Below are 71,278 nucleotides of genomic sequence, written 5' to 3'. Positions count from 1 at the left end.
CCAACACAAGTCTGTTTCAGCTCACATATGGTCATTTTTGTATCAATGTTTCCTACATAATGAGAGGACAGAAAGTCACCAGCGCTTTGCGGTGACCTAAATAGGAAGGAAATCCTAAAGGGGGGGATATATGTATGCATATAACTGATTCACTTGACTACAGTAGAAACTCACATAACATTGTGAAGCAACGGTGCTCCAAAAACAATTTACTTTAAAAAAAAAAAAGTGTTTTCCCAAGTATAATTTGTCTATTGATGAAAAGGCCCCAAGAAGACAACAGTGCAAAACCTAACCTCTTCCCCTGATGTCTGGCCCAACATAACAGCAATTCTCCCATCCTCATCTCAACGGAGGCATTAGCACCAAACATCCTGAGTTGCAGTCTAGGGAAAGAGGATGGAGGCAGAAAACTGCCTAAATCAGTGCTGCTCACTGTGGCTGAAGACCAGTGCTGGTCTGCCGGCAGCAACCAGACTCTGGCAAGGGACAAGGAACAAAGAGTAAGTGCTTAAAAAACTGCATAGCAACTTGACAGGGTATTTTGTTTGTTTGGAGGAGGCATGGCAACCCACTCCAGTATTCTTGCCTGGAGAATCCCATGGACAGAGGAGCTTGAGGGGCTACAGTCCATGGGTCGCAAAGAGTCAGACACGACTGAGTGACTTCACTTTCACTTTGTTTATTAGATTGAATCACTGGAATGGGGTTTGCATTTTATATACCTTTATCATTTCTATTTCATTTTCCTAGTAATTTTTGTTATTGTGTTTATTAAAATATTGATCCATAATGGATTGGAATTTTTTCTTCAGTCTGGCTCTTAGCCAAAAAGTGTGTTAGTGGCTCAATTATGTCTGACTCTTCACGGTGAGCTACGTGGACTGTAGCTCACCAGGCTCCTCCATCCATGGAATTCTCCAGGCAAGAGTACTGGAGTGGGTAGCCATTCCCTTCTTCAGGGGCCCTTCCTGACCCAGGGGTAGAACCAGGGGCTCCTGCCTTACAGGCAGATTCTTTGCCATCTGAGCCACCAGGGAAGCTCCTCTTAGTCAAAGCAAGGTTCGAAATCACACACCAAAGCTTATTCCCAGACCCATGCAAAGCCTAAATTAGAAGAAAGAGACAGTGAGATATAAATGGTAGAAATACAAGATACATGCAGTCCAGCGTTAACAGCTGCATTGTTTACAATTGCCAAAGCATGGAAACAACCTAGATGTCCATCAGCAGATGAGTGAATAAAGAAGATGCTATGTATATATAAACATAAGTAAAATACTACTTAATCATGAAAAAGAATGAAATAATGCCACTTACAGCAACGTGGATGGACATAAAGATTAGCACACCAAGCGAAGTCAGATAAAGACAAATGTCACATGATCTCACCTCTATGTGGAATCTAAAATATAAACACAAAGAGTTTATTTACAAAACAGAAACAGACTCACAAACATAGAAAATACACTTAGGATTGAAAGGGGAGGGAGAGGGCTAAATTAGGAATTTGGGGTTAACAGATACATACTATACACAAAACAGATAATTAACAAAGGCTTACTGGGAATTCCCTGGTGGCTCAGTGGTGAGCACTTCGAGCTTTCACTGCTGGGGGCCAATCCAATCCCTGGTCAGAGAACAAAGACCCCGCAAGACACATGGCACAGCCAAAAATAACAAAATTTTATTTATATATATGTATTTTGGGGGGGCTCCAAAATCATTGCAGATGGTGATTGCAGCCATGAAATTAAAAGATGCTGGCTCCTTGGAAGAAAAGTTATGACCAACCTAGACAGCATATTAAGAAGCAGAGACATTACTGCTGCTGCTGCTGCTGCTGCTACTGCTAAGTCGCTTCAGTCGTGTCCGACTCTGTGGACCCCATAGACAGCAGCCCATGAGGCTCCCCTGTCCCTGGAATTCTCCAGGCAAGAACACTGGAGTGGGTTGCCATTTCCTTCTCCAATGCATGAAAGTGAAAAGTGAAAGTGAAGTCGCTCATTCGTGTCCGACTGTTCTCGACCCCATGGACTGAGGCCCACCAGGCTCCTCCGTTCATGGAGTTTTCCCGGCAAGAGTGCTGGAGTGGGGTGCCATTGCCTTCTCCAAGCAGAGACATTGCTTTGCCAAAAGAGGTCCATCTAGGCAAAGCTATGGTTTTTCCAGTAGTCGTGAGAGTTGGACTGTGAAGAAAGCTGAGTGCCGAAGAATTGATGCTTTTGAACTGTGGTGTTGGAGAAGACTCTTGAGAGTCCCTTGGACTGCAAAGAGATCCAACCAGTCCATTCTAACAGAGATCAGTCCTGGGTGTTCATTGGAAGGACTGATGCTGAAGCTGAAAGTCCAATACTTTGGCCACCTGATTCGAAGAACTGACTCATTGGAAAAGACCCTGATGCTGGGAAAGACTGAAGACGGGAGGAGAAGGGGCTGACAGAGGATGAGATGGTTGGATGGCATCACAGATTCTGTGGACTTGAGTAAACTCCGGGAGTTGGTGATGGACAGAGTGGCCTGGCATGCTGCATGGGGCCATGGGGTCACAGAATCGGACACGACTGAGCAACTGAATTGCTCAGTATATATATATAATTGAATCTCTTTGCTGCACACATGGAAATAACACAAAACTGTAAACCAACTACACTTCACTTAAAAAAAAAGAAATACATATATTAGATTTCAAATCCCTACTCTGTACCTACTGTTGACTTGTATAAATTGGCTAATCTCAATTCCTTATCTGAAAGTAGAGGAAATAGCCCCTTTTTTGGATATTGACGTATGCACTCCATGAAATACGGTGCTACTGGCCTAGCACAATACCAGGCCCACAGTAAGGACTGTGAGTTGCCTTAAAAACCATGGGGGTTGAACCCACAACTCATTGCTCCAGTGAGAATCACAGGACCACAGCAATATGTCAACCACAGGTCCTGACAAGGACCGCAGCTCAGGCAAGCCAGGTCATCTCTCCACTAAACCTAAAGAACTCAGCATCGTAACTAGAAAGAAAATGTGGCAGCTGCCGGTGGCTGCCATTTTCCTCGTCTCCCATGAGAAACAAGCCTGATTTTGCTCCGCGCTGTCAGGCATCCCTGTAATTCAGGGGAGCTGGGCCACTCCCATCGTAATTTTATTCCCCCTGTCCAATGACTGATTTAGACAAAGGTTTGTGATAGAACCACGTCAAAGAAGTATAATGAGAGGTTGGCTGAAGGACTACTGAATAATGAGTTTCTTACTCTCCAGAGCAAAACAACTAGGCCTTTTTATCCCTCTGGTTGTTGTCCGCATTTCTAAGCCTTTCCTGAGACCAAGAGGGAACTCAGCCTGAGAAGATAAATCAAAAAGCAGAAAATCGCACACAGAATAATGGAAAGAATTAGGACCTTGGTGACTTTGTAAAACCGATGGATTAACCAATCAATCAATTAACCAATCAAATTCTGACAACCACTTGAGAATTTTCAATCTGTGAGATAACAATTTTCCTTTTGACTAAGTCACTATTATTTGAGTTTGCGGTTACAGCCAAAATCTGCATGAAAAATATGCGTGACCTCTCGGGCTATAAGCAGTCCAGCCTCCTCCATCTCGAGGCTCCCCGTATCCCTTCCTCTTTCTGAGCGGCTGAGTCACCTCTGACTCATCCACTGAACCCCCATCATTTGAGGGAGTTCAGGACAGGGAAGGAGCTCATTCCCTTTCACCGCAAGACAGGAATCCTCACTTTCAGTCAAGTCTCAGGCCAGCCCACGTCCCACTTTCTGATCACCTCCATCTAAAGAAACCAGAGCTCTGCAGAGCCAAGTCCACACCCTGGTGCCAGCAATGAAGCGTGTGAGGAGCCCCAGCTGCACAATCTTGCCCGCATCTGCACGATCTTGCCCGCATCTGCACGATCTTGCCCGCATCTGCATTTCTCACAGAGCTCTACCATCTCACCCCATTTCTTCTGAGGTGGAACCGCTTTACAGCTCTTTCCCTTCTTCTCAGGGCCTTTTCAGATGATTCTTCTTTTCCCACAATGGAAGACAGTATTCTTATCTCCTCTAATTGACCATACGTCTGTGTCACACGTTTAGATAATCGATGATAATCTGAAAGGCTTTGTCTTCTAATTATTTCCTACGCTTGACATTGTTTCTCAAACCTGACTGTGAAACTGTCTCAATGGGTTTTTTCAGTTTTTTAATTTAAGCATAACTTCTTTACAATGATGTGTCAGTTTCTGCTGTACAACAACACGAATCAGCTCTGTGCATACGTATATTCCCTCCCCCCTGAGCCTCCCTCCCGAGCACCCCCACCCACCCTTCCAGGTCATCACAGAACAATGAGCTGAGCACCAGCTTCATAGCACCTCCCCACCAGCTATCTTCCCACAGTAACGTGTTTATGTCAAGGCTGCTCTCAGCTCATCCCGCCCTCTCCTTCCCCACTGTGCCCAACGGTGAGCCTTTGAGTGCAGGATTTTGGCAGTCCTATATCCCCAACAGTGTCAAGCTCGGAGAAAGCATTAAATAAATGCTTGATTGAGCTTAATGAAAAAGAAAGCTTTCTCTATAGTCATTAAATCAAGAACATTTTGAGTTCAAATCCCTTCTCTGCACCTACTGTTGACTTGTATAAATTGCCTAATCTCAATTCCTTTTCCGAAGGTAGAGGAAATAGCCCCTGATTTGCATATTGACGTATGCACTCCACCTTCAGAGGCTCTCTTGTTCAGCTGCCCAGCTGCCAGCCACAATGATCCTAGCAGACGGACCTCAGGCTCACACGGCAATGTTTGCGATAAGGCAGAGCTTAAGACTCAGTGTGCCACTTGTCCCGTTTCCGAAGAGCCTTCGGTTTTGGAAAGCTATTTGAATTTATTATCAGGACCAAATTTGCTTCCCTGTAACTTGCCTTCAATTGTTTCATTTATATTTTCTGGGATAAAATAGAATAAACGTATTTCATCTCCACATGGATTAGCCCTTCAAATATGGAAGGCAGCTGTTCTATCTATTCTAATCAACCTGTTCAGGCTAACTACCCGTAGGTTCTTAAAATTTTCTGTAAAAGGTATGGTTTCCAGGATCTTTTCCAATCCCACACTTTTTTTATTTTTCTTGTATGCACTCATAAAGAGTCATTCCTCTCACGCCTCATTTACTCATTTCACAAGTGTTGACTGAGCTCCTCCCATGTGCCAGGACTACAGCAGAGGATCGGAGGTGGGAGGAACCACGTCTGCGCGCCTGGTCACTGCATTGCACAATGTCCGGGCAGCATTCACACACAACACAACACACATTTCACCCTTGGGAGTTGTGCAATGCGGTAGACCAGTCATTGATGGGCCCAAGCCGTGGCTCAGGAAAGGCCTCCGTACAAGAAGGACATTTAAACTGAGACCTGAAATGTGAGTATCAGTTAATTAGGCAAAGAGAGGAAGAGCATGCGATGCTCATGGAAAGCAGGTACAAAGATGTGGAGGGTGAGGCAAAGGAGGGGGAGAGAGAGGCGGCGACAGAGAAGAGAGTCTGGAGACGCAAGCAGCGATCAGGCCGCGCTGCTTCCATGAGACCATGTTAGGGAGGTTGACTCATATTCTAAAGAAGTTGGGAATCTATTGAAGGGTTTTAAGCAGGGAAATAACATGATTGTGTTTGCATTCTGGCTGCTGTGTGGAAAGCAAATTAGCTGAGAATAAGATCAGAGTCTGGGAGACCAATTCAAAACCTGTTACAGTTACCGAAGACAAAAAAAAAAAAAAAAAAATCAGTGACTTGAACCAAGGTAATAGCAGTGAAATAAAAAGGAAATTACAGAGACATACTCGCACAATAGTTCAGATGCAGCATCAATTAGACTTGATGTCTGGCTGGATGTGGGCAAAGAAGAACCGGGGGAGATCAAGGGTCTCACTGGAGACCAATGGCGATGCCACAGACTGAGACTGGAAACCCCGGAGGAGGCCCAGGTTTTGAAAAAGAAGAAGCTGCAAAGCCCAGGTTAGGATATATTCAGTTGAGGTACTTTACAATGTCTAATCTGATTTCAGGAGACACTGGCACAGATTTTGGAGTCACTGGGATATCAACACGGAAGCTGCGGGAGGTCGGCTCACTCATAAAAAGTACATAGCATGAGAATCTAAGATTCGTTTAATGGGTGGGCTGAGGAAGAAGCATCAGAAGTGGAGACCAAGGAGGAACAGAAGCATGCACATTACCACACGTAAAATTATTAGACAGCCAGTGGGAATTTGCCGTGTGACCCAGGGAGCTCAAGGCCCATGCTCTGCGACAACCTAGAGGGGTGGGATGGGGTGGGAGGCGGGAAGGAGGCTCAGGAGGGAGGGAACATACGTGTCCCCATGGCTGATTCACACTGATACGTGGTAGAAACCAACACAGTCAGTTCAGTTCAGTTCAGTCGCTCAGTGTGTCCGACTGCGACCCCATGAACCGCAGCACGCCAGGCCTCCCCATCCATCACCAACTCCCGGAGTCCACCCAAACCCATGTCCATCAAGTCGGTGATGCCATTCAGCCATCTCATCCTCTGTCATCCCCTTCTCCTCTGCCCTCAATCTTTCCCAGCATCAGGGTCTTTTCAAATGAGTCTGTTCTTCGAATCAGGTGGCCAAAGTATTGGAGTTTCAGCATCAACATCAGTCCTTCCAATGAACACCCAGGACTGACCTCCTTTAAGACGGACTGGTTGGATCTCCTTGCAGTCCAAGGGACTCTCAAAAGTCTTCTCCAACACCACAGTTCAAAAGCATCAATTCTTTGGCACTCAGCTTTCTTTATAATCCAGCTCTCACATCCATACATGACTACTGGAAAAACTATAGCCTTGACTGGACAGACCTTTGTTGGCAAAGTAATGTCTCTTTTTTTTTAATATGCTGCCTAGGTTGGTTATAACTTTCCTTCCAAGGAGTAAGCGTCTTTTAATTTCATGGCTGCAGTCACCATCTGCAGTGATTTTGGAGCTCCCCAAAATTAAAGTCAGCCACTGTTTCCACTGTTTCCCCATCTATTTCCCATGAAGTGATGGGACAGGATGCCATGATCTTAGTTTTCTGAATGTTGAGCTTTAAGCCAGCTTTTTCCACTCTCCTCTTTCACTTTCATCAAGAGGCTCTTTAGTTCCTCTTCACGTTCTGCCGTAGGGTGGTGTCATCTGCATATCTGAGGTTATTGATATTTCTCCTGGCAATCTTGATTCCAGCTTGTGCTTCCTCCAGCCCAGCATTTCTCATGATGTACTCTGCATAGAAGTTAAATAAGCAGGGTGACAATATACAGCCTTGATGTACTCCTTTCCTGATTTGGAACCAGTCTTTTGTTCCGTGTCCAGCTCTAACTGTTGCTTCCTGACCTGCATACGGGTTTCTTAAGAGGCAGGTCAGGTGGTCTGGGATTCCCAGCTCTTTCAGAATTTCCCACACAACACGATACAGTAAAGCAATTATCCTCCAATTAAAAATAAACAGTTGAGAGAGAGAGAGAGATGGAGAGTGCGGCATGGAAGTCAAGGGGATCAGAAGGAGCCAAATCCCGCCAAGGAGCCTCAGGATGCACCCGCCAGCAGGTTAGGAGCACCACCCTCCTTCCCCAGGATCATCTGTCACGATGTGGCCTCATCACCATCGTGGGATCGTTCAGTGGCAGCTGCACCACACTGTTGGCTGTACGAGGTGTTATGGGTTGAACAGTGTCTCCCCTCAGACTGTGTTCAAGTTATTTCCATTTTAAAAAGAGAGATCTGCTCAAGTCCTAAACTCCCAGGACCTGGATTGTGATCTTGTTTGAAAATAGGGTCTTCGTAGATGTCATTAAGATGAAGTTATACGGGAGCTGTGCCGGCCCTAATCCAGTGACTGGTCCTTACAACAAAAGGGAAATAATCGGGATCCAGAGACATAAAAACAGGAGAGAGGGTCCTGTGAAGACAGAGGCAGAGTTGGAGATATGTTGCCACAAACCAACGAACACTAGGATTGCTGGCGATCACCAGGAGCCAGATGAGGCAAGGAAGAGTCTTTCCTGGAGCCTTCGCAATGAGTATAGTCCTGATGACTCCTTAATTTTGGACTTCTAGGCCCAGAATTGTGAGAGGATACATTTCCGTTGTTTTAAGACACCCAGATTGTGGCCACTTTTTACAGAAGCCCTAGGAATTAATACCCTAGAGTCAGTTAAAAGCCCATCTTTTAAATTTGAACTATGACCAAGTCACTTCAACTTCATTCTGTGCTGTCCACAGAAGATTTTTACATTAAATCCGTGGTATGTGCTCATCCGTGTCTCCTTAACTCTTAAATATTTGGGACAATTGACCTAGCTTTTGATAAATGTGGCTGCTCTATCTTTGCCCAAAAGTAGGCATGGCGTATCAAGGCCACAGCATGTCAGATGCCAGTCAAGGTCCTTCTGCCAGCTAGAAATAAGAGAAAGCTAGAGCTCATCCAGAAACTGTTCATGTCAGACTTTCTCAGAGGCCTTGATGAAATCCACGAGGTCGAGCCTACACCCTGGAAGTCCACATCGACTGGTCCAGTGGGCATGTGAAACAAGCAGCTTGTTTAGAGCAGAGAGACCTCGGATCTGCCCTGTCCACACTAGACGGCCGCCGTGCAAAAGCGTCTGCTCGTTTTGGTGAGTGAGCCTGAATTTCTCTGACCCACAGGCTTGCCCCAGCCTGCATGTCGGAGATACTTTGTCTCCCAGGCATGGCTTTTTGGCACCTCTGAAATCTGACTCTGCACTCACATCTGCAGACTCTTCTGCAACTGAGACTCTTCCGGTCTCAGTTGTCTCCCAGAGCCCCATCAGGACACAAAGCCATCACAACCTTTCAGGTGAAACTTCGGTGAAATTGACTGAACCCCAGTGACGGCTGCTTTCTCCTCTGCTTGCTTGCACACCACTGTTTCATAATCCGGGGCTCCTCTCCCCTCTGAGGGTGGAGGCAGGCAGTGGGAACAGTGCTTCCACATAGAAACTGGGTGTGGGAGACAGAGAGGAAAGAGAAACACAGGCCAAGAGAAACACACGTCACGGGAGCTGAAATGTGTCCAGGAAGAGAGGGGACGAACATAAGTCCATCTTTTCTTCGAGAAATCATCCTTTTGGGTGAAATCTTGAGTTGGAGGAGGGAGGGGAAGGAAGTTCCTGACCTGCAGCTTTCTTGGGCTGTGGAGACTGCCTGAGAGGACTGCTTATTAGATGGCTGATTTTGCTGCTCTGGGTTTGTTCTTTCCTTCCCTTCTCCTATTGCTTTATCACACATGATAACCTTCTCCCTCCCCTCTTACTTCCATGGGAAAATACTATGAATGAGTGCTGCTGGTATTTTCCAGGCAAGAGTACTGGAGTGGGGTGCCATTGCCTTCTCCATGAATGAGTCAAGTCATATTAATATGAGTAAATGATTCATTCCCAAATCACAGCATCTTTATTCCTACGTCGTGCATCAAATGGCTTTACTATCCACAGCCTCTTTGCTAGATAAGGAGTCAGCACCTTCTCTCAAGCCAGAAAGGGAGACATCCAGTGATTCCCCACCCCTCACCCCCCCCGCCCCCGCCAGCTTCCAAGAAGCTTCTTACGATGTGAGGATTAATTGGACAGACGTGACTAGAACTAGAGTCTCCTTTGTCATTGCCTATGGTAGTTACGGTAATACTAGCTTGCTGTGACAGGTAAACCCTGCAATCTCAGTAACCTAACGCGATAGAAATGTATTTGTCACTCCCGGAAAGGATGTGTGTGGAGGGGTCAGAGCAAGAGATACAGACAAGAATCCTGTTCCACACGTCATCCGTGGTGATGGAGGTTCTGTGTCAGAGTCACCCCACAGAGACGGGGTGGACCCCAAATACTCTCAAATGTGGTTCACACTGATAATCACACACACACACACAGCTCAAGAGGATATGGAAGGTTTATTGCTCACATAACGAGGCTCTCTGTGGAGAATAGGGCAGCTTCTCAGACTTCTTCATTCCTGGGGAACAGGTCCAGGAGTGGTTTGGGAGAGAGCAGGGAGCTGGGGCCTCATGATATTTAGGCGAGGGGACTTGCTAACGGCTCTGAGGCTCGGGCTGACCCGCATGGTTTGCCCCTCCCACTAGTGCCAAAGACCAGGGCAAGTTTCCTGGAGATGGAAGAGGCGAGGGGAGGGGTAGGCTCAAAGGACGTCCCAATCAAACATCAGAAATGAAGTCAGACTCTTCATTCACTTTGCTTCAGCAACACACAGCTTTCACTGTTGCTTTGAGTGTCGACACAGAGGCCAGAAGCGAAGGTAGAAAGGGAAATGGAAGACCGATGGGAGGTTTTCACAGGGAAAGCAGGGAATTCGGGCATTTCCTTTCCGCCCCCATTGCACCGATTAGAACTCAGTCGCTGAGGAAAACGCAGTCGCGAGCTGGGCAGCTGTGGAAGGGGTAGGAACCCATGGCTCGGGGCCAGCCTTCCCTGCCACGGTGGATTGCAAGCAGCAAGCAATCTAGGCTTTGTAGGGCCCAAAGCCTGAGTAATGTAGAGGCGGTCTTTAAGAAAAAATAAAGGCAACAGGCCCCAAACTAGAAAAGGGCCTGTGCACGTCAGGGCTCTGAACTGAAGCTCCATTAGCTTCACTGTAAAGGTCTCACAGGACAATTGTAAATCAGCCAGCTCTTGCCCCTTTTCAGGGTCACCGGGGACGAACCAAGAGGAAGGGGGCATGGGTTCTGACACGGCTACAGAAACTCCTTTCTGGGCTCTGGGGGTAAACTGGCATGCTGGTGACCAGCTATAGAGTTCACGGAACTCCAGCCCAGATCCTATGAAAACAAAGGCAGATGTGTTATAAGAACTGGCAGAAATATTGCTACTGGTTGGTGAAACAGATAAAATGTTACCTCTTTGAGACCATATCCCTAAAGGAACGGCTTCCCTTTGCTTTGGCTCTGTGTGTAGCTATTCAGTGACTTAGGGCAGGGACACTTTTTAAGTAACAGGTTTATAACGTGAAGTGTGAACAATATTATTTGATGTTACATGATTTTAGAAAGGTTGCGAAGCAGCAATATCCCTCCGCAGGCCTCCAGCCCTGAGATTCTCTGATTTGAGGACATTCTTTTATTCTTTTTTTTTTTATTTTATTTTTTTTTATTTTTTATTTTTTTTGAGGACATTCTTAATGTCCATCACCCAACCTGGTCTCTGATGTACCAGAGAGGGAAGCAGCTGGCTTTTTTTTTTTTTGCTTTTGCTTTCCAGGTTAAAGAAGTGAGTTCGATCCCTGGATGTGGATGAGTCCCTGGAGAAGGAAATGGCAACCCGCTCCAGTATTCTTGCCTGGAGAATCCATGGGCCCATGGACAGAGGAGCCTGGCAGGCTACAGTCCATGGGGTCGCAAAAAGTCAGACACAACTGAGCCCTAACCTAGGAGAAAAAGGATGTACTCAATTCTTTTCCTTTTAATTCACAAAATAAACTTCAAGTCTTCCATGTGTGGACACTGAGCTGGATGACCCATGAATACCAGTAGGAACAGGCTTAATCTCTCGGGACCTCTCCCAGAAGGAGAATGGGAAAAAGCCGCATCTCATCTTTATACTAACCTCTAGTCAAAATGTAACCTCTTGTTTTTATTAAGAGGATAGGAAACAAATACAGACCACAGTAGCATTAACAGTGCCTATGACCTTGTTGCTGATAGAAATCACAGATATTCTGTATCCCATTATGGCTGTTTTAGATATCTCAACACTCATCACTACTTAGAAATGTCAACAATTTGTTGGCCCACCACTAGATCTTGTTAATTAATGCATTCGTAAAGAAGCACATTTATTATGTAACACCATTGTCATTTTCCCATTTTGATAGCTGTATATTAATAAAATTGGGCTTCCCAGGTGGCACTAGTGGTAAGAACCTGCCTGCCAATGCAGGAGATGTAAGAGACTCAGGTTTGATCCCCGGGTTGGGAAAATCCCTTGGGGGAAGGCATGGCAACCCACTCTAGTATTCTTGCGTGGAGAATCCCAGGGACAGAGGGGCCTGGCGGGTTACAGTCCACGGGGTCGCAGAAGAGTCAGACACAACTCAGTGACTAAACAAGAACAACGGGATCCCATAAGAATCGCGCCGCTCCACCCTCTTATAGACAATAGCAAGGCTTTAAATGTCTGGGCTTCAGCGTGAGCCAGTCCTGCTGCGGCCCAGAGCTTCTGGGGATGTACTTTTCTTTTTTCCTTGATTTTTATTTATTTTTATTCAGCTCTATTATACCATAGTGAACCTTCTATTTGGAAAAAAGTGACACAGAAATAGAATACTAAGTTGTTGTTGTTCAGCTGCTCAGTCGTGTCTGACTATTTGTGACCCCATGGACTGCAGCACGCCAGGCCTCCCTGTCCATCACCAGCTCCCAGAGTTTACTCAAACTCATGCCCATTGAGTCGGTGATGCCATCCAACCATCTCATCCTTCGTTGTCCCCTTCTCCTGCCTTCAATCTTTCCCAGCATCAGGGTTTTTTCCAATGAGTCAGCTCTTCGCATCAGGTGGCCAAAGTAATGGAGCTTCAGCTTCAACATCAGTCCTTCCAATGGACACTCAGGACTGATCTCCTTTAGGATGGACTGGTTGGATCTCCTTGCCGTCCAAGGGACTCTCAAGAGTTTTCTCCAACAACTCAGTTCAAAAGCATCAATTTTTCAGTGTTCAGCCTTTGTTATGGTCCGACTCTCAATCCATACATAACTACTGAGAAAACCATAGCTTTGGCTATACAGATCTTTATTGGCAAAGTAATGTCTTTGCTTTTTAATATGCTGTCAAGGTTGGTCATAGGAAAAGGCGATGGCACCCCACTCCAGCACTCTTGCCTGGAAAATCCCATGGATGGAGGAGCCTGGTAGGCTGCAGTCCATGGGGTTGCAAAGAGTGGGACACGACTGAGCGACTTCACTTTCCCTTTTCACTTTCATGCATTGGAGAAGGAAATGGCAACCCACTCCAGTGTTCTTGCCTGGAGAATCCCAGGGACGGGGAGCCTGGTGGGCTGCCGTCTCTGGGGTCACACAGAGTCGGACACGACTGAAGCGACTCAGCAGCAGCATGTTGATCATGGGTTTTCTTCCAAGGAACAACTGTCTTTTAGCTTCATGGCTGCAGTCACCATCTGCAGTGATTCTGGAGCCCAAGAAAATAGAGTCTGTCACTATTTCCATTGTTTCCCCATCTATTTGCCATGAAGTGATGGGACCGGATGCCATGATCTTAGTTTTCTGAATGTTGAGTTTCAAGCCAGCTTTTTCACTCTCCTCTTTCACTTTCATCAAGAGGCTCTTTAGTTCCTCTTCACTTTCTGCCATAAGGGTGGTGTCATCTGCTTATCTGAGGTTGTTGATATTTCTCCCAGCAATCTTGATTTCAGTTTCTGCTTCATCCAGCCTGACATTTCACATGATGTACTCTGCACAGAAGTTCAATAAGCAGGGTGACAATATACAGCCTTGATGTACTCCTTTCCCAACTTGAAACCAGTCTGTTGTTCCATGTCCAGTTCTAACTATTGCTTCTTGACCTGCATACAGATTTCTCAAAAGGCAGGTAAGGTGGTCTGGTACTCCCATCTCTTGAAGAATTTTCCACAGTTTGTTGTGATCCACACAGTCAAAGGCTTTACTGTAGTCAATAAAGCAGAAGTAGATGTTTTTCTGGAACTCTCTGCTTGTTCTATGATCCAATGGATGTTGGCAATTTGATCTCTGATTCAACATACTAAATACAAATAAATAATAGAATGAAATGACCAAAAACTTGTCTAAATAATGTAGCTGCTGAAATCTAGACAGATGCTAGGTTATTAAAAAGAATTTTCAGGGCTCCCCTGGTGGTTCAGATGGTAAAGAATCTGCCTGCAATTCAGGAGACCCGGGTTCAATCCCTGGGTCAGGAGGAGCCCTTGGAGAAGGGAATGACAACCCACTCCAGTGTTCTTGCCTGGAGAATCCCATAGACAGAAGGGCCTGGCAGGCTACAGTCCATGGGGTCTCAAAGAGTCAGATGCAATGAGTGACTAACACTTTCACTTCCAAAAACGGGCAATTCCAAGACATAGATCAAGTATTAAAAGAGAGCCTTAAAAAAAAATGGAATTCTCAGGACATCTTTTAAGCCTCAGCAGCATCCATCGGCTCACCCAGTATTTACATCAGCTTCCTGACAGGAACCAGGGACGGTGTCTCCAGGACTTCACTCCACTCCAGGGGCATATTTTTTCCACGTGCCCCTCGTAGGCTGCACAGGTTTGTGGCTGCTTTGTGGCAGCCCCTGGTAGGCCTGCGGGGAGGTCAGGCTGAGGAGTGTGCTTGGGGGGCATGGTTAGTGCGGTTGCTGCCGCAGGACCCACTGAGGGCAAAACAGGAGGAAACAGGTGAAGTGTCAGCGTTGGGGACGGGGGTCTGGCGGGGAGTAGGCTGCCCTCCAGGGGCCGGAGGCGCTGGCTCGGCCGACAGGAGGGTGGGCAGGGTCAGGTGCCCACCGCCCCCTCCGCTGGGAGGCCTGCTCCCCGGCCCCTGGGGACCGCTCCCACTGCCGCACGTGCCGCAGTCTCTGCCACACCCTTTGGCACTGAGTCATACGCCGCCTCCTCGAAACTGTCAGGGAGGCAGGGCCTCTCCGCCTTGTGCTCGATACTAGGACTTCCCAGGTTCCCGCCAACAATCACTGAACAGGGCCAGGAGTGGGGGAGTGAATAAAGCCGACCCAAACGCCTGCCCTCTAGGAGCTCACGTCCCAGTCATTATAAATAAGTGATGCAGCTTGTAAGAAGGTGATCAGATCTACGGGGAAGGGGGGTGTCTAAGAAGGGTGATTGTTTTGCGTGGACATCATACTTCAATAATAACGATTTTTAAAAATCAAGTCACGGAAAGGAACCTAGCGCCCAGAGAGGGGGTGGGGGACGGGGAGGAAGCGGCAGTTTGAAGAAGAGCGATCAGGGTAGACGTCATTGAAAAAACGACACAGGACCAGAACGTAAGGGAAACGCTCGGCAGACATCTGAAGGAGGAGCGTTCCACCCTGGGGGCCCGTAGGAGGAGGGGGAGCCTGGGGGCGTGCAGGGAGAGGAGGTGCGGCACCTTCCAGTCCTCGGGTCCATGAGAGCTGCGGCTTGTCCAGGATGAGCAACATGAGCCTCTCTGAGCCTCAGCTGATGTCACTGCCTGCTCTTGGCCTTTCAGAGACATTCCAAGAAAGCAGTAACCCCTGCCGATCACGTCAGGGTCCTGAACAACTAAGCATTGTTTTCTAGGTACTCAATCAAGTTGAGCCTCCACTTACAAATCCATGAAATGGGGATGATAATACCACTATCTCACAGGGCTGCTGGAGGTCAACATCTACGTGAGCAGAGACAAATCACAAAGGGGGATGGGATCTCTGAGCCGGGCTGGGTGTGTTCTTTCATTCACAGTGTGCCAGGAACTGGGCCAAGCGTTTACAGCAGTGAGCTATTTAATTCTCACAAAACAGCATGACAAAGATGCCTTTTCCATCACTGTTTCACTGATGGGAAAGGGAGGCTCTCACAGAGGTTGAAAGCTTTGAGCTGGTAAGCGGGAGAGCCGGAACGTGACCCGGGGCTGTGGGAGTCCCGGTTGTGGTCCACACCACACCACAACCCCTCTGCTGCTCAATCCCTCAAGCCACACTGTATTTGCTGGTGTGAGCACAAAGAACCAGGTTCTGAAACCCAACCTAGACTCGGCTTCTCTCACATTTCCTTTCCATCAGCCCCAGTCTCGGTGGCCTCCTCTGCTGGGATATAACCCAGGGGTTCTCACCCCCAAAGTCAGGGGCCTGATTAATTTTGTCAGCTGTGGGAGGGGAGGGAAGGAGACGCGTTCTTAGAACTGGGGCTGAGGCTGGGGCTGGCGGGCTCCACTTTCAGCTCATGCTAGATACCACGGGCATGGGGTTTTGAGAGAAACCTCATGACTCACCCTCACCTCTCGTGGGCCCCGTTTCACTCAAAGGTACACCATCTTCCCATCAGTCTCCCTTGGCCCCCAGCTCTGTCTGGCTGCCAACACCCTCCCCCCGAAACCCCCCGCCCAGCCAGCTACTCAGGCTGCCCCCCTGCAAGTCACATCCCCGTGTGGGCAGGGGTCCTCTCTGCCGGGCTGGAGAGTCGCAGAGTCTGTGGGTCTGAACATCCCCGCTGCAGACCCTGTAGCAGCCTTGCTCAACCAAAGCCACACAGCGTTCATCATCTTTTCCCAGGCAGAGGGCAACAGGGGCCAGCCCAGGACACCTCAGAGACAGCTGCCACCACTATGAAAGGGCGGGGGTCAGCAGGGAGAGAAAGCGGGAGGAAACAGAGCAGGGAAGGGGAGGGAAGGCACGTTTCCAGATCCCTAACCCCAAACTCTCCTTTTTAGTTAAGTCAACCTTCTCGCACTGGTACAATAATAAGATGACCTCGTACGACTCATGGTAACAAGTGCTGTGTGCCAGGCGTTATGCTTGAGATTTTACATGATTTTTATAGTTTTCATTTCTCACAACAACCGAATGAGGTCAGTGGTATTATTGTGTTAGTCTGAGTCCTCTGAGAGTCAGATGACAAAAAGGGCTTAAACATGCAAGCAGTTTACTGAGTGGAAATGCCTTTGCAAGAGAAAATAGGGTGGGACCCAGTCCAGGCAGAGAGAGCCTTCAGACCCCTCCTGACACCATCGAGGGGTGAGGGAGAAGAGGTTGGGCACAGGTGTGCTAGAGATTCCACAGAGTTGCCAGGAAGCGTCCAGTCAAAGCCGCTGGAGTTCTGGCTCCCCAAGAAACCCAGGTGCCTTGGCATCCCTGCTGGGCCCAGTCACTGGCTGGGGAAGGATGGCCTCCGGGCACAGGCAACAGGGGCTTCAGAGCAAGCAGCTGGGGCCCTTGGATGATGATGCTGGAACCAGAGGCCTGTGAGGCACATTCTCACAATTAATAATTATTATAAATATAGATATCTAATTAATAGTTGTGAGGCACCACAATTATTATCCCCATTGTACTGGCTGGTAAACTGAGGTCCAGAGAGGTCAAGTCACCTGTCCATAGCTGGAAATCAAATTGAGCACAACTACAGAGACTTCTGTGCAGTGTGCCTCTGAGCTATTGACCACCACGTCACAAGCCAGATCTCAGACTCGGTAATCAGCCAAGGGCTGAGCATACGAACTGCGTCCCAAAAAGGGTTTTCAGGGGAAATGAGGCTGAGCTCCTGAATAGTAAGGAAAAAATCCTTTCCTATCTCCTGAGTCCTCCATAATACCGGGGATCCTGAGTTAGAGCCATCTCCCCTGTCAGGGGCCTTTCTTCCCCTAATTTCCCTAATCGGAGGGACCCTCCCTCCTCGGTAACCCCACATGGTACCCAACCCCCGCTGGGGCTCTTGCAGCACCGCCAGTCTTTCTTATATCAAAGTCACTTTGCGCACTATCATATACTTGGTGTTCCTATCAGGGACACTTGCTTAGTCTCAGGAGTGGGTCAGGTAACCTGTCCGAATACCAGTAGAAGGTTGAACTAAGGCTGAACCTCAGAATTGTCTTTGAGCTATTCTGCCTACACATCCAAAACCTATGCAAATAACTGTAATTGAGTGAGCAGAGCTGCTGATGCGGGACAAGGTTTTAGGAATCCCCTTGCCCCTTCCAGATTTGATTTTTCCAGTCGCCCACAATGCAAGGTAGTATGCATCTGTTTTTTGGAGAAGTGCTTCAAACGCCCTCTTATCAGCTGACCTACTCTATCCCCAGATTGCTCCACTGCTGACAGCTAATTCTTTCATGGACTTCTTATGCAGAAAGCAATATGCTAAGTGCACTCATTCATAAATTGATACTGTCTTTTTGGCAGTGCCACCAAAACCTAAAATGTGAATACCCGCTGATGTAACTATTCCGTTTCTAGGAATCTAGCCTATAGAACTCCTTACCACGTGCATAAAGATATTGTACAAGATGCTTGCATCATTAATAAAGTTTTTTTTTTAATAAGACATCCGTCAATAGCAGATAGATAAATTACGGTCCATCCACACTACGGAATAATCTCAGCTGTTAAAAATGAATATGATTGTTCTGAGTTCTGTCACAGGCACCCACTAAGAGATGCTAAATTTAAACAGCAAGTTGCATGATTAACGGGTATGAAAAAGTTCTGGAGATGGTTGCACAACAATGTGAATATACTTAACACTATTGAACTCTACACCTAAAGATGGTGGGGGCAGCACATTTTATGGTATGTGTAGTGTACTGCACCACAATTTTTTTTTTTTTTTTTTTGCTGCACCGTGTGGCTTGTGGGATCTTAGTTCCCTGACCAAGGATCAAACTCAGGCCCCGCAGTGAAAGTGCTGAATCCTCACCACTGGACCACCAGGGAATTTCCTCATCGCAATTTTTTTTTTTTTTAAGGCAAATTGCTGAACAATATGCCTAGTGATCCCATTTTCAATTGCTATAGGCTTCATAGAAGTTTCTCACCTGTGTTTCTAAGCATATATGTAGACAAATAGACAAATCAAAATAAAATCAAGCCATTGAAAGTACTTACTTGAGGACTTCCCTGGTAGTCCTATAGTTAAGACTCCGCGATTCTACTGTGGTTCTATCCCTGGTCAGGGAAACTTTACAAGTCATGTGGTGCAGCAAAAAAAAAAAAAGTAGAAAAAGTAGTTATTTCTGAAGAGGGAGTTGGCATAGCTGGGTGAGACTATAAAGAGAAAACTTTCACATTTCACTCTGTATGTGTATGCAATTACGTGTATGTATAATTTCTTTGGGCTTCCCAGGACTGGTGATAAAGAACCCTCCTGCCAATGCAGGAGCTGCAAGAGATGCCGGTTCGATCTTGCTGGGTCAGGAAGGTCCCCTGGAGGAGGAAATGACAACCCACTCCAGTATTCTTGCCTGGAGAATCCCATGGACAGAGGAGCCTGGCAGGTTACAGTCCATACGGTTGCAAAGAGTTGGACACGACTAAAGCGACTTAGCACACATAATTTATTTGAATGACTGGACTTGCTTAGGTTAAATTGTTCTTCAGCTGCACTCATCCAGCCAGCAAGGACCACACACTTTCTCTGGGTGAGCTGCCATCCTCAGAATCTGGAATAGGAGAAAGAAACTGGATTTCTCGTCTTCCTTGCAGAGTCAGAAAATGGCCTGCCCTCGTCCTGTCGGCTGTGGCTGGGTGGGTGGAGTGAGAGGTTGTGTTAGAATCTCACTATGAGGACCGTTTCCGTAAAAGAGGTTTCTGATCAGAAAAAGAGACAGCTGAGTGCCAGAAAACCCTCGGCCGCTCTGGGTCTCACTACAGAAACCAGACCTCCTGCAGTACAGGCTCCAGTCACAACTAACCAAGGTCTGGTCTCAGAATCAGATGAGATTGTGATTTCTTTGAAAAGTAAACCTCTGCCTGGCGAATTCAGAACCACAGGCCTCCAAATCAGAGGCTAAAGGCTGGGAGAACTCAGCTCTTTCTGAACCGTAAGGCCTCGGGAGGCTCTATTTGAGGAACAAGAGACTAGCAGCTGCCGAAACTGAGGAAGGACCAGGATCACATTTCACATGGTCCCAGACACCAGTGGCCTGAGCCAGCAACTTGGCCTGGGCTTGGGCCAGAGCCATCCCGTCTGAAGGCTCATTTGCATGACCTTTCCAGTACTTTGCATCACAGGGCCCAGGAACACTCCTCCCCTAGGATCAGAGAGGTCAAGACCAGTATTTGGTCACACAGGACCTGGGGGACAGAAACTAAACTCGGGGCAGAGGGTGGGCGGGGCGGGGGGAAGAAAGGACTCATGAAGGGAGGGGGGAAAGCCAGTCCCAGTATTTCACTTGCAAATCCTGGCAGGGGTGCCCGATAGGGTAGGAAACTTTACTGCCCCTTAGAGCAAGAAAGTTACGCAAATGAATGCATTTGCATGGCAGCCTACTCCCTAAAAATGACTTATCACATGAAGGTTCCCTGCTCTCAGGGGCAGTCACTCCCCCCAGAGTCCCACCTGAGATCCTGCAAGCTGGACAGACAAGATTTTCTGATTACCAGCTCTGACTTCCCTTCAGCGCAATCATTATTCCCTCCAAGGGGTGGAGGGACATAACGCAGACCCAGGCCTGAGATGCTGGTGTGTGCAAAATAAGAAGTATGGAAGCTTAGGTACATTAAACTGTGTATTTGTTACAAGGAAGCTCCTAAGGGCTCCAGGTTTAACATGTCTGAAGCCCATGGTGTAGGGAGCATGGTAAACAGGGATGAGAAAGACCTGCAAAGAACTCTAGATTTTCAGGGATACTCAGAGGGGCTTCCCAGGTGGCACTAGTGGGTGAAGACCCAAATGCCAGTGCAGGGGAAGAGACGCGGGTTCGACCCCTGGGTCAGGAAGATTCCCTGGAGAAAGAAATGGGCACCCACTCCAGTATTCCTGCCTGGAGAATCCCATGGACAGAGGAGCCTGGTGGGCTACAACCCACGGGGTTGAGGCGCAGTTCAGCCAAACAATAAACGACGGGGGTGAAGAGAGGGAAGGGGCTGGGGGCAAGATGACACAAACTAAGAGACGCAAACTGCTAAGTATAAGATACGTCAGCGACACGTTGTACAGCACAGGGAACAGGGCCGACAGTACGTAACTCAGATGGAGCACAGCGTTTAACAAGAACCGTACCTCGCCGCGCTGCACACCTGAAGCGCACGATACTTAAATCAACTGCATCGCAGTTTCTAAAAAAATGCGTGGGGAAATCCCTGTCAGGCTATGTTCCCAAATTTGGGTTTGGGGGAAACAAACATGGTGAAGCAGGGGAATCCAGGTTGAAGGGACTGAGAAAACAGACAGAAAACACGGAGGACGCCCCACTGCCGGGGCTAAGTCAGGTTTCCGATGGCCAGCGGTCCAGCTGCAGTGCTGAGCAGGTCAAAGGCCAGAGGGGTGATCCCAGACTCAGGGACAGGAAGAGCAGGCTCGGACCCGGACTCAGGAGAGGAAGAGTGGGCTCGGAACCGGACTCAGGACAGGAATAGCGGGCTCGGGCCCGGACTCAGGACAGGAAGAGCGGGCTCGGGCCCGGACTCAGGACAGGAAGAGCGGGCTCGGGCCCGGACTCAGGACAGGAAGAGCAGACCCGGACTCGGGAGAGGAAGAGCGGGCTCGGGCCCGGACTCAGGACAGGAAGAGCGGGCTCGGGCCCAGACTCAGGACAGGAAGAGCGGGCTCGGACGCTGCAGAAACCAGAGCAGAGACCTGTAGGGAACACCTCCACCGCGCCGGCTGTCAGCTAGGAGTCTCTGCAGGCGCGGCGCTCCCCTCCTCACCACGGGCAGGGCCACTGACCCGAGAGCGGCGACCCTCCCTGCCCGGCTTGGTCTCACGGCCCCCTCCTCCAGGCCGAGCCCCAGGAGGGCTGGAGCTGCATCAGAGCGTGGCCTTGCTGCTCCTGGAAGGAGTCTCCTCAGAAAGGCTCTGACCCTCTGAAAGGCGGCCCGTCCGGGGAAGGGCCACCCCTGCACCTGGTCAGTGCTCCCCCCTCCTGAAGCCCAGGCTTGGCCACATTGCACGCTCACATGTCTGGGTCAGGGAGGACCAACACTGTCCGCCCCCAAAGAGGCACCCACGGAGGGCTTCACCCAACAGAGGATGACGGTCCAGGATCTTCTGACCTCACTCATCCCGCCAGTCTCAAAACCTCTGGGGCCCACAAAGACCACCTGGGCTGGGACTGCACCCCCTCACTGGGGCAGTCTTGACCGAATCAATCCAGACCACAACGTTTATGTATCCGGGACTCCAGATGCAAAGAAGGGAAAGACAAGGTCTCTGAGGGTCGCACGCAGATTTTGTATCTCAAGGACTAGCAATCGGGCAGACACTCGGTCTTACACTTGGTTTTTGCACTAAAGCATAGTACAGGTAGAAATGCCTGGGCATTCATTTGGTGACTTAGTATGCTGGGTCTGACTGAGTGCAGGGAAAGGAAGACAAATTCACTGAAAAGGCCCCACCAGAGCCTGGGGTCCCTTCCAAAGAACGACTACTCCCCAACTCGGCCAGTCTCCCTCTTGCGGGGTGGGCGCTGTATGTGGGCTTCAAGAGACAGAGCCTGGGAGGGGCTGTATCCACACGCTCAGTCATGTCAGACTCTTTGTGACCCTAGGGGCTGTCGTCTGCCAGGCTCCTCGGTCTATGGGATTTTCCAGGCAAGAATACAGGTGTGGGTTTCCATTTCTTCCTCCAAGGTATCTTCTTGATTTAGGGATCGAACCTGTGTCTCCAGCATTACAGGCGGATTCTTGACCACTGAGCCATTAAGGGAAGTCTGAGGGTTAGAGGCCGCCCCCCTAAACCACCTTCCACCGCCTGGAGAAGGCCCGGCAGGTTTGCGAACATTCAGCTGGCTGGGGAGATAGCTACCTTCCCCGGCCTCACCAGCTCCACCCTCGTCCCTTGAATAGCTGTTTCCTTCACACCTTGAGCAGCCCAGGACCTGCTCTGCCCACCAGCTCTACCCACCCGTCACTCACAGACCTCCGCGTTTCCTGTCTCCAACCCCCTCAGAGGAAAACCCCACATTTTCTGTTATTGTTTACCAACCCAGCGGCCTCAAGTGGAGCAGGAATGTGGTTTCAGCCTAGATGACACTCCCAGCTTCAAATCCGGGAGGGCAGCCCACCAGAGGGCGGGACACAGACGTGAGGAAAGTCACTCAGCCCGATGAGACGTCCAAGTCCACCATCTCACGGCACTCAACACCCCCAAGGCCGAGAAGAGCCACCGCCATTCCACAGAAATGGGAACATGCCCGGTGGAGAGGAAGCCTTCTGTCTCCCTGTCTGACCCCTTTTCCCTTCCTTATCTTTGGTGGGTTTTTTTTAAGAAGCTCTAAACTTGGAAGCAGGAGATCCAAGTCAGATCGACCTCTGCTTAGTCATGAGGCCTTGGGAGAGTCATTTCACTTCTTTGAGGCTGAGTTTTCTTCTTCATTTTACTTCTCTGAGGTCAGCTGGAGGCTAGACCGACTCTCCCGGAAGCCTTTTTTATGACGGTGAAGGGACCCGGGGGATCGCCCAGTGCAGCACCAGGCCTTCCTGGTGGCCACGAGTGTCCACAGGCCTTCCCTACCTCTCACACCACTCGAGGGTGTTTGAGGATCACATCCTATGTTGCTTCCTCCTCCAACCCTGCCAGCCAGCATGTGCCTTTAGGTACAAAAGTTTCCCCGCCACCGCACCTGGGAGTTTAGCAGACGGAGGTAAAGGGCTTCCCAGAGGCAGAGAATTCCGGGCTGACGCCAGCGTGGCCCGTCAGGAGCTTGCAGAGGGTAGACACCCGTGGTAAGACCGTTCTCATCAAGCCAGGCCCCTCCTGCCCTTCACCCTAGCCACCCTTCCCGAATGCCAGGTCCAGTCTGTGAAACGGGCCAGCCCGGGTGGAGGAGGAAACAGAACGCAGGGCTAACGCGTGGGGCGGGTGGAATGACATGGGCCTCGGGGACGGGGCAGCGGCCCCATGATGCTCACAGCCAACCCCGGGGCCTGGGAACACACCGCTTCATGGCAAAGGAACTCTACCAGTAGGACTGAGGTGAAGGGCCACTGCAGTGTCTGGGTAGGCCCCCTCTGACCACACAGGTCCTTCAAAGCGGGGGCTCCTTCCTGGTGAGATCAGAGCGATGTGACGTTGTCAGCCTTGAAGACGGAGGAAGGGGGCCTCAAGCCAAGAAACAGAGGCATCTCTGGAAGCTGCAAAGGCTTCAGGGAGAAGCGCAACCTGACCAGCCCTGTGTCGATCTCAGACTGGGGGACCATCGGACTCCTGACTTCAGAAGTCTAACAATTAAACATGTGCTATTTTAAGCCACAGAACGTATTAGAGCAGCAACAGGAAACTAACACGGCCTCCAAAGAGAGCAGAGCACTGGGAAACGGCCCCCTGCACCCCAGTTCCCACCCCTGCACCCCTTACTCCCTCTTTCTCCGGGTTCTTATCACCTCTGATACCCACGTTAAGCGCAGACATGACTGGACTTCTCTGACAGGAAAACTTCCCGCTGGCTCATTTGAGCAGTGGTTTCTAGAGACATGGGTTGAGCTTCAAGGCAGGAGCCAACCACACTCAGGATTTGTGAGGGGTAGGTTGTGGGGGCCTTGTCTCTGCCACGAGGCTGGGCAGGGGAGACGGGACCCCACTGATGACAGGGTGAGCAGGCCTCTCTCCTCCAGGCAGGAGGAGGTCTTGGGACAAGAACACCCTAGGCCTTGCCCCCTGAGTTCTAGTCCAAACCCACTAGCAGGAGGACCCCCAGGGCATCCCTTCACTCTCCTCGCTTTTCTCACTCATAAAATGGGGATAATGATCTTGGCCTGCCTGTCTCCCTGACAGCTCTGAGGATCATGTGAGAAAACGCAGGTAAACTCATCAACAGCTCCTTTTCCATCTGACTGGCCGGGAGAGCAGTGAGGTCAATAAACCAATTGCTTCCTTAGGCGCTGCCACAAGTCAATTCACCGTGCGATCTCAAATATCCGGGCCTCGGCCTTCACATCTGCAGACTGAACGCTCGCGGGGGCGCTGAGGCCGCTTTCAGCTGATGGTTTGGTTTCTGCCTTCTGTCTGGCCTCTGGCACCCCCTACTGGAGCTCGCAGGTACACCTGCTCCTCGACACTCCCCCAGGAGTCTCCATGCCAGCCCCAACCCTGACCCTGACCCTGACCCTGACCCCAACCCCAACCCCCGGCTGAGAATGTCAGCATCTGGCCATGGCTAAACAAGTCTAAGACCGGGCTGGGAAGCAGCTGGGCTCCTGATTCAGTAACTGGCAAAGCGCGCGGGCTCCCCCGCTGCAGGGCCCGTGCCCAGGCCAGAGACATCCCCCAGGCCCCTGATAGGGTGGGCGCTGGCTCCCTTGGGCCGGGGGCTCGCCTCTCTCCCCCAGGATACCCCGACTCTGCCCTCCCCTCACCACGCATGGGAAGACGAGAGGTGGAGGGCGTCAAGCGGCTGAACCTCAGGAAGGAAGAGAGAAAGCCTTTCAACTATTAAATCTGTTTAGTAAAGACAATTTTGCTCATACAAAACGACAAGAGTTCACAACAGTCTGAGAGCTGGGCGCCGTCAGAAGCGGGGAGGCGCTGCGGGCAATCGGTGCCTTGCCCTCGCACCCCGAGAAGGCCCCGGGCACCCCCAGCCCTGCCCGAGGGAGATGAGAGCTGAAGCACCACCGCCCCTTGCCCCAGGGACCGCGGTGCAGGGGCCCTCCCCACAGTGCTCAGGTTAACACGGGGCCTCCCCACCCCACACTGGCCTGGACACGTCGCTGAGTTGTTTGGGGCGGGGGGCGAGGGAGCAGCTGGTGAGGGAGCAGTTGGTGGGAGAGGGGCAGAGTCGGGACATCTTTGGTGCAAAGCCTCCCCCACCCGCCCGCTGGGCGGCGCCATGGACACTTGCAGAGGCCACGGGGGGTGCCATGCTCGCCCCCAAGGGACTGTGGACCGACAACCCGGAGCCCAGGAGGCACTCAAAAGCCAGGCTCACCCACGTGGGCTGAGGGCGGGCCTGCTGCAAAACGGCTGCAGACATGAGAGAACACCAGCAGGTTAAGAACGGCAGGAAGGGGGCGCAGAGGCCTGACTTGACAGCTCGGCGCCTTGGCGGAGGGTTCCAAGCGGGGCTCCAGTCTTCCTGGCGCTGCGCCAGTGCTCCATGCGCCCTTGTCTGCGCGGGGAGCGGCCCACACAGGCGGGGCCGGCGGCCTGGCTCAGGGCCAGACAGGCTCCCAGGCACTTGGGCAGGCCCAGCACGGGCAGGGTGGGCCTGGGCAGGGGAGACGGTTCCGAGTGCGGCAGGGGCCCCGCACACGCACACGCACACACACTCACACTCACTATCCGTCTGGCACACCGGGGACATCCGAGGGCTCAGCAGAGCCTCCGGGCCTCAGGCCCCACGGTCTGCAGCTCCTGGCAGGCCTCAGCCAGTGGGAACCTGGGGCTGTAGCGGGGAGGTCAGGGGGCCAGCGGCGCAACGCAGGACGCCCCTCAAGAGGGTTCCACAGACACCCTAGGACACACCGCAAACCCTTGCAGTCTCCAGACAGGACGGGGCTTGGGGTACACGGACGGGAGTGAGGGCAAGAACAATAAAAGAAGGTTCGTAAAAATTCTAAGTCAAATTACTGATAAAATTGCCAAATGAGCATAGGGTCGAGGGCACGGTGCTCCCTCTCCCCGGGGCCCCAGCCTCCCGGGCGCCCCCTCTCAGGCAGGTGGCCGGAACCGAAGGCAGAACGCAGCCTCTGAAGAGGTCCTGGCCCCTCGCGGCCGAGGAGGAGGGGAAGCGGGAGGAGGCGGCTCTGGGTCTCTGTTTAAAAAATCCAGCCGGGTGGATAGTTATTGCTTGTCCTCCAGCGGAGCGGCAGGCCCAGCTCAGTGAGCGAGGGCTGCGGCTTCCAGGGCCCGCGCTTTCTTCCGCCTCTTCAGAAGGAGAGGGTTGGACGCATCTTCAATCTTTTTTATCTTGATCTGCTCGTAGTCGACCCGCATCGTGGCCAAGGCACTGGTCATCTCCTCCTGGGGGTGGCGACCGGGAGAGACATCAGAGACCACAGACGGAGCAAGGCGAGGATGGGGTGACGTGCGGGAGCGGAGACAGAGGGCAAGCCGGCCGGAGAGCCCAGGGCCGGCTCAGCAGAGCCCCCCTAGGGCCCAGAGCCCCCCAGCGAGCCTGGGGGAGCAAAAAGGACCGACTAGGAGCCAGGAGACCTGGTCTCACGTCTGCTCCAGCCAGTCATTAGCTGGGCGACTGTGAACAGGGCACGCCCCCCAATCCCGGGCCCCACCCAGGCCTCAGTTTCCTCCTCTGCAAAGTGAGGAGACTGCAGAGGACCTTTCAGAGGCAGAGTGTAGGCTGGCAGGAAACGGCCACAGCCAACTTTAGACTGACACAGAAGCCTCTGCCCACAGCCAGGTTAGGGAAGCGGCTCAGAGTCGCTGTGGTACCAGATGACACGGGGTGAGAGGATGCAGAACCAGCCGCCTCCCTGAGCACCACTGAACCCCCCGGCCAGGCGCCCCCTCACCTTGACGTCCTCCCACCTCTCCTTGTCCTCCTTCAGGACCCGGCTGGTGTGCAGTGGGGTTTGAGGGACCTTCGTCGATTGCTGGGGGCAGAGACAAGGGTCCAGGTAAAGACCTGGAGCGGGGCGGGGCCCCCAGGGACCGGCCCAGTGGACCCAGGCGCCTCCAGCCCGCCGGGCTCACCATGATCCAGGGGTGGTTCATGAACTCGGTGATGGCCATCCGCTGGGTGGGCTCGGTCTTCAGCAGGTTCCGGATGAGCATCTTCACTGCGGGGGGAAAGCAGGGTGCTCACAGGGCCCAGAGACAGCTCAGGGGCTACCCGCCCCTCCTGCTCCTTCCCAGTTTTCAGGGAGAAGCCAGACTTACAGGGGGCATGGACATAGACCACTCAAGATGCTTGGCCCTGAGGAACACACACACACACACACACACACACACACACACACACACACGCGCGCGCACAGGAACACACACACAGGAACACACACACACGCACGCACGCACGCACGCGCGCGCTCTTTACCTTCCTCTGATACTTCTGACCATTCTGGGTTGGGGAATTCATACTGGCCCATTCGGATGCGACTCTTCATGCCCGGAGAGATGGCAAGGCCGTGGTTGGAATAGAAGGGGGGGTACCCACACAGCCTGAGCCGACAGGAAGCAGGAAGAGAAGAACAGAGCTGATGTTATTTAGGTCCCACACCAGGACTTCTTGCAAAGTTCACAGAGAAACTGAGACTCACTGATTCAGGTACAAAGTCAGGGACAGGGCCCAGGAATCCAACATACCGAGTATCTAAACCACACATCTTCCTGCCCATTAGCCAATTCGTAGCAATGAGCTGTCAGAGTCCACTCAGCACTGAGAAGGGACACGCAGGACCCCCAGGGCACCCCATCCAGAAGGGGACACTAAGCATGGCCTCTTCCTCTCACCCCAGAGGCAGAGGCTTCGGTCCACGCCTGCCCAGCCCGCGCCCCCAAGCCCCGCCCCACACTCACAGGATGTACATGATGACGCCCAAGGACCACATGTCGCAGGACTTGTCGTACTTCTCTGGGCCCAGCACCTCTGGAGCTGCAAACAAAGACGAAGGCAGTGGGCCTGGGCCTCGGAACACCAGGATCCACCCCGGCCCTCTGTGGGTGATGTGCCCACCCGACCCTTCAGCCCATCATGACGGGACTGCAGCTAGGCCTAGAAGGGGGCAGTCGTAGCCCAGGCCCAGGGCTGGGTAAAGGAGACCCGAAGACCCTCCTCAGCGGGGAGCCCGAGGGCCAGAATCTCAAGATAAAGCAAGTCTTGAACTGCAAGAGCGTTTTAGACTGCCTTTTAGTTTGACAAACCCATTTTGAGAGTTTCCCCTGTGCAGTCGGCTGGGGGCCCCAGACCAGAGGCACATCCCTGACCCCCCTGGGGGTCTGACGGGAACAAGAGCTCTTCTCAGTGAAAGTGCACATTGGCACAAACTTCCACCCATAACCCCACACACATAACTTCCCATACCACTTCAGGCCCAGCGAGACCTGCTAAGCCCACTTCAGGTCAGGTCACATCAGAACCGGGCTACAAAGGGCCGGCAGACACAATTCTTCTGGGCCCTGGGGCCCTGAGACCAGCAAGAGGAGGCTGTGGGAGAAGCTCCGGGCAAAGACGGGCTCCCAGGGTTTCTCCAGACTTACCCACGTAGTATGGTGTGTAACAAGGAGTGGTCAGAGAGTTGTGACTGGTGGTTTCCTTGGCAAAGCCAAAATCAGTGAGTTTGAGAATGGCATTGGGCCTTTTGGAGGTGTATAAGAGATTCTCGGGCTAGAGAGAGAGAGAGAGACAAGGAGCATCTCTGCTGAACCTGTGAGCGGCCATCAGAAACCCGCAGGGGAATGATTCCTCCCTTCCTTCCCGCCCTCATTCAGCAACCGTCTGTCCGGCCCCTATGATCCGTACACCATCGGGACCCTCAGCCCCTGCCTCCCCAGATATCACAGCAGGCGTGGGAGTAAGACGCTGATGCAGAGACAGAGTGAGCGCCACAGGGACACAGACCAAAGGTGGGGTGTGGGGGGTAACTGAGGAGCACGGCCTCAGAAGGCTTCCCGGCCGGGAGGGGGATTTGCCCAGAGGACAGGGCCTGCGGGGCAGAGAGGCGCTCTGCCCACTCTGCGGCAGGAGCCAGGCTGCAAGGACGCAGGACAAGCCTGGGGACCCTTCCGAGGGCGACCGTGGCCCTGACCCCTACGGCCTCCGGGCCCCCTGGGTTGGGGGCTGGGTGGGCAGTAAAAACAGCTGGTACCTTGACATCCCGATGGGCGATGTTGATTGAGTGCAGATACTGGATGGCCTCGCCGATGCTCTTCATGATCTCTGAAGCCTCTGCGGAGGAGACGGGAGCAGGGAGCCAGAAGCCAAGTCACAAGATGCGTCCTTAGGTTTGAAAAGCTGAGGCAAGAGCCCTCCCGGGAAGCCTAAGGCCCCTGACGCCCCCACCCACCCCAGAAGGCGAGGTGCAGGAGCGGGCAGAGCCCCAGCAGCAGGTGGGCAGCGGGCCTGAGCACCTCCCTGGGAGCAGGCCCCTGGAGCCCCGCTGCCCCGCCGCCCAGCTGGGCCCGCGACAGACCCTTTCTACCTCTTTCCGTGAAGGCTTGGTCTCCTCGGTCCTGGATTCGACTGAACAGTTCTCCGCCATCCAAACTGAAACAAAGCCACAGTTAGACTGAGGCCGTGACATCGCACTAGCGCGCAAGCCACTACCCTCCAAGAAGAACGAGGTGCTTGCATGCTGAGTTTCAGCGCCCCCAGCCTGCAGTCCTGGGAAGGAAAGGGGACCGGGCGGGGAGCAGGGTCGGGCTGCTCACCACTCCATGACGATCAGCAGGCACTTCCGCCCCGCGTACAGGTTCTCGTAGACGTCCACGATGCGCACGATGTGCGGGCACTGCGAGGCGCGCCAGTGCAGCTCCACCTCGCGGCGGGCCTTGGGGCAGTCCTGCAGCATCTGCAAGCCAGACCTCCTGAGGGAGCACGGGGGCTGCCCCGCCTGCACCTCCCCTGACCCGGCCCATGTGCCCGTCAGCCCTCACCGGCACGCCACTGAACCCTGCCCCCACATCTGCACCCCGCCCGCCCCGGCCCATCAAGTCCCCTGCCCCAGCCCATTGACGCCCCACCCTGCCATCCACCTGCCAACCCCGGTCCGCCCAACCCCCGCCCCAGCCCATCAAGTCCCCTGCCCCGGTCCATCAACAGCCCCTGCCCCGGTCCATCAACGGCCCCTGCCCTGGTCCATCAAGTCCTCTGCCCCAGCCCATCCACCCCCTACCCAGCCCAGCACCAGCCCTCTTGTCACAGCCCTGCACCCCCTCCCAAGCCTGACTTGGGGCCCTGCAGCTCTCTTTTCTGCTCTAAAAGAAACTTCAGGGTGACCCCTTGTGAGGTCTCCACAGCTGACTGGAGACCACCCTTGACCACGTAGGGAAAGACGGTTGGTCCTCTCCCCAGCTAAAGGCATGAAGTCTACTCCAAAAGGCAGGCAGGGCTGAGCACTGGGAGGCGGAGAGTACAGGATGCCTGGGTGGGAAGAAAGACTGACGAACATCCAGATAACCGCAGAAAGGGGCCTAGAGAGGGGAGCCTCCAGATCTGTCGGGAAAGGAAGCTCTAAGATCCCTGAACCCAGCACACCAAATCCACAGCCATATCCTTTCAACAGCAAATAGCCTCAGGAGCCAGCCAGTGTGATCTAACTCCTGGTTCTTAATAGATCCCCAACCTGGAGCAAGTCACTTAACATGAGCCTTGTTCCCAACCCCTCTTCTTTCAGGGACCAGGTGGCCAAGGTATTAAAGGAGCCTGGCTCCCTTACCTGCGTCCAAGGCCGAGATTTGACTAGTCTAAGCCGGTTTCATTAATCCCAAGCCGTTTACTAAGACCCAACACTGGTCAGGTAGCACTCTGCAGCAAGTCTGCAGAGGCCTCTGGAAAGGGGCAGAGAAAGCGGCATGTCTCCTGCGCATGGCACCTGGTGCCAGGACAGTCACTCTGGTACCAGGGGCTACCCTGAGGTGGGGGTGGCACAGCGGAGCACTAAGACACCTGCTGGGAAGCGCACGAGTCTTGGTGAAGAAGATCAGATGGCCAGAGAGGAGCCCGATTACACAGGAAGGGGAAAGGCAAACAGGTGCTCCCAACAATAAAGCTAACATTCAGTTATGCTGTGGTCTATGACACGCTGGGCTTTGCCTTACTGTACAACTGCTGCCCGTTTTACAGGCTGAGGAAATTGAGGCTCACAGAAGCAACGTGTCCCAGGCTCATTTCCTGGGGGAAGCCAGGGCTGGAATCCAGGCCATGTGGATTCCGAAGCCTAAACCTTTTCCACGATACCATGCAACTTTTAGAGGAGGGGTGGAAGCCAAGACTTGTTAGTCTCAGATCACCAAATGCAAACTGGTTTCAGAGACACAACCCCCAACAGGTGCCCAGATAATTCAGTCTCCTAGGGAGCAGTCACCATGAGGTCACACTGCCACCTGGTGGCAGTATAGGGACACTGCACAGATCCTGAGTTTGCTCCCTTCAACTTCATTCATTCAAAAAGGTTATTTTCCCTTCCCACACCCTATGAAAAGGAGGAAGAGACTCTGGCCAATCTCATTTGAAAGTATTTCAATTCAACAAGCATTTACAGAGCTCCTACTATGGACCACACGTTGTGCTAGATGTGAAAACCAGAGAGTCCCAGTCTGAAAGAGACAGTTGGACGGCATCATTGGACATGAGTTTGAGCAAATTCCGGGAGATGGTGAAGGACAGGGAAGCCTGATGGGCTGCAGTCCATGAGGTCGCAAAGAGTCAGACACGACTGAGCAACTGAACGACCTGAAAAAACTCAAACTGGGGGAAGGGGTGTGAGCGAAGGCTGCCACACAGAAAATGCTTATAACCCAGTGAGAAGCTGCTGTGAGACTGCTAAATTCAGAGTTCAAGAGAAAGAGTTCTCCCCGCAGCCCCAAAAGAAAGACCTCTGTCGCCCTCTACAGGCACACAGTGCTGAAGCCCAAGCTGTCACAGTCACTCAGAGGCAACAGGAGGTCAAGGATCTGCAGTTAGGAGGCACTTGGGCCTGGGTCTGAAATCTGTCCATTTCTGGTTGCACAGCCTTGGAGAGACCGTCACCTTTTGAGCCTGCTCCACATCTGCGAGTCAGGGGTTACAATATCTGCCTCCCTCCCTCACAGAGCCACTGCAAGCTTCTAATGAAAGAACCTCTGAGCACACTTTGTTATCAGAAAGGCGCTCACCTCTGCAAGCCATCAGTGTAGCTGCCACAGCACAGGGGCCCTCTCAGTCACCTCTGAGTGAGGCTGGAACACCCTGATATAACCGACAAACCCTGATGTTACAAGTCACCAGCAAGACCATAGGCTGGGTTTGCGTCTGCAGCCCCATGACCACCGCCTAGAAACCAGCTCTGCTCAAACTTTCCACAGCTGTGCTAAGTGAGCACGCTGCTACTGCTGCTGCTGCTAAGTCGCTTCAGTCATGTCCGACTCTGTGCGACCCCAGAGACAGCAGCCCACCAGGCTCCTCCGTCCACAGGACTCTCTAGGCAAGAACACTGGAGTGGGTTGCCATTTTCTTCTCTAAGTGAGCACACACCAAGGCCCAAACCCACGTGCACGCCCCCCAGCCCCTCCTAAACTCAGAGTACACATTGCAGGATCTGCCTGCTCTCTTTACCTCAGACACAGCAACGTGTGGGGCATCAGGCAAAAGAGAACGTGCAGCCAGGAAGCCTGGGTTCACATTCCGCCTTCAGATTTGCACACAGTTCACTCCGTAGCTGGCAGAGGAGGTGGAGTGACATAGCACAACAAACCTGGCTTTGCGAGTCGCACACAATCTGCATCCCAGTTCTGCACTACTCAGCTTGTCAAAACAAGAAAACAGGACAGAGGAGTACTTGAAAGTACTGCAGCCCCTTAGAATTTGAAAATTCTAAGAGAAGCAGAGTAAGAATCCCCACGAACACTAGTAACTGACAGGCAGGGTTGTGTCCGACATCCTTGAATGGATATAAAAATCGGCCCACAGTGAAAGCAAGACCTTCGACCCGGTGAGGCTTCCAGGCTGGCTGATGTCATGGGGCAGAGCCGTGAAGAGCCAAAGAGGCTGTGTGGACAGCTGTGGGGCACCGACGCGCCCAGAGGCTGGCAGGAACGTGCTAATCTGGAGGACTGGGCTGAGCAGAGACCAACAGGGGAGGTGCTGAGCTCTGGCCCGAGGAGCGGCAGGGAGAGGAAGCAGGATTCTGGTGCGCCGCCAGGGGCCACCAGCAGAGGAACGCAATAGGCTTGACCAGGAGCCAAGAGAGTCACATGGAAAGGCTTCCACCTCTTCAGCCTGGACAAGGACAGGAGAGGCCAAAAGGCCCAAGACCGCAGTCCTGAGGGCCCACAGCTGAGGGAAGAAAGGGTCTTCCCACCAAAAAGCCAGAGGCCCGGAGACAAGGAATGCCTGAGGGGATTATAAAACATTTTAAGCCCATGCTAAGCCTGCAATGGATACTGTGACTTGCCAGGGCCCCCCAGGGTTTGCCTCTGAAATTCCCTTCCCCAGTGGAGAAGGTTAACTGTCACAGGTGCTAAACTGCAATGCAACAGGTAAGGCCACCTGCCTACAGGGGTGCCAGGAGGCAGGGCCAGACTAGTGCCCGCTGCCTGGGGAGGAACCTCTAGGGTAAAACTCCAATTCAAAGAGATACGTGCATCCCAATAGCAGCACTATTTACAACAGCCAAGACAGGGAAGATGTGGTGCATAAATACACTGGTAATGCCATCTGTAGCAACACGGATGGACAGAGAGATTATCACACTAAGCGAAGCAGAGAGAAATATCACATGGTATCATTTATATGTAGAATCTTAAAAAAAATGATACAAATGAACTTATTTACAAAAGAGAAAAAGACTCACAGACAGAAAACAAATTTATGGTTACCAATGGGGAAAGGGGAAGGGGACGGATGACTTAGGAATTTGGGATTAACAGATATACACTGCTATATAGAAAGCAGACGGTCAACAAGGACCTACTGCATAGCACAGGGAGCTCTACTCAGTATTCTGTGATAAACTATGCGAGAAAAGAATCTGGAGAGCAGTGAATATACATACACACAGCTGAATCCCCGCGCTGGACACCTGAAACTCACAACACTGTAAATCAACTATACTCCAATTCCAAAAAATTTTAAATCCAAAACAAAGCACTGTTCCATGCCTCCGTCTTCGCTGGAATCTGGAGGCAAAAAGGACCGTCTGCCTCATATCCCTCACCAAATGAAACTTCCATCACGGGACCACATGACGACCCGGGGTGGTGGGGGGGGTGGGGGTCAGCATTCTACGCCTAGGTGAGCCAGAGAAGTGGAAAGAAACAGAGGCCGGGGTCTGGGCGCTGCTCCCCAGCGAGGCCAATCTGCGGAAGACAGGAAGAACAAGCCCCAGGTCCCCGGGGACCATCCCTCACAGGCTCCAGCACTTGCCAAGCGTGCAAAGTTGGGGAATCCCTTTGTGCCTCAGTTTCCTGATCTACTAGTTCAGTCGTTCAGTCGTGTCTGACTCTTTGCGACCCCATGAACCGCAGCACGCCAGGCCTCCCTGTCCATCATCAACTCCCGGAGTTCACCCAAACTCACGTCCACTGAGTTGATGATGCCATCCAGCCGTCTCATCGTTTGTCGTCCCCTTCTCCTCCTGCCCCCCATCTTTCCCAGCATCAGGGTCTTTTCCAATAAGTCAGCTCTTCACGTCAGGTGGCCAAAGTATTGGAGTTTCAGCTTTAACATTAGTCCTTCCAAGGAACACCCAGGACTGATTCCCTTTAGGAGGGACTGGTTGGATTTCCTTGCAGTCCAAGGGACTCTCAAGAGTCTTCTCCAACACCACAATTCAAAAACATCAATTCTTCAGTGCTCAGCTTTCTTTATAGTCCAACTCTCACATCCATACACGACCACTGGAAAAACCACAGCCTTGACCAGACGGACCTTTGTGGCCAAGTGATGTCTCTGCGATCTAATTCACTGCCTCGGCTCACCTCCTGAACAGGATGGCGACAGCGCCCACCTGCCCAAGTGAACCAGCGCGCGCACATCGGTGCTGCTGTTACTGCTCTGCTCCAAACCCCCGCACGAGCCCCACTGGGTTGGGCAGCGGGCACCTCGCTCACACGCGTCTCATTCACGGAGCTGTTGGTGGCTCCAGGTGCTGGGACAGGGGCACCCAGGACACCGGGGAGAAGTGGGCTTTGGCATGTTGGCCCCGGGTCTCCCTCCCCCTTCACACCACCCAGACAGCTGAGGGTAGGGTGCACGTGTCCAGAGAGAAGGAAGCTGTCCATCCTCCCCAGGACTGACTGAGTGCCCAGAGTGAGGGATGCGAAAGCCTGGCTCAGGCACAGAATGCAGTGCCCACATGTGGGGCACCCTGGTGAGTAGGACCTCTGCCCTCCCAACAGAAGGGTGGCACCTCTGCCATGGGCAGGCTCACCCACATGGAAGGAGGTGACCTGGGCGCTGAGCAGGCCAGAAGAAAGCAGGAGGACTTGGGGAGGAGGGCTGCTGCTGTGGGCCCAGTCCCAGCAAGCAGCAGCCTCGGAGGGCCCAGAGGAGCCGGGCAAGGGGCACCAGCAGGAGCCTGCACACCCAGCCCACGAGGACGCATGCTGCCCTCTGAGAGGGAGAACACAGGAGCAGAGCCACTGAGCTCCAGCTTGAGGCCCCTGAGCTGGCTGCTCGCAGCAGCGCTGGGGTCTGAACCCCACTCCCACTGCGCCAGAGCCCCTTTCCCACCACCCCGAGGAAGGGCAAAGGGCAGAACATCTGCCCGAGGGTATCCATGATTCCAACGGCCACCAGCAGGGGCTGAAAACGTGCACAATCCTGAAAGTGCAGGGCAGCTCTTTGACCCTGAAATCCCAGAATTCTACCCTTTGGCACTAATCATAGGAGCTTTAGCACTATATATATTCTAAGCCTGGCTTACTTTAACTAGAAATGAGTAACAAACTGAAAGCCCAGCAACAGGCAACAGAGTTGCTTCTTCAGGAGTTTATCTATACGATCCTCAATCATTAAAATAATGTTTCAGAAGAAAACTTAAGGGGAAATGGATTTCTAAGGGTTTCAGTCACCTCGACACTATCAACAGTAGCACTTTATTTTTTCTTTCACGGCACAAGTCTTCATCTGAAGTTTCCTTAGTCTGTCTGATTGTAAGTGAAAAAGCTGTATAGAGTGAAGTTAAGTCAGAAAGAGAAAAACAAACACTGCATATTAACGCATATATGAAATCTAGAGAGACGGGACCGATGGTCCTAACTGAAGGACAGGAATGGAGTCACAGGCAGCAGCGGGCCTGGGCTGCAGCGGGAAGAGAGGAGACTTGTGGGCACTCACGCAGGCTCACGGCCACGGGTGAGGCAGTGCTGGCGGGGCGCTGCCAGGCAGCACAGGGCCTCAGCCTGGGGCTCCCTGGTGAGCTGGGGGTGTGGAGCTCAGAGGGAGGGGCCATCTGTGTGCTCACAGCTGATTCACCGTGCTACACACAGAAATCAACACCACACTGCGGAGCAATGCCCCCCCAACTAAAAGCCTTGAAATGGTCTTCTAGAACAGGCTTTCAGGTGCAGTCCTATGTGTATGTTCAAGTAAGCACAGTCCTATGTGTATATTCAAGTAAGCACAGTCCTATGTGTATATTTGCATATGGACACGTGTATCTGTGTATGTATACATGCGTATATTTATATTCGTATGTATACGTACACAGATGTCTAAATCTGCCTGTATATGTGTGTATATATACACATATATATGGAACAGCAGTCACACTCGGTAAAACGTTAACAACGATATATCTGAAAGATACGATGATAGGCGCCTTGATTTTCTTTACTGCATCTTTATTCTCTAAGTGACTCATAATTAGCATGTATACTTTTTGAAGAGCCAGAGAAGCTCAGCTCTCTGCATCTGACTTGGAGGCTATCCCTCAAAGCCCCGGGCCTGGTGGCCAGGGAACAGCAGCTGTGGGCGCCCAGGCGGCTCTGCCAGGGGCTGCACTCTGGAGTCCTGAGCGGGGCAGTGGCCCGTGCCCAGGGGGCGCCTGCTGCCACACAGGCCCCCACGGAGAAGGGACGAACAGACCTGTAGTGCAAGCCACACAACCACGCTCTGCCTGCTCCAGCTCACCCGGCCCCAACCCTCGCCTCCCCAGCGCCCTGGCTGGCAGCGGGGCATCCGTGTCTGGCAGAAAGATCACGGGACCTCTTCTCTCATTCAGCCTGAAACCTGGGAAACGGGGCCCCTGCAGCCCTGGACGGCCAACAAGGAGATGTGCGGAGTCAGGAGGTCGCACACTGCCCCGGTACCATGAGCGACCTCCCTGAAGAGCAGGGTCCCCCCAAGCCCCCCTCCCTGGGTCTGCAGCCATCAAGGGGGCGGGAGACACGCGGCCCTCGCAGCCCCTGACCTCATCTGCCCCGACGGTCATCACCGGGCACGCGTCACGTGCTGGCGTGGAAGCTGCTGGAACACAACGGAGAACACGGCAATGCAAGCCTGCCCCACGGAGCTTACACTTTGGTGCAGGAAGCACGCGACGAACACATTTTATGTTTATTTTTAAACTACACATCATGATTCGTGCTATAAAGGACATAAGTTATGTGCTGTCACAGAAGCAGCAGTGATGCTGAGCAAGAATCTCTTTTTTCCCCCAGATTTCAGAGAGATGAAAGGCTGCAGGGGTGTCTCTTGTCTCTCTTCATCCAGCTCAGCTCAGGACATAAGACAGGAGACACGGGCAAGTCTTGGGTGAAACAATGGTTTTCCTCTACATCTTCAGGGGCAGAAAGAGTAGGATCCCCTTCTAGAACCTCTGCCCAGCTCAGAGAGGAGCAACTGATGGACCTCGCCTAGGAAGTGATAGAAACAGAAATCTAACAGCACGTTTTTTTTCAGTCTTTGAAGGTGAGAAAGTCTCTGAAATAAAAGGCACACAGAAGAACATCATCAGGGTCCCACATGTTGGCACACACATTCCCAAACATTTGGTTGGGAGGTAAAAGTGATTTTCCATATTGTTTACTGATTTTCATTAATGTGACAAGAGAAAATCCCAACCCAAAGCTAAAACTTACAGCAGGGAACCCAGTACTCAAAGCCTTTACAGCCCTGAGCCACTCTGCCCAGGAGGGCGTGACCTTCCCTGCGGTTCCCGCCTCAGCCTCGCTCTCACTCTCCTGGGCAGACAGGAAGGACCAGCCTCCAACCAAAAGGCAAGAGGCTTACAAGTTATGCTTATAAACGACACATTTTTTAAAATATTTGCAACACGTGCTAGCCAAAGGTTAACTTAACTCTGGCAAATCAGCTGTAAAAGATTAACAATCCAACGTAAAACTGGCCAAAGACAAGAACAGACAGCTCAAAGAGAGAAAATCAAACGCAAGAAGGCTGCCGCCACTCACTCAAAGAGAAGTGTTTATAAAACATGACAACAATTTCACCAGAATGGCAAATTTTCTTTTTTTAATGTTTGACCAAAAAAAAAAGAAACCAAAAGAAGGAATTCTCTGGCAATCCAGTGGTTAGGACTCTGAGCTCCCTCTGCAGAGAATGTAGGATCCATTGCTGGTCAGGGAACTAAGACCCTGCAAGCCATCCAACCAAAGAAACAAACTCCTAAGCATATGCAAAGAGACTTGAGGAAGAGGCACCCTCTCATACACACAACAGGGATATAAACCAGTATATTTTTGGCTATGTCTATCAAAACCCTAATGTTCAAACCTTAGGCCCAGTAACTACTTAGCTAGGAAATCATTCTACAAGTATGTTCCTAAAGTATCTTAATGGCAAAAAAGTTGGTCATAACCTAAACATCTACCACTAAGGAACTGATCAGATAGGTGCCACGCAGGACAGAGGAGGGCACAGCCTGCTTCGAGGGAGAGGCAGGGCTGCATTCCCCACTGAGAGGGGACTGGGTGTTAATAAACGGGGACGCAGAAAAGAACAGGAGCATCCTTTGGCTTTTTTGTTTATGTTCTAATTTTTTTTAATGGAGCTGAATTCACATTACTTAGGTAACTTTTAAAGTATGTTCACAAAAACAAGAAGCAAACACACCAGAAGGTTCATTAGTGGAGGGCACAGGATCCATCCCTGGTCAGGGAACTAAGATCCTGCAAGCCACTAAACATAAATGGTAGTACTATAGGTAACATTTTCTTTTCTGCCTTTTTAAAATTTCCAAAAATAAAAAAAGTACTAAATAGAATGTAAAATGCACCAATTGGGTGGTTGTTTTGTCTTGATTAAGGCAGAGCGAGACGACATACAGACTCGTGGATGTTTAGCATCTTTCTGGAGGCTAAACTACCTCCCCCAAAAACATCTATATTTTCTCATCTTTCCCCTTTTTCATTTTACATTTTTGTATACTGTTTGGGTCTCTATCATCTGCATGTATTTCTTCTTAAAAATTAAGTCTAGTAATTCTCAGCAGGTGCAGTATGCTTTGGTCCTCCATTTGACCACCAGCCTGAGTCCCCCCAGAAGCAAGCCCACCTTCTTGTTAGAGCAGGAGGAGCGGAGATGGGGACCCCTCGTGGACCACAGGGGACGGGGCGGGGGGGCGGCTGCTGGTACTCAGAGTACGAGGGGAGCCCAAATGCTGAGAAGACCTGCCACCTTCCTGGAGAGTATATGACCCGAGTATGGCTCCCCTGGGGGCTCAGCGGTAAAGAATTCGCTTGCCAATGCAGCAGACGTGGGTTCAACCCCTGGATTTGGAAAATCCCCTGGAAGAGGAAATGGCAAACCACTCCAGTATTCTTGCCTGGGTGAACCCATGGACAGAGGAGCTTGGCGGGCTACAGTCCGCGGGGTCGCAAAAGAGTCAACCATGACTTAGCGACTAGACAACAACGATAACCCGACTATGACAGAGAGCAGGCTGCGGCCCCAAACCACCACTGCTGAGCACTTCTGACTTATCTGGGGAAAAAGCCCTGCACTCAGCGTGGGTGTCACCACGAGGGAGCCTTAGGAAGGAACCCAAAAGCCACAGGACACAGAGATTTCTGTTTCTTCCAGCAGACAGAAAGAGAAAGAAGAATCTTCATGTGTGCCGCACCGACCAGGCATCAGGTGTACTTTATATATAGAAAATACGCTATATTTAAGCCTCCTACAGGCCTCTGGAAAGCCTCCATTGCTGGTTCCATTTGCAGGTGTGGCAACTTGCCCCAGGTCACACAGCCAGGATCCAACCCCATTCAGACCCCAACCTCCAGGTCCCTATTTTCACGACACTCGAGGCTTTGACAAACAAACCCCGGGCTGTGGACACGAGCGCCTGTCCCCAAAGGCCTCCCTTCCCGGCCCGCCTGGGGTCAGCCCTGGCCATCTCTGTGTCCACCAGGCCCCGCTCAGAACTTGACGCCATGGAGCTGCAACACTCACAGACCAAACAGGGGCTGCAGATCCGGATGGCGCCAGAGGCTGTGTCTCACTGCCCGAGACACGGCATATTTCCCCGGACACAGGTGGACGCGGGCAGGGAGGAAGCACACGGGACGAGCCGTGTGTGCTGGAAGCTAAAGTCCGAGTGGCGGGGATAGAAACGCCCTGTTCTTTGTAGTATGTAGGTATGATTTTACGAAACCCAGAGATGGGCAAACCATCGAGAGAAAATAAGGCGAGAGGAGGTCATGAACAGCACTTCTGGCCCACACGTGGCCCCCATCCATCTAATCCTATGCAGCTAACAAAGCAGATATAAACCTTCAGTTGGAAGCAATAAATGCCGCCCATCTTCATCGTGCCAGTTCAGCGGAATGAGATTCAAGGAATGCGTGCCCTAACCAACGGATCTGCGGGGACGTGGAGGGAACTGAGAGAGAAAGTAGAAGAGCAGGGTCTTGTAAGACAGCCGGGTGAAGGCAGGACGAGAAAGAACAAGGAGTGGGTGCTGTGGGAACACGTGGGGGGCCATGCGGTAAGAGACGGGAACTGCTCTTTCCTACACAACTGACGAAAACGGACCAGATGCAAGACAGAGCTCCAACCACCCGCCTTGAGCACCTGGACAGCACAGAGAGAGACCAAGTCCTTTTCTGCTAAGAGCAGGGTCCCTGACACATCCCTACCTTGCCTCACTAAGGAGCTCACCTCTCAAACAGCTGAAAATGCAAGAAGGGAAGTGTTACCTAGAACTCGATTCTAACCAGAAAGCAAAGGCTAGCAAATTACATTTTAAAAAAAGAAAGAAAGAAAGAAAGAAACCTCGATTAGCAAAAACAATAACAACAACAAGAATACCACCTTGGGGGATAACCTCGTCAATCTGGAGTTCCAAGGAGGGAAGAAAAAGCCTGGAGACAAAAACAACTGTTTCGCCTAGACTTCCTGAAAAATCTGAGACAAAGAAACAGTATAAAGAGAGATCCCAAAAGGGAATGCAGCTGGAAAGACGAGGCCTGGTCTCCAACAAGCGGGTTCTGAGCATCTAAAGCACGATAATCCCCAGCTGCCAAGGGCAAGGTCACAGCACAGGGTGCTGAGGAGGTGTCCAAAGACACGAGCAACTGCCCGAACCCTGGACAGTCCCAGCGAGAGTGGGATGAGCTCAAAGAACAGATAAGCAGAGCTGATGGAAATGCAAGAACTACTTGAAATAAGTCTTAAACCTACACATGAAGCTGGAAGAAGACCCAGGGAGGAAGTGCGCCCCTCGTGGGGAGGGACAGAGGCTCTCATCTACCGAAGTGATAGCGACTGTGCTATCACTTCTATCAAGGAGAAAGCTCTTCAAACTGGACCATACTTAAGGCAGACCTCAAATCCAAGCTCACCCAAGAACTGACTGCTGCTGCTGCTAAGTCGCCTCAGTCATGTCTGACTCTGTGCGACCCCATAGATGGCAGCCCACCAGGCTCCCCCGTCCCTGGGATTCTCCAGGCAAGAACACTGGAGTGGGTTGCCATTTCCTTCTCCAATGCGTGAAAGTGAAACGTGAAAGTGAAGTCGCTCAGTCATGTCTGACTCTTAGCAACCCCCTGGACTGCAGCCCACCAGGCTCCTCCGTCCATGGGATTTTCCAGGCAAGAGTACTGGAGTGGGGTGCCATTGCTTTCTCTGAAGAACCAACTGATAAGCACCCAAAGATGACTGAGCTAAAAGACACACCCCAGTCTCAGAAGAATCACACCCCACGACCAGAAGCCTGGTCAGCGGAGCGTGGTGGGCCGCCGTCTGTGGGGTTGCACATCTGCAGCAGGTGTGACGCCCAAACCACCACTGGTCAGCACCGAGGAGCCGTGGGCAGAGTGGGCAGTGCCCGGCTTTCTGGCAGCGAGCACTCCCCCAGTGCCCGCCCTGCCCCAGGCACCGGGGCGGGGGGGGGGGGGGGGGGGGAGGGGGGGGGGGGAGGGGGAGGGGGGGGGGGGGGGGGGTGCGGGGCGGGTGTCAAGGAGTTCAGCCTAGTGAAGGAAACAGCCAAGGAAAAAGAAACAATGCGCACACAGAACTGCTAAGAAGAAGGACCACGTGACCTCACATCTGTCTCTCGCACACCTCTGGAGCAGGTCGTGGACTAGACCGGCAGAGCCTGGGCTAGCTCCCTGAGAGGCCAAGGCGCGCGAGTTGTGCCACCTTTTCCAGCAGGCTTACTAAGTTACAGGCCAGACAAACAGCAGACACTAACGCACGGGTCCTTGACTGCTACATACGACGTGGACAAGGTCCCCTGCCAGCCTCTGGGATGGTAAAGAAAGAGGCAGAGAGGTGACGAAGTACTTTGTTCATAATAGCCATCAACGGCCGACACTAAAGTGGTATCTCACGGATCCAGGACAGGCTGAGTGTCGTTTAGTCGCTGAGTCGTGTCCAACTCAGTGACCTCACGGACTGTCACCCGCCAGGCTCCACTGTCCATGGGATTTCCCAGGCAAGCATACTGGAGTGGGTAACCATTTCCTTCTCCAGGGGATCTTGCCAACCAGGGATCGAACCCGTCCTTCCTGCATTAGCAGGCAGATTCTCCACTGCTGAGCCACTGGGGACAGGCTGAACTTGCACCAAACTGAACTCGGCACTCACTCTGACTTACTGCCCGGTCTCGGTAAATGACAGTGACATCACACGCAGCCGGACTCCCGGATATAAATCTCGAAGCAGTCATCTGCAGCCTCTCTCCACCTGTCCCCAGCAGAGCCACCCCACCTCTGTCTATGCAGAGATCTCCCCAATCAGTCTTCTCTTTCCCAGGCTGGCTGCCACTGGCGTGGCCCCCTTGGGCCTTCCGTGCTCTCTAACCAGCGTCTAGACTTGGTCTGCTCTCCAGCACATCCCATATCAACCTCGAAAAGGCAATTCTGAGAAGACACATTTTCTTCCTTAAACATCACCACTGGCTAAGAGGGCGGAATCCCAATTCCTTAGCTTGGTCGTTCCTAGCTCCTGCCCGTAATACCTCTGCCCTCATCCTATTTAAGCTACACTGAACCCCTCTGTCCTCCAACACGCCACGCCTTGTCAGGATGCCAGTCTTCGCATCCTTCCAGCACCAGGGCAATGCCACCTCCTCTGTGAAGCCTCCCTAGCGACTTGCAGGCAGTCAGCCCCTCTGTCCTCTCTGCTCCCACAAGACTCTTGCTAAGTTCCTACTTCCACACACACACACTGGTGCTATTTACAAGACTGGTCCTCCCTCTGCTATACAGGCCACATGCCTTTGGGAGACTAGGACCGTGTCGTATTCACTTTTTGATTCCTAATCCTGGGCCTAATACATGGATTCATGGACGTACTCAGTAAATATTTGCTTGTTGACTAAAGCCAGAGAACACCTCCAGTGACAAGCCACGGAATGCCATCACCGGCTCTGCCTACAATTTCACCAATAAATACACTGGCTGAAGATGTAGTAGGCAGGAGTGCATCGGACTTGCAGGTGACTCGCACAGTGGGCGCGTGCAGTGAACAGACTTCTTTAAAGATCACAGTAAGTGAAAATACGGGCCAAAGTAACTCCCTAAAAATATCATATGTTGGGGCTCAAAAAACATCTACTAAAATAATAGCATGTGATGAGAGAGACCTTTCTGAAGTCAGATCCACGCAACTCGATGAGTGAGAATGAAGGCTCTGAAGGCGGGCTGCCTGTACGAGTCTCAGTTCTTCCACTAACTAGCCACGAGATTCTGGAAGTTTCTTTCATTGCATTGCAGGGATAGTAACAGTACCTACTTCATAGGGCAATTCAATAAACTCTACTATCGTTTCTTGATGCTGCTGCTGTTACTGTTGTTAAAAGTTACTTCTAAGAGAAACTATAAAGCAGCAAGGGCCTTACAATTAGACTGCCCTAAATTCAAGCCAGCTCTAAGCTTAGTATTAATAGCTGCCTGACCTTAGGCAGTTATCTCACTTCCTTTTTTTTTTTTTTTTAAATGAGCTCCCTGACCAAGGATAGAACCTAGGTCCCCAGTAGTGGAAGTGCAGAGTCCTAACCGCTGGACTGCCAGGGAATTCCCTTACTTTCTAATCTCCAACGTTTCCATCCATTAAATGGGGCTAATGGTAGTATCTGTCAGAGATATTCACTTTAGCATCCCAGTTAATCCTCGAACAACAAGGGTTTAAACTGCACACTTACATGCAGGGTTTTATTAATAAATACAGACTATAGGACAACAGCATCCCCCGTGGGCTGATTCCAAGGATACGGAGCTGCAGGTGCAGAGGACCGACTGCAAACTTATATGTGGGTGTTTGACTGCATGTGGGTCAGTGCCCCTAACCCTCACGCTGTTCAAGAGTCAAGTGTATTAGTGTATTTCAAGTGGGTTAAAAAAATGATGTAAACTAAATGCCCACTACTAGAAACTGGTCAAATAAATCACGGTATACCCATAATGGCACATTAAATACCGTGCAATTATAAGACAGGAGGTAGATCTAGATAAACTGAGATCACAATTTCTCCTAAAAAGATATTCTTCCATGAAAAAGGCAAGCTGCAGACTGATACATACAGTCTGGTCCCAGTTTTGCAAAATGTTTTAAAAAAGAAAAGGCAGATATGTGTACATACGTGTGTGTTTACCCACTTTCTTGTAAATATAGCCTTGCTTAGTAGTGTGTGTGTGTGTGTGTGTGTGGGTGTGTGTGTGTGTGTGTGTACATTCAGTCATGTCCGACTCTGCAACCCCATAGACTGTAGCCTCCCAGGCTCATCTGTCTATGGGATTTTCCAAGCAAGAATACGAGAGTGGGTTGACATGCCCTCCTCCAGGGGGTCTTACGGACGCAGGGATTGCACCTGCATCTCTTGTGTCTCCTGAACTGGCAGGCAGATTCTTTACCACTGGGGCCGCCTGGGAAGCAACATGGAGCCATGCAAATGACCATACAAACTAATCTTAATCATCAACGGGGAAAACGGATTGTTCCATGGTCTTTAGAAATTTTATCAAAACATTAAAAACTCTTTTACTGTCAGTTATAAATGAATAAAGAAGTAAGAAATAGTATAAAACTAATATTGATTTAGCACACTAACTAAAAATTAGAGACACTGAGAATGAGTGTTTTGTTTCTCTGTAAAAACTCATGCAGAGCAGGCTGAACAGGGCTTGCCTTCTCAAGGTTTCACACACAAGACAGAGCAAACATCTTTTCCACGCCTTTATAAACTGCCACACTCTCTGTAAATCTGAATCAGTTTCCAACATTTTATCCTTTGGGTTTTTAATGTTGCAAAACACCTTCGAGAGTCCCTTCCATGTGAAACTGTTCCCCAGCGTCACTTCCTCTGGCTCTTCTTTGTCCTCTGCGTCACAGCTGCCGGGTCAGGGGATTTGCCTTCACTTAATTCTATGCAGAGTCTCAAACAGCGGCAGTGTCGACATTTCTGCAGTCAGCTGTAATTCCACTTAGGTTCAGTTATGGAATTTCACTTTCAGCATTACCATTTTTCATTTCTTTGCTGAAATTTCATCAATGTTGGGCAATTTCCTCTTTTGATTATCCATTTTTGTAAAGCATCACATGAGTTTATTGCTAGGAGACAAGGAAGCAACACAACAGCTGCACACTTGCCCATGTGAACTCAACGGCAGACGGGAGTGACCTCCACCAACAGACACGCAGAAGGGCCGTGACTGGCCACGGAGCCTAACACACATCTGTTAGGCACATAGGGATGTGTGAACTGAAGAGCTAGCTGCAAAGTCTGTACTCTGTACAACTACTCGTAGTTCACACAGCATAACAACTCGAACTTGAACTATGCCGTTTTGGGACTGGTGCTATTTAACTAAGCTACAGTAAATGGAATTCATGTACGCTGTAACTGTGAAAAGCAAGGACTGCCCGCACAGTGAACGAACATCAGAGGGACGTACACATGTAAATAGTAACAGTGGTCCCCTCTCAGGAAGAGCTCCATCATTTAAACTTTTTTCAGTTACTAAGTTCTACACCGTGGGAATGGTTCTCAGCCTGACGTGATTTTCCCCATGAGACATCTGAAAATGTCTGGAGACATTTCTGATTGTTGCAACTTGGAGCGGCACAGAGAGGGCTGCATCTGGGATCTGGTAGGTAGGGACCAGGATGCTAATTCCTAAGAAGCACTGGACAATTTCCACAACAGACTTATCTGATCCAAAACGTCAATAGTACTCAAGCTGACAAACACTGTTTTAAACCAAACAGTTTTTATTAAGTTCGTTTTAATAGTACCTTTCTCATAAAGTGGTGGCAAAGATACACTGAGAAGATGGCAAGCAGAAGGAACACAAGATGCGGTTAGTATCAGAGGTTCTAACTGACTTCGGGCTGCAGGAGTACCTTAATATCACCTTAGATTCGTGGTATTCTGTTTTACAAATATCTGATCCAATGCCATGATATGGTCACGATGCAGCTGCCAAGAAGTGAGCATCACCTGCAGCTCCCTGGCAGATCAAGATCCTAGATCAAGACCGGCGTCCAGACCCAGCCACACTCGGCACTTCTCACATGACACAAATCCACTGTCACGTCTAAGCAAAAGAAAACTAATAAACTTTCAAAAAATAATGACCAGGGCATAAAAGGTCCGCGAAGAAACTCCCGGGATAAATGGATCCGTAAACTGGGACAATTATTCTGAGCAGTTCAGAGACTGGATGTGATAACACTCCCAAAATTCCGTAGGGTTGTCACAGAGAAGAGGGCTATGTGACTCCCCACGGCAGAAATTACAAGGAGCTGTCCTCCAACAGTAGGGGCTTGGAAGGTACTAACCTCCCTGCCCCTGGAAACACTCAGGCAGAGGCTCTTGGAGGAATCCTGCACTGAGTGAAAGAACCATCCAGATGAGCAATAAGGTGTTTCTAATACTCACATCAACAGAACACAGCACGTTATTTCAAGAACAAGAAGTAGCTGCCTCCTTTGACCCAGCAATCCTACTCCTGTGTACTGACCCAAGAAAAATGAAAACATGTCCACAAAAAGACTTGTGCAAGAATATTCACAGGAGCTTTACCCATCATAGCCAAAAATTGGAAATGCTCCAAAGGAGAACGGATAAGCAAACTGTATCCCATCCATACAATGGAAAACTGCGCCGTATAAAAAGGGATGAGCTACCAATACAGGTAACCAGGTGCATGAACTTTACAGAAGAGAAGTCATGGTGATTGATTTCCTTTTACATGACATTCTGGAACAGGCAAAACAAACCCCTAGTGCAAAAAACACACCAGAATTGTGATGGCCTGGGAAGGACCATGAGGGAACTTTTAGGTAATAAAAATTTTTGTTCTCTATCTTGACAGAGGTTTGGATTGCACGGATGAAAGTCACCAAATGATACACTTAAAACCTGAGCATTTCACTCCTATATAAATTTTACCACAAAATAATTAATTAAATGCACGAACAAATACTGAACTCCAGTGCTTACATATGCTAAAATGTTTAAGGGCAAAGGGTACTAATGTCTGCCACTTCCTATAAAATGCATTCTCAAAATAAGACAGGCTGATAAATGAGTAGAGAGATGGAGAGACAAAGAAGAGACACAAGAAAGCGAGTGGAGTCGGATGTTAGGGGTAGAATCTAGGCCGTTGGGTCTATGGGTGCTCACCGTACTGTTCTCTCAAGCTCGCTGCCTATTAGTGTTTCCTAATGGAGAGAGGGGAACGTAGGAAGTAACAGCCAGTAAGGGGCACAGGGGACAGAAGAGTGGCCAGGAGGTCATGGCAGGACAGCAGCAAGGGGAAGGACAGGGGCTGCCTCAGTCAACACAGGGGCCTCTCAAGGGCAGAGCTGCAGAGGCCCGGCCAACCTGGGGGTAGGAAATCTTAGCCAGGATGGAGCGTACGGAAGCGCCCTGGCTAAGTTCTTGTTCCCATGGGACCGGCTCCATCACTCTCTGGCCCTAGCCCCGCCCCTCTCTGGCTGTGGTCCTTTCCCCTGGACAGTGAAGGAAGCAGTTCTACAGCCAACTATTCACCACATCTGTGCAAACCGTGTTTCCAGACAGGAGCCGAGGAATGCAGAGACACAACTGCAGCTGCAGTGAGCTCCAGCCAGTTTCCTACAGCAAGGAGCTGGCTATCAAATCAGCATGTCCGCAGAAGAAGGACTGGCGCAACTAACTAGCTCTGTCTGCATGCGAGCGATCCACTTGGTAGAGGACCCACAGCCAACACTGAACCCTGCCCCACAGCACACAGCAGGTTTCTGGGACACAGAATATTATGGAAATTCAAGAGAATTAAGAAGATAGATTTGCTGGACCGAAAAAAAAAAAAATCACAGATACTTTGAGAAGTCGAATTTCAATAATCTGAAAATTATCTACTTGACTATCCCTATTTCCCTGCCTGCAACAGCACAGACCATGTAAACCTTTTTCTGTGGTACGTTTTACCTACTGTTGGCTCTCCACCCCGAGGACACACGTCCTGGAGCTGGCCTAGAAAAAGGAGACTGGAAAGCTGAGCGGCTTGGTCCTCGGCCCAGCTCTGCGGTCACCTCGCTAAGAACCTGAACTCAAGGCACCTGTGCTCAGCCTCCTCCTCTCTAGGATAGGCCTAGACTACCTGAGGTCAAGGTTTCTTCTGATGCTAAATTCTTTAACATGACTCTCTCTTCTAGGTTAGGAAATACAACCCGAAAGCGTGTTTGCTGCTGCTGCTGCTGCTGCTAAGTCGCTTCAGTCGTGTCCAACTCTGCGACCCCATAGACGAGAGCCCACCAGGCTCCCCCGTCCCTGGGATTCGCCAGGCAAGAACCCTGGAGTGGGTTGCCATTTCCTTCTCCAGTGCATGAAAGTGAAAAGTCAAAGTGAAGTCGCTCAGTCTTGTCTGACTCTTTGCAGACCCCATGGACTGCAGCCTACCAGGCTCCTCCATCCATGGGATTTTCCAGGCAAGAGTACTGGAGTGGGGTGCCACTGCCTTCTCTGAAGAACCAACTGATAAGCACCCAAAGATGACTGAGCTGAAAGACACACCCCAGTCTCGGAAGAATCACACCCCATGACCAGTGCAGGAGAGGAAGACCCAACAAGGCCTGTGGGAAAGATGACACAGGGGCGCGGGGCCACTCGTCCCCAACCCCTGCCTACTCTGCCGGGCCAGAATCAGGGCAAGACTGGACAGGACAAGACTGGACAGGGGACGGTGGGGCAGGTGACGGTGGGGCAGGGGATGATGGGACAGGCGACAGCGGGGGCAGGGGACGACGGGAGAGGGGACGGCGGGGCAGGAGATGACGGGACAGGTGATGGCAGGGCAGGGGATGGCGGGAGAGAGGACGACGGGGCAGGGGACGGTGGGAGAGGGGACGGCGAGGCAGGTGACAGCGGGAGAGGGGATGGCAGGAGAGAGGACGGCGAGGCAGGTGATGGCAGGGCAGGGGATGGCGGGAGAGAGGACGACAGGGCAGGGGATGGAGGGAGAGAGGACGACGGGGCAGGGGACGGTGGGAGAGTGGACGGCAGGGCAGGGGACGATGGGACAGGCGACAGCGGGGGCAGGGGACGGCGGGGGCAGGCAACCATAGGGCAGGGGAAGGGGAACCAGAGAGAGAGACCACAGGGTGGGGCTCAGACCACGCCCTGCCTTCTAGCCTTGAGGGGTCAACAGGGCAACAGCTCTGTCCCTCAGTGTCAGGACCTGGAAAGAACACAGATGAAAGTTCTTCTAAATAAGGAAAGCTCCACCGCGGGGTCAGACAGAATTTCCATAATGACCGATTTGCCTACAAGTGGCCTGAGAGCATTCCCAGCAGTGGCGGAGATGCATTCCAGCTGAGGAGGGGGCGGAGGGAGGAGCCGCCCCTTCTCCCCGCCGCCGCCCAGCCCAGCTCTCTGCTGCCATTACAGAGGCCCACCTCGAGTAAGCTCAGAGCTCTCTGGCAAGGGTTCCCTCCCTGGAGGCCACCAGTCCTAGGGGCCCAGAGTCACTGGTCCCTCTGGGACACTGGAGCCTGGGAGTCTGCAAACACAGGCCCGGCTGGCGGCAGAGCTCATACTCAGGCTTCCCGTGGCTGGCGGGGCAGCTGCCCTTCCCCTCCTCAGCTCACACAGCCCGGGCCGGGCGGCCCCTCCCCACCTGAGCGATGCCGGAGGCTGCCGGGGGTGGAAAGGCAGGGAGATGCCAGGGAAGACGCCAGGGAGACAGGCACCCTCGTTCCTGAGGACACACTTCGTCCCTTCCCTCTGGAGGTCACAAGAGGAGACGAGACACAAAACTACACACACACACACACACACAGGGAGGAAGTCCGGGGCCCGCCCTCACGGCACAGAGCTCCACCTACACTGGCAGTGCACAGTCTCCAGGAGCATTAGCGACTCCCACCAACACTCCCCTGTCCCTCAGCTGCTAACTTCCTTGTAACCAACCATGACCCCCTAGCAAGCTGCCGGAGGGTGCAGAGGCACGCAGCGGGTTCGGGTGTGAAGTGAGGCTCTTCTGCGAGTGAAGAGCTCAGGGGAGCCACCGAACCCTTCCTCAGGAGCCGCCGACAAGGGGACCAACCTTCATATCCACCTCCGGTCACCGATGATCTGAAAACAACTCTAGCCTGAATTTTAAAATTCCACAGACTTTACTAAGTCCACTTCCCAATCCTGAATCCTTACTTAAATTGAAGCCAAAAAGCCTTCATCTCGGTTCCCCAGTGCCTTTCCGCCCTGGCCAGCGGGGAGGGGAGAAAAGACACAGTCTATCTGCCTGTCCCATGGCCACCTCAAGGTGCAGAGACGGGGATCAGACCAGGAGGCCACGCGGAGGCAAGGGAGCTAACTCTTGCGCCCCTGCACTTCCAGACCTGGCAAGCAGCCGCCCCTGAATCACCAGGCCCTTTCTCCAAGGGCGAGGAGGTCTCAGTAGCCTGGGGCTCAAGCGGGGGTGACCGCCCACTGCTTGCTCCCCCCACCATCCCCCTCTACGCTGCACATTGCCGCTTCCCAGGCATGACAGATGTAACTGCTATTCAGTGTGTTCAAGACAGGACAAAAGCCTTCTCCAAAAGCACAAAGCCAGCAGGAATGCAGACAGGCCTACGTCAATGGAAGCCACCTGCCAGGGGGCCCTTTTCTGCCACACCCCCAGCGTACACACACACAATTTTTTAAGCCTCTCAAACCTGTGTTAACATACAGTCAGGTGAATTTTTCTCTGAATCACTGGACAGTTCTCCCAGAGCAGGGAGACTTCACCACCATTTCTCAAATAGTATACTGCAGGATGTTAATAAGTGACAGGTATCAAGAAAAAGGGGCCCGACCTATGTCAGAAGCACCAGCTTATACAAAGCCGGACAGATTTTTCTACTAAAGGACTTATCGGCACCTTTAGAATGTTAATGTGTGCTGAAGAACGTTTCCCAGATTCGTTTGATCCCAGGGTGTCTCAGGACTGATGTTCCACCAACACAATCCAAGACTGTCTGGTGTTTGGAGAAATGGGCGACTCTGTTCCATGCTCATCCCCTTATGTAGCTCTTCTACTATTTGAAATGCATGAGAAATATTTTGCTTACGTGCTTCCTTCTCAATAAGCTTCCAGTGAACAGATGAACAGATTCACGAGCGTGCTGTGGTATCGCCACAGTTCGGTCCAACCAGTGATGACGTTTCCACAAAGACCACTAGAACTTCATCCAAACACGGAACCCCTGCATACGCTCAAGCCAACCCTGGCTCTGAATCACCTGCGCTTATGCCACCAAGGACCAGGGTTCAAATGCGGATGAACCGGCTGGTTTCATTCCCTGACCAAACCTCTCCCTAGACTTCCTCAGCTGTTCTGCATTTGCCCCTAAAAGTAACTGGGTGACTGCCCTGAACGTGCACGCCTGTGGCCAGTGAGATGCCACCACTGTAAGTACCGCACGTGGTCGGGGCAACCTCAGCCACTGACACCGCCAAGTCCAACAGAGAAGCCTGAAAGGAACAGTGGGCTAACCAAGCTGGACCAGAAAGGGTGCTTACCCACCCTTCCTCCCATCATGGGTGTGACAGACACTCAGAAAGGACATGAACCGTCAGCATCTCCCAGAAAGCCCAGCATTTTTATATTCAAACTATGTATTTCCGGTTGTCTCTTGGATCTGGAAGTAGTGCCCCTACTAAAAAAAAAACTTGTTTGTCAGACAGACCCTTCCTTCGTGTGTGTTGGGGTAACTTTGTAGAAAAGCCCCTTCAGGAGCCCCTCTGGTACCCTGGTGCGGGCTTCCTGCTTCATTCACAGTAAAGTGCATCCTGGAGGGGCGCCTCCCACTGACCTCCGCAGCTGAGCCCCAGCAGCTGAGCCCCAGGCGGTGCCCTCAGCTCCGCGGCAACCCCCCCGCCTCCCGCCCCGCACCCAGGAAACCTCTGCCTCTTACAGCCTCTGCCCTTGTTCTGAAGCCACAGACTATTCCCGGCGTGCACATTTCTGAGAACACCTTTGGTGGAGATGGAGATTGTGGTTCTTCTCTGGGCACCACCAAGAGGTCGGGGAATTCCAAGGACTCTGGTTCTGACCTAAGAAGGGGGGAGGGCCCTATGTCAGCTCTCCCCTCCCAACCCTGGAAACATCAGAAGAAAATAAGGTGAGATTCCACGAGCTAACGCTGAACAGTCTCCATTCATAACCAAATACAAAAGTGCATGTTTTATCACCTTAGAAAAAAGTTCATAGCTTATTTCTACCCTATTTCCCCAAATTTCTCTTCTTGCCCACCCAGCAAAACTAGTTCAACCTCTAGACAGCGGGAGTGAAGGGAACACCGACAGCCCTCTCCAGAGAAGCACCCCCAGGCTTCCCAAGCAACCCCAGACCCCAGAACCCTGCTCCTCGAGAAAGAGACGGAAAGCGCCTTCCCCAGCTCCTGCCAGCCCCTCAACCTCCCCACAGGGCTTCCTGTCCCTGGACTCCTCAAGGCTACAGAGAATTCCTTGGTTTCATTACTCCACTCATCTTTTCTAACTGGGCGGGCTTGTGTTTGGATGTAGCTCTTCTGAAGCTGACACTTTAATTCTTGACTTTAGCAACTTTATTGTTTAAATACCAGTTTTGCCTCTAAGGCAGCCAAGGCTCCGCTCAGCCTGTTAATTATCAGCTGCTGAGCAGTCATTTCTTCACCGAAGCTGACGTGGTCGGAGGACACCAGGGGTAAAGAGCTGGGATTAGGAAAGGGGCCCAACTCCCTCCTGGCCATCTCGTTAGAATCCAAATGAAGACAAACAGGCAAGAGGCTCAGCCATTCCCTGGGTCTGATGCAGCTCAGCTAAGTGCCTAGCACTGTGCTTACCCTGGGGCTGCTGCTGCTGCTAAGCTGCTTCAGTTGTGTCCGACTCTGTGAGACCCCATAGGCAGCAGCCCACTAGGCTCCCCCATCCCTGGAATTCTCCAGGCAAGAATACTGGAGTGGGTTGCCATTTCCTTCTGGCATGAAGGTGAAAAGTGAAAGTGAAGTTGCTCAGTCGTGTCCGACTCCTAGCAACCCCATGGACTGCAGCCCACCAGGCCCCTCTGTCCATGGGATTTTCCAGGCAAGAGTACTGGAGTGGGGTGCCATTACCTTCTCGTTTCTTGTCCCTAAGGCACTCAGAGGCTAGGACATGGGAGGGCTATCATTTAAATTCAGAGCAGTAGCTAGTGTGAACTACCACTAATATAGGGCAGAAAGTTATTCTTCCTGGAACTGGGGAAGAGGGTCGGGGGAGGGGGGCAGTGAAATCTAAGCTTCCAAGTAGAAACAAACTTCTACCAGGAGGAAAAGGATGAACATGAGAAAGACACAGAAGATCAAGAAGCAGAAGAAACACACTACAGGGTGGGATGGAGTCCTCCCCAGGAAGGGAAAGAGGGTGCGTGTGTGTGCTTGCGTGAGTGTGCGCACGTGTTCACAAAGGTGTGTTGGGGGTAGGAGTAGGGGAAGAAAGAAAGGGCAAAGCCAGCTTGCCTGAACACCATATTTAGGAGTTTAAGTGTCATACTGCAGGCAAGGAGAGGCCACGGGAGGTCTCTAAACAGACGTAACTGTGGTCATATCTGGCTAGATGGCTGTCCCTGAATGGCTCTGAAGAAAACCAGATCAGTGGCCTCAAAAAGCAGGTGTGAACCATGCAGAGAAACATGGAGCAGGATGGACACTGGGGGATGACCGGCTTGATGGCCCTTGGGACCGTCCACCGTCAGGGTCCCCCAAGACGTGCACCTCTCCAGGATCTCTCAGCGAGGCCTGACGATCAGCAGGTTCCCGGGAATGATGTCGCGGCCTGCATCTCTCGGGGGCCCTCGCAGGTTGGGTACTCTGAAACCCCACCGTGGCAAGGGGGTGGCAGACACAGCCGCGCACAGGTGTCTGCAGAAGGCCGGGGGGGGGGGGATGGGCTGATGCGTTCCGTGAGGCTCTGGAAAATGCCACTAGCACCAAGGAATAATGCACCTTCAGGGACCCAAACTTTGACTTGATTAACATAATACTTTAAAAAAACATAAAACCAGAAAAAGTTTTTAAGAGTAAGGTTTTCTTCAAAAGAGGTAAGCTCCCCATCACTGGAGGAATTTAAGAAGAGGTTCCATAGGATGCCAAACAGAGATATTGATCATAGACAAAAACACACCTTCCTGAACACCACCCCACAATCTTGGACTCAGTAAAATACAGAGTGGGGCCCAGGAATCTGTATTTTCAAATGCTACCCACACAGGTGATTTTGACAATCGACTTGGTTGGGAGCCACTGAGCTGGACGACCGTTTGTGAGGAGCCAGTCCTAAACAAGACAAACAAAAGTTGCCTTTCTAAAGATCACCTTCTCTGTACTCTCGCCCCAGGACCGCAAAACCTCTCCTCGTGTTCTTCCACAAATTCCCTCCCAGCTCTGCTAAATCCGCCAGGGTGCAGAACAATGGCCTCAGAGTCTGGCGCTGTGTGAGAGCATTCTGAAACGATGGGCGTTCTCTATCTGCACTGCCCAACTCAGCAGCCACTAGCTCCATGCGGCTCTTGAGCAGCTGCCATGTGGCTGCTGCTACTGTATGGAGAAACTAATTTTTAACTTTATTCAAGTATTTAAATTTAAATCGTCACATGTGGCTGGTGGCTACTGGACCAGCAGTACAACTAGCTGTGGAAAAGGGCTTATGCGTTCACTCTGAGACCCACACAGATCAGCAAATTCTGACTGCTCCTTCCACCACCACCTCTTGGAGGTCAGCTCCAGCCTGAAGAGACCGGCCTGTGACGGGGAGATACAATTCAGAGAAAATGGCAGGAAAGGAGGAGCTCTGTGTCAGCTGCACCGCAGACAACAGGGACAAAGAACAAAAAGCCTTAGCAGCAATCCTCACCCTGCAGGGCTGTGCCCTTCTCTGCCCAAGAGAGCAATTAACACTAGCAGCCATCACCCCATCCAAGACATGGGAGCCTATCGCCCGGTGCAAGGCCCCAGCTCCCCCAGAGCAAGAGGACCTCAGTCTCAAGGATGACTTGGAACAGCCCTCAGCTGTCCGAAGCTGGAGTCTCAAAGCTGACTTGTACTGGAACTTTTGGGCTGTTCTGGAGTATAGATATCCTATGGTATATCTGGAGTATACTACAGGGATACAGGATAGTGTATCTGGAGTATAGATATTGGGTATCTATACCCAATACATGCTCAGTCACGTCCAACTCTTTGCGAACCCATGGACTGTGGAATTCTCCACATCAGAATACTGGAGTGGGTAGCCTTTCCCTTCTCCAGGGGATCTTCCCAACCCAGAGATCGAACCCAGGTCTCCCACTTTGCAGGCGGATTCTTTACCAGCTGAGCCACAAGGAAAGCCCCAGAATACTGCAGTGGGAAGGCTATCGGTTCTCCAGCAGATCTTCCTGACCCAGGAACTGAACTGGGGTCTCCTGCATTGCAGGCAGATTCTTTCCCATCGGAGCGATCAAGGAAGCCCCACAGATATCCAAGGAAGAAGAAATAAACCTCACCAAAAAAAAGCTGCACTACTTTTCCAAACCTCAATAGTCTTCATCAGGAAAATGTATCATCTGCACACCAAAAAAGATAACTGGATTTCTGCCCAAGTGCATCTGCTGCTGCTGCTGTTTAATCACTAAATTGAGTCCAACTCCTTGTGACCCCATGGTTTGTAGTCTGCCAGGCTCCTCTGTCCATAGGATTTCCCAGGTAAGAACACTGGAATGGGTTGCCATTACCTTCTCCAGGGGATCTTCCCGACCCAGAGGTAGAACCTGCAACTTCGGCATTGGCGGGAGGATTCTTTACAACTGAGCCACCTGGAAAGCCCCATCCAGGTGCAACACAAAGGACAGATTCAACCTGACCAAGGACTCCAGCTTCACATGTGTAGCCTTTCAACTTGATTCTCGCTCCCACATTTGGGCCTCTTTCCCCACCATCTAACTGGACATACACTCTATCAAAGGGGGTGGTTATCTGAGCCAAGAAACAGGTACCACCTCAACCTTCTGGGGCACCAAGTGAACACAGACCAAAGCTGCAGAAAGAGGCCAGGTGGGTATCTGCAGTCACCCGTCGTATTTAAATAATTCTCAGTATGTGGGGAGGACAATGGACAGGACGCTCCCTCAAGGCTCCTGCAGACCACCTTACTGTCTCCTCTTGGGAGAGGTTCTCGTCCTGCTTCAGGGACACAGGCCCTCAGAGAAGAGGGGTGCGGCAGGGATGGCTGAGGAAGCAGGATGGAAGAAAGGCCACATGCTAAAAAAGCACTGTGGGGGAGGGGAGAACCATCCAGCAAAGGCTGGATCTTTTTCTGAAGTTTACTGGAAGACTGGGGTTTTTTCCCCTTCTTGCTCTATAAAAAGAACGAAAGAAAGGGGGGAAAATGTTGCAACTTCCTTTGTCACAGCACATGCTCAGGAAGAAGCGACCGAAGCCATTGCTTCACTTTCCCATCCGCACTAACGGCCGGTTCCATCCTGGGCCCGGACTTCCGCTCACCCAGCGCCCGAGAGGCAGGAGGCCAGGCGGCCAGAGAGCCTCCCGGCGCCCGGGTCCACCTGGAGGCCCCCACAGGAAGGACGCGACTCCGCAGGGAAGGGAGGAGCCCCGTGAAGGCCCAGAGGAGGACCCACGGCCTCGGCTGCAGCCCGTTCTCATCACCCCATCCTTCCAGCTCCATGGATGGCCGGTCAGCGCAATCCTGAGCGCTTCCGGTTATAGAAACAGCCCTGGGAGACCTGGGCCGGCGGAAGATGGGAGCCCTGGGGAGCCCCGCAGCCTGGCTCTCGCCCTCCTGCTGCCCAGCCCTCCTGCTGCCCAGCCGTCTGTGTGCGGCGGTCCCTGGGAGGGTCACAGGTGCGAGCCCGCACCAGGCAAAAGGGACCACAGCCCCGACCCATCTGTCCTGGAAGAGCCCACCCGAGTCTCTGTATCCTCTGAGGCTCTGATTCTACCACTTTCCCCCGAGTCGGCCACCTGAACCTCTTTACGGGTAAAACCTGGATCAAGCCACCCGGAGGCACTGCTTCCGTTGGAGAGCATCAAGAGGGGATACCTGTGAACCGGCACAGCACCGACTGCGGGGTCAGGCTATTCGCAGTCCTTTATACACAAAGCTGTCCGCTCCTCCTCTAAACTCTAAGTTCCCAAAGGCAGGGCTCCCATCTGACCACTGTAGCAATTTGCACACAATAAGCATTCCATAAATATTTGATGAAAAAACAAAGAGCAGAATCAACTAAGTACTGAATCACAGTAGAGTCAGGGAAGAACTATAGGAGAGGCAGTACTGGAAGCTCCATGGAGCCAGGTAGGAAAGCCAGAGGCGCCCAGCATTAGTAGCCTCAGGGCTCTATACTTGTATTCCTTCTGCCTGCCTCTCCCTCAAGTATTTCTAGGGCTCACTCAAATGTCACTTTTGCAGTGAAGCCTTCTCTGAGCCCCTATTTGAAACTTCAACATCACACACACGTTCCCAGCATTCCAGGGTGTCCTCCTTTGTACCTACAGCCTTCTGACAAGCTATATCATTTATCTGATTGCATTTTCTCTGTCTCCCCATGCTAGAATGCAAGCTCCACACAAGCAGTATTTTCTCTTTCTTTCTTTCTTTTTTTTTTTTTTTTTGATCTTCTTGGTACACTGAGGTATCCCTAGAGCCTGAAATAACACTTAGCACTTAGCAAGTGCTCAATAAATAACTGCTGGGGACTGAACGATTCCGAACATATTTCCTCTTCCATAAAATAGGGACTTTTACTTTGCAATATTAAGGATTAACAAGAATGTAAGTGAAACACCTAGTACAATGCTCGATACACAGTATCTGCTCAGTAAAGACTTGCTATTAACCTGGAAACCCTTCACAGTGTTGCTAAGCTTTGGACAGTGATCTGAAGGAGGCAGAGGATAGAATATTGCTGTATGTATCCCTCATTCTGCTGTTCTGATCTTCCTTAGGGAGATGGCAAAAGTCATCCTTGGCAGTGCTAATTTTCTTGAGTAGTAAGTTGCTTTGGATCTCAGAGAGCTAGAAGGTACCCTGGGGCAAATTCCACTTAGAAAGGAAGGGGTCCAGTCTAAGTTTCGAGAAAAGAATCAACCCTCCTAGTTCTAAACCCCTCTCTTCTCACATAGCAGAGGTATTAAAGGAGTCTAAACCCAAGAGGAAGACCCAGAGTCGTCACCCCTCCAGGCTAATCCTGCCATCTGGGCCTCCTAATGGCCGCTCAGCAGGGAAGACAGGAGGCAGGCACAGAGAGGATTCACATTTACAAACATTAGTTGAAAGGCTGAGTGAGTAAAAGTACGGCAGCCCAGGGAGGGATGAAAGAACACCGGCCTGCAGAAAGCGAGGGCAGAGAGGGTGGCTCCCAATCCCTGGAGCCCTGGAGCCCAGGCTGACCACCTCTTTCCCAGCAGAGGAGCATCAGCAGCAGTGATGAAGAGCGCCCTTCAGCACAGGAGAGCCCTGGATTTATGATGAAAAAGCTGAGCGAGGCCCCGACAGGTTCAAGAACTTGCTGAGACCCACACAGCCGGGAGGGTGCTTCAGAGGCCAGGCGGGTTCTCTCCCCACTGCCTGGAACTCAAGGGTTCCCCGAGGTTCAAACCTCTAACCCCAGTCCCGGCATCATGCTGCTCAATGCTGGCCCTTTTGCAACACACAGGACGAGGCCAGGAGACAGGAAGGCCACCTCGGACGGCATCCAGGTGTCTCTGCGTGTCTGGGGCTGACTCGAAGACGCCAAGAACTCTGGGAGAGCTGGCAAGCTCCACACCTGTCCCTCCCTCAGTTAAAGTTCTCCAAAGGGTAGGAGGGTCATCTCCACAGCACAACACAAGACAGAGGAGCTCTGAAACAGGGAGGAGAGGCATCAATGGGAAACTGTGGTCAGGGCCCTTACGAGAAAGAGAACTCTGTTAGCAGAAACGCCAGGTGCCAGCTTGAGTCAGCAGACCCCAGTGGGTGAGGGGAAGACCTCCCAGAAGAGTGTCCTGAATGGCCTTTTAGCAGACAGGAGGGAGAGCAGGGAGAGACCCTTAGGGAGACCCTCACTACAGCCCCAACTCATTCTCAGAATCCAGGCCAACCCTGTCCCTCACCCAGTCACTCCCTGAAACCTTGAGGATCACCACTAGCACATTACACTTGCGGAGACAGCATCCACTATTGCTCAGTAATCACATCTTCATGAGGCAGCTGGGTGTAACGCACAAGGCCAAAATACTCTGGAATTTTTTTTAATGATGGATATAGTCACTACACAGAAATAAGAGGATACGAAAATAACAGCGATGTAGGTCTTCACGGAATTTGCCATCCGATGTCTGCACTTCACACACTGGAGAATTACACTTAAAACCAGGAAGAGAAGGTAAGAGCGTCTTGGCGAGTGTGACGGGGAGGGATGGGAAGACCCACTTCTGGCCTGAAAGGGGTCACGAAGGAAGGAGCAGCGCAGGCACAGGGCTGAAGAGGCAGGCCCAGACAAGGGCTGGGGCGAGGCGGGGGCCAGGACGACCCAGGACCAACGGGAGACAGACGCTGGGTGGAGGAGCGAGGGTTAGAAAGCAGGGTCCCATGAGCAAACAGGAGACATACGTCACTGAGGCTGAAGCGCAGCATACGTTCAGAAAAAAACAGACTTGAGGTCAGATCTGAGAAGGACGTGGAAGCCTCCTGAGCTCTGCAGACAAAACGAACCCACCATTCAAGCTGGGAAGCAACGTGACCAGAGCTGTGCTTCAGGCAAACTAATCCCCATGCTAGCTGAAGAACCCGGGGGCAAGACTTCATTCCTCCACCAGCCCTCTAACTAGACCTCAAACTCGGTTTTATTTTCCTTTTAAATATTTAAAGCAAGGAAACCAAAAGTGCCCTTGAGAGCAGCAGAGCTGAGCACAGGTGAAGGGGCGCTCGCGGCCCCTGCTCCCCCGAGAGCACCGGTGACTGAGGGCCACGGCTGGGGGGGACACAGAGGCGGCAAGTCCTGAGGGTCCCACTGGGGTCCAGCAGGAGGGATACCGAGCTGGGGAGCGGCAGCCAAGGGGAAGAACAAAACGATGCTTCTGTAAGCGTGAGAGGTGACGCTACTGAGCACTGCGGCCTCCAGCCTTCCTCAGACTTGGGTGCCTGTATGAAGCCAAGCACAGAAAAGGTACAAGATGACCTTGCAGCCGGACTGCAGCAAGCTCCAGGGCACGCGAGCTCTTCCCCCGTCCACCTGCATTCCTCGGATGCTCCGAGTTCCACGAGTTCCACACACATGGCTTTAAGCGCCCTGGGCTCCTGGGCTCTGGGTCTTCCTCCCCCCACCGCCCCCCACCCGCCGCCCCTTTGAACTCTGCAGAAATCAGACTGGACAAGCAATCTACAGATTCTTCATTCAGAAAGACCGCCCTCACCTAAGGCTCCTAGAACCCTGCCTTTAAAATTCTTCCACATCTTCCTCTAAGAATTACAGAAGCCAGGCCCGGAGGCCCAGGATGCAGGGGGCGGCGCAGCGGAAAGAGAGGGAAGGCATGGCTCCCCCAAGGACAGGGACTCCTGTCAGAGCTAAAAATAAACCATTAGCAATCTACACCCATCTCCTCCCCTCCAGAGGCCCATGGGCCTTGGCAGAGAAATCCCTCCCTGCGGAGCAAACCAGGCCCCAGAGGACAGCCGGGAGCAGGCGGTCACGGAGCTGGGCTCGGGATGGGACTCCAGCTGCAGGCGGAGGCTCCCCCAAGGCACCCCTTCTCCCAAATAAGCCCCCACACCAGAAAACAGACACAGAAGCCCCCTGTCTGACGGGGTCAGCACCAACACCCTCCAAGGATTAGGAACAAGAGGAGAATGTCGAAATCATAAAGGGAGCACTCTTCCCAGTGTCCATCCGGCAGCCAGGAATGCCAGCTGTCCCCATGTGGTTCTATGGTACCAGGGGTACCAGGACCACCTGGGATACAAGGACCCACGGGCAGCAGGAGAAGACGCCACCTCAGTAGGCCTCAAGGGACGCAGATCACCAAGATCCTGCCCCCCAGTCAGGAGGGAGAGGAGACCCAGCTCCCAGTGACATCCTGCAGGTGGCCCAGGGGGAGGCTGGGGGGCCGTGCCTGACTCATGACAGAGGATGTTCTTGGAAGCCAAGGGGATGAGGTCACACTGTGGATGCGGTAACCCGAAGCCCCAGGCTGCCGAGCCCTGCGCAGGGGCAGGTAGCCACTCAGTCCCCGGGCAGCTGGGGTGAGGGCCTGGCAGCTGCCCTGGGCTCCCCACTCAGCTCCACGCCCCCCACCCACCCAGGGAAGCCCCCCAGCAGGCAGGGCCTGGAGGAAGGCGGAGCTGGAGGCCAGCACAGAGTGCCTCACGCCCCTCCCCGGCTGACCGACCCTTCCAGGAGCCCACGGAGCCTCCGGACATGCATCTCAACACCTGGAGGCCAGCACCCACAGCTCACTCTTAGCACAGCCGGCTCGGCCGCCCACCAAGCTCGGGCTGGAAGAAGGGGCGAACTGGGAGGGGGCGCCAGTGAGTGTGAGGACCAGCGCGGCGGTGCGGCAGGAAGGCCTGGGCCGCTGTCAGGCCGACCCGAGATGGAGGCGGCAGCAGGGCAGGTTTATTTTTAGCAGCTGAGACAAGAGGGGCTAAGTGACAGTTCTGGGCCCTGGACAGGACGCCAGGTGACACACATCCAGTGAGGGCTGGGAGCCTCATGACACCATGAAGAGTCCAAAGGAAAATGAGAGCAAGGCGGTCAACTCGATGACCTGCCTCGGTGGGGCGGGGGGGATGTTGGGGGAAGCGGGGAGGAGCCCCTCAGGAACATGAGGGTGTAGGAGCTGCTGGGGGCACATCAAGAGGTCCCCTCCCAGGACCCCGTACCTGGGACTAGAGAGATTTTGCTTTTGTTTCATGTTCGAAAGAACCATCCCAGAGATAAGCCACACAGAGATGCTGCCGTCCTCTTCTCTGAGACAGGAAAGGCTTCGTTCTGCGGTTGGTCACCACCCCTCACCTCCCAGGAGAGTGCTGGAAGGCCGCTGACCACAGAGGGACCTGCAAACATCCCTCAAGAGGAAGGTGCCCTTTCATATGACCCTTCTGGACAGCTCAGGTTCCAGGCAGAACACACACACAGCTTGGCTGGTCCTAGAAGGGAACATTGCTTCCGATAAAGGGTGACCTTGGGGCCACGTCCCAGCCTCTCCTCCCTGCCAGATGGCACGCAAAAGTGTTTACCAGGTCAGAGAAGAGAGACCCTCGAGAACTCTACACTGCCAGAGGCTGAGCACAACCATAGCCCCCTTTCCGCTGAGTCTTCTCTTCCTTCAACCAAATCTCCTGGCCTGGCACCGAGAACCCAAGTTCAGGACTGAAACCACTGCAGTATCCCTAAACGGGCTGGAGGAAAAGAAGAGAAGATGCCAGGAATCCCCCTCTCCTGTTGCCTCCTCAGTCCCGTCACATCCCCTAGCACCCAGTCCCACGGGTAAGAAAGGGTACCCAGGCATACCTGGTATGTATTCTAACTTCCCATAAGCTCTGGGAATCAGTTCCCAATTCTCACCTCCGAACAGCCCCAAACCCATACTATCACTTCAGGTGAATCAGAAGGCAGCACAACTTGGATGGACACAGACATACACCAAGGCAAAGCCTGACAACTGCAGGGCACAGCCGACCTAAGCGGCGCATCTGGCCCCACAGCTTCGAATGGGAAGGAGGGTCAGATGGAGAGTTCCCGGCTCTACCCTGAGCCACACAACACCGGTTCTTCTGATTTCTAAGGAAGGAGAGGATTCACAGCCCACAGAGTTACAAAGCCCATCCTCTCCGCTGAGGCTCTTGCTGGAACACAGACCAAGTCTTCACATGAGAGAAGGAACAGCTGGTCCGCAATGGTATTAATTAACGGGGCGGAAGCTGCCCTGGAACCCTGCAAGGAGCCTGTCAAAAGGGTATCCATGCTGGATGGTACTGCTGATGGTCAGACGTGGAGCAAGGCAGCCAGCTCTCCTGCCTCTTGCCTCCAGCACGGCCCACCTACCCCACACTACTGTGCCCAGCAGCCACCAGTAGCCTGACCCTTAGACATGTACACTGATGCCTGGGAAGCTTAACTAACCTATTCAGCATCACACAACTTGTTAGCAGGGCACCAATACTAGATGGATCTTTCTTTCTTTTCTTTCTAATCTAGCACATAGCCCACGGTAATACAGTCATCCCTAGGTATTTACATCCATACATATCTTAAAACATAAAATATCAGTATTTCCTGAAAGACTAGAAAAGGTACAAAATCTGGATTTGGTTTCATATCTGGTACACATCAAGATGCTCAGTGGCACAACCTTATCTCCTTACCAGCGTCCCCATTTCGAAGCCGACTGATGAGGAAAGAGCCCAGTGACTGGTTAGTGGACACTGAGGTTGGCACTGCCAGGCCCACAGTCCCCACACTCCCTCCAGCAACCAAAACACGAAAGGAACCCAGACCCAGTGAAGGTTCCAGGGAACCGGGTCCCAAGACATGGCTCTGATGCTGACAGCAGGTGAGATCTCGGACGTGTGGCTGAACCTTTCCGGAATGGCCCAGCCTCTTCCTCGGCGAGGTGGAAAAGGTCAAGAAAGAGGAGCAGGGTGTGTGAGGAAAGTGAGCGCTAAGCTATGAATTGTGGGTCCCTTCAAGATGGGTCCCTGAGCCTTTCATCACGACCAAGAGTAGCTGAAGCCTCTTCAGACACGAAGAACAGCTCTGCATGGGTCACGGCAGCTACGAGAAAGGTGCGGCCCAAGGAAGAGGGGAAAGACAAGACTCCACAGGACCCTGGAGCAGAGGAGGGGCGGGCAGTCAAATGTGAATCCTGGGCCACAGACACCAAACCACCAGGAGCGTCCTGCACCAGGGCACAGGAAGGCCACTTGGGAATCATGGAAGAACAGCAGACGCGTGATTCCTCCAGGCACAGAAACCAAATACCCCCAGGCTCTGTGGGCAGGGAGGGGGACCTCCCTCAGCCCCAGGACATCCAAGGGGTGCAGTGCTCCTCCAGGCCTCTCCCAATAAAATCATCAACTGACGATGGCCCAGCTCAGATTTCAAGCAACCAAAACATCTTAATCAGGAATACCAATACCTTCATCCCCTAAAAAGGAGCCCCTAAGAGCTTCCCTGGTGAGTCAGTGGTAAAGAATCCACCTGCTAACGCAGGAGACACAGGCTCGATCCCTGGTCCGGGAAGATCCCGCTTACCGTGAAGCAACTAAGCCGGTGGGCCACAGCGACTGAGCCTGTGCTCTAGAGCCGTGCTCCACAGCAAGAGAGGCTGCGATGAGAGTCCATGCACGTCAACTAGAGAGCAGCCCCCCACCCGCCACAACTGCTCAGCAACAAAGAACCAGCCAAAAATAAATACATAAGACTATAAAAGTAAATAAACGAAAGCCACAATCAGAACACAAACTGAAAATAAGAATCTGGTTGTATTCTAGTCCACCAGACATTAAATTGATTTTTTAAAAAGGCGGGGGGAGCCCCTCAATTCCCAGACACCCATCAATATTTGGTCCTAAGGCTGCCCTTCTCCCCAGTGCTGTCAGCCACTGACCCCACATCTTAGCTGGAGATTATTTTCAAGCTCTGTCAGAGCCCAGAACTCCTAAGTGGAAAGGAATCACGCGCTGGCCCAGCTCTGACCCTGCCTCAGTGGGCGTCAAGAGCCCTGCTGCAACAGGCAGGGCCCAAAGTAAGGCGCAGGGTCTCTGAACCCAGAAGCCAGACCTTCCCCCAAAAAACCACAGGCCCCAACCTCAAAGATTTGTAACTTTTCTTTATAACATCCTGTTAGTTTACTTCATGCTCCCCAAACACTTTAACATCCGCTTTTAACACAAAGATCCGTTAGGCTCCTCGCTGAGCCCCCAGCCCCGCGTGCTCCCCACAGCAGGACCCCTCCCCCGCTCCCCCACGACCACCATCCCCTCCCGCAGGCAGACGTGTGCATCCCCCAGGGACCAAGCCACACTGTCCTCGGCGCCTTCAGTCCTCACAGATGCCCTCTTCCATGTTCCTCTACTTCCAACCACACAACTTAACCCCTAGACCAGCAAAACCCAGTAGAATTTTCTACCAGCTCGAAACCGCTCCTCTCCACTGTTCAGTGCAGTAGCCATTAGCCACATCTAGCCACTGACATGTGGCTGGCAGCTGGCTTTTAAATTTAACTTAGCTTAACTTAATTCGTCAATTTTAACTAGTTTTAATGTAAACAGGTCTGCATGGGCATTGGCTACCACAGTGGACAGTACAGCCTTAGACTGCGTTTGTTAAGTTCGTAATTCCCCCTTCTCCAAAAGAGTTTCTGGACCTCCAAACTTTTACGGCCACTTGCAATGTCTGTATCCTCCATACAATACAAAGCACGTGGTAGAATGCTCAGAGAACTGTTAACTACCTGTAATGATAGTGGAGATAAAAGAGGCTGGCCAGTCAGTGAACCTTCCCTCACCTTGTGATTCCATCCAGCAAAGCCCCACCTGGAACACTGCCTCTCACCCAGCTATACTAACCCTGCTTGCTCCCTGACAGGCACACAGCAGAGGGTGCTGCCTGCCCTGCGGAGATGAGGCAGCCCTGCTCTCTCTCTAACAGTGTCCAGACCAACCCTGAGAGGTTCTGATCAGGGGCCCTTGGTATCAGCAGACACCAAGGAACCCACATGGCCCCGACGCGAGTCACCCGGGGAGGAAGCACAGGAGAAAGGGAAGGAGAAGGAACAGAACTTTGCTTCCTCTAATTCACACAATGGAAAGACAAACAGAGGTACGTTACAACATTCTATACTCTGTAAAGCAATAACATGCCTCACCGAATCAGAGTCACACAGCAGAGGGGGACAACGGGCGCTGGCTTTAATTAAATTTGTTCAGCTAATACCTAAGAGTCACCATGACACAATGAAGCAGGAAGCAGCAGGGAACAGGACCAATTAAGGCACGAGTGGGTTGAGACTAGGTGTCCCTACTAAAGACACAGTGAATAGAATTCTCATGTTCTTGCACAAAAAAATAATAATAGTAAATAAGATTTCTAGCAAACACTTCCTAAAAAGAGGAGGGGGTGGTTAAAGAAAAAGTTTGTTACTCCAGATCAAAACTCACTTACGGAGCTGCTGAGTTGGTTTACAAGCTGCCCCTCCAACTCTGGGGTCAGTGCTGGGAGGCGACAAATTCCCACCTGGCAACCCGGACCCAGCGGTCAAGGAGGGGCCTGCAGTGAGAGCAGTTCCTGGGGCGTGAGGGGCTCTGGAGCAGCAGCCAGTCCTGGGACCAAGCCCGCTGATGTCACAGCAGTTATCAAGTGGGAAGAGGTCAGACATCCCGGGTTCTGATCCTGATTCTGCCAAGGGCATGGCTGTCTCACCTCAAGAAAGCCTTTGCTCTGGGCCTTGGTTTTCTCATCTGCAAAATGAAAGAGTCAGATGGGATGACCTCTACTCACAGTCCTTCCAACTCTGAGTGAAGTATGAGTATGACTCAGACCTTAGCAGAAGTACCCAGGAGAGACCATGAGGCCAGGTCATCGCACCAACCGAAAGGCATTTAGATGCCGCATCTCTCAGGTGGATGGAGAGAAATAGCAGGGTGGGTTGAGGCTATTTTTAAAAGCACTGATTACATTTAATAGGACTAAGAGGTCACCAGACCACAGACAGAGGAGCAGGCCATCACGGCAGCTGCCACCTCTCATCAAGTCTCAGGGCTATGAGATAGCAGAGAACCCCGTCAGAGACCCTGCAGCTCTCTGCCCTAAACCCCAGGAATGGCCTCACGCTCTACACAGAGCAGAAGGCCTCCTCCCTTTCTCTTCAGGCACCTTTCCGATGAGGCAATCCCCACCACATCTTCCTCCCTTGCTTCATAATCAAAACACTCCTGGTTTTGAAAATCATTTCACTACTCAGCACCTACAGTTAAGTTAGTCGAGATTCAAGATCTGGAAATCTCTTTGGTGTGTCTCTGGAACAGAACTGTTTGAAGCAGGCTTCCCCCACAGCTGTAATTATGTCTTTCCAGCATTTGGACGTGGAAGCACTGTTGATACTGCTGTCAGTCTCTGAATGCCTCATCCCTTCTTTCTTCCTCTATTATTAAGTTTTTATACAAAGATGTGTGGGAAATCTACAATTTAACAGTTGAGTCAGCTTGTGAGATCTGGGAGCAGGCTGCCTGTCAAAACACACTCTGACTTCAAGCGTCACCTGCTTCTAACCTGAGAAGGGCAAACTAGGAGTGTTATTTAAAATACTGCCGGCTCTTCCCTTTCAAACTTATTTAAAGGGGAAAAAAATCGAAATCTCTCTCCTATTAATTACAATAGAAATCTGAATTGCCACCCGAAAGGGGGTAGTTTTGTGTGTCTATCAAATAGAGTAAGGAGCAGAAGTTGAGAGCTTTTGTTCTGAGTCTTTATGCCATATTCCAACTATCCAAGAAAATGAGCAGCCAGTGTCCCCAAACTGCTGGTGGGTGAAGGCAGATGGCATCTCAGAGGGGACAGAAACCTCTCCTGGAAAGAACATCTGTCACTTCTTCAACGGTGCAGGTTAACTGTGGTCCAACAGTATCCACTCCCCAAGGTCAGAGCCACGGTCAACCAACCACTCTCCTTCCCTGCCCCAGTTTTGAGTATGGAAAGAACAGTCTAAGGCACAAATACTAAAGGGTTCAGGATACTGATGCATTCCTTCTTCAAAAGTCCAAAGCAATAGCTTGTAGTAAAACCAAAGAAATCTGACAGTACTGAGGCTAGCTGAAGTTCTCCCCGGAAAGGAAGAATTGAAAGCAGCAAGAAAGCAATCTTAGAGGCCTTAAAAATCTGTAAATCAAACATGTTTGCCTTCTACAACCCCAAGTACCAGGGTTTTATTATATCTAATTATATATTCCAACAGTCCCACCCATGACACATATCTGAGTTGTGTACGAATAGCTGAAATACAGCTAGCCACAGGGGTTGAGGGGGAAGAGAAAATACAACACAGGAAGTATTTTTCTCCTCCTCCAATCATTAAAGACACCTCAAGGGAAACAGGCGTTGTGTGTCACCTTTAGAGATGCGGTTTGATCTGAAACCCCTCTTAGGGGAAAACCTTTTTAGTGACCCTAGACACCTGCTCACACTGCACTGGGGACTCATCAGACCTCCAAGTTCATTATTTTTAACTTCGAAGTAGATATTCCCACTGAAATCCCCTTTCTCCTCACACCAGGCTCCTTAAAAAAAATAATAAAAAGAGGTTGGCTTTTCCCAGCTCCCGGAAAACGCTCCCTCCTACTGTCCACCAATCGCCCAAGTCCAAGACTCAAGCGGCCATCTCCGATTTGTGGAATCAGCCCGGGTCCAAGCCGTGGTTTTCCAGACCCAGTTTACAATGATCAATGGAACTAAGGAAACAGCAGACACCGCGCTGGAGCCTGCTGGCCTCCCATCTGGAGCCTCGCGGGCACCGAAGGTAGGAGGCGGCCAGCTCCCGGATCAAAACAATCCCTGCCGCCGCGCCTGGAATCTCCAGCCTTGCACCTCCCCGGCCGGCGCGCGCCCCGAGGCGGCACAGCCGCACTCACGAGGCCCAGGGAAGTGAAATCACACATTCCGGCTCCCAAATAAGGAGCGAGGCTAAATAAACCTCTTGAGATCCGACTTCTCCAAACCAACCCACCAACCAGCTCAATGAGTAATGGGCCTTTTGTGCCCGCGCAAAGGAGAGGCGGGACGAGAGGACCGGGAACCACAACCCCCCGAAAACCGCTTCCTGAGACAGGGAGACGAGCCCAAGTGGTCCCCGAAGCCAACCGCGGCGACTCGGCCGGAAGGCGCTCAGACCCCAAACGCCCGAGTCCTCAAGAGTCCCCGGGAGTCCCCACAGGTGACCGGAAACCCGGCCCGCGCGGCCACGACCCTCCCGCAGCGCCCGCAGCCCCCGCCGCGGGGCACACGCGGGGCGCGCGGGGCGGGGAGGGCGGCCCGGCAGCGGCCACTGCTCGGCCGCCCGGACGCGGGTCCCGGGAGCGCGCCGGCACCGCCACGACGAGCCGCCGGGGAGAGCGCGGGCGCCGGCCCTGGGAGCCCCCCGCCCGCCCCGCGCCACCTACTTTCAGGGCGAATTTCTCCTGCGTCCTCTTGCTGAAGATCTGCAGGACTTTGCCGTTGATGCCCAGCCCCAGGACCTGCGTGGTGACCTTGTAGTCGTCGATGATGGCGTTCTTCTTGATCTGCAGGCTCGACCTGACGTGGAACTGGGGGAACTGCGGCGGCGGCGGCGGCTGCGCCGGGGCGGGGGGCGGCGGCGGGCCGGGGCACAGCGCGGGCGGCGGGCCGGGGCACGGCGCGGGCGGCGGGCAGCACGGCGCGGCGGCCGCGGCGGCGGCGGGCGGGGGCGCGGCGCCCGCGCCGGACAGCATGGTGCCCGCGGGCGCGGGCGCGGCGGCCGGCCCCGCCTCCGGCTCCGGACGCGGGCCCCGCCGCCCCCCGCCCGGCCGCGAAGTTTGCTCCGGGGGGGAGCCGGCTTCCCCGCCCCGGCCCGGCTCCAGGCTCGGCGGGTCGCGCGGCTCCGTGAGTCCCCGATGCGCGCCGCTGGCGCCCGCCGGCCCTGCTGCCTGCCTGCCTGTCTGCCGCCCTCCCCCCGGGGGCCGGGCGCTCGGCGGGACGCGGGGAACGGCGCGCGGGGCCCGGCCGGGGGGGAAGTGGCCGTGCGACAGAGTACCCAGCCCGGGGGCCGGCGGCCGCGTCACAGCCGCGTCTGCGTCCGGGGCCGGGCCTTAAAGGGGAGGGCCGAGGGGGCGGGGCCGGGAGGCGGTGGGGATGGCGGGGGCGGGGCCGGGCGGTGTGGGCGTGTGGGCGGGGCTGGCCTTAAAGGGGAGGGCGCGCGGCGTCCGGAGAGCCGAGGGCCGCCGGAGCTGGGGACCGGCGTGAGGCCCGCCGCACCGAGAAGTCTTAGTTGTCCCATTACTGAGGACCGCCGCACCGAGAAACCCTCAGTTCAGTTCAGTTCAGTTCAGTCGCGCAGTCGTGTCCG

The 71,278-nt window shown here is 52.3% G+C and overlaps 1 protein-coding gene across 1 annotated transcript; it reads right to left on the bottom strand.

Annotated features, from left to right (window-relative positions):
- Positions 1-25,101: 25,101 nt before the first annotated feature.
- Positions 25,102-70,994, bottom strand: MAPKAPK2 (MAPK activated protein kinase 2). Its single transcript, XM_027976142.3, has 10 exons — positions 70,356-70,994; positions 30,007-30,146; positions 29,778-29,842; positions 29,445-29,524; positions 28,837-28,963; positions 28,156-28,231; positions 27,674-27,798; positions 27,331-27,416; positions 27,150-27,230; positions 25,102-26,640 (listed from the first exon to the last, which is right to left on the bottom strand). The coding sequence occupies exons 1-10, from the start codon at positions 70,662-70,664 to the stop codon at positions 26,497-26,499; spliced, it is 1,233 nt and encodes a 410-aa protein (XP_027831943.2). The 5' UTR covers positions 70,665-70,994; the 3' UTR covers positions 25,102-26,496.
- Positions 70,995-71,278: the final 284 nt, after the last annotated feature.

The sequence above is a fragment of the Ovis aries genome, chromosome 12 (genome assembly GCF_016772045.2).
Source record: "Ovis aries strain OAR_USU_Benz2616 breed Rambouillet chromosome 12, ARS-UI_Ramb_v3.0, whole genome shotgun sequence".
Lineage (NCBI taxonomy): Eukaryota > Metazoa > Chordata > Mammalia > Artiodactyla > Bovidae > Ovis > Ovis aries.
Note: the sequence above shows the minus strand (reverse complement) of the source record. Positions and strands in the feature narration are given on the sequence as shown.

Bases quoted from the DNA above. Each gene is read 5' to 3' on its own strand.
- MAPKAPK2 (XM_027976142.3), bottom strand. From the start codon at position 70,664: ATGCTGTCCGGCGCGGGCGCCGCGCCCCCGCCCGCCGCCGCCGCGGCC. The intron at 30,147-70,355 runs GTAGGTGGCGCG...TCTGGCTTGCAG, and splicing joins AGGAGAAATTCGCCCTGAAA to ATGCTGCAGGACTGCCCCAA. The intron at 26,641-27,149 runs GTGAGGGGGCGC...CGCCACCCCCAG, and splicing joins AGAGGTGGGAGGACGTCAAG to GAGGAGATGACCAGTGCCTT.